The sequence below is a fragment of the Nicotiana tabacum genome, chromosome 7 (genome assembly GCF_000715075.1).
Source record: "Nicotiana tabacum cultivar K326 chromosome 7, ASM71507v2, whole genome shotgun sequence".
NCBI lineage: Eukaryota > Viridiplantae > Streptophyta > Magnoliopsida > Solanales > Solanaceae > Nicotiana > Nicotiana tabacum.
This window is the reverse complement of record NC_134086.1, coordinates 117028130-117100218: the sequence shown is the minus strand read 5'-3', so window position 1 is coordinate 117100218 and position 72089 is coordinate 117028130. Positions and strand designations below refer to the sequence as shown.

General features: G+C 38.1%; 2 protein-coding genes across 3 annotated transcripts; both read right to left on the bottom strand.

Moving 5' to 3' along the window:
* Nucleotides 1-14311: 14311 nt before the first annotated feature.
* Nucleotides 14312-29366, bottom strand: LOC107790477 (shaggy-related protein kinase kappa). Its single transcript, XM_075217532.1, has 13 exons — nucleotides 29015-29366; nucleotides 27740-27982; nucleotides 26777-26869; nucleotides 26641-26700; nucleotides 26280-26552; nucleotides 23741-23815; nucleotides 22876-22932; nucleotides 22645-22785; nucleotides 22504-22554; nucleotides 21369-21464; nucleotides 16220-16303; nucleotides 16028-16130; nucleotides 14312-14741 (listed from the first exon to the last, which is right to left on the bottom strand). The coding sequence occupies exons 2-13, from the start codon at nucleotides 27884-27886 to the stop codon at nucleotides 14653-14655; spliced, it is 1269 nt and encodes a 422-aa protein (XP_075073633.1). The 5' UTR covers nucleotides 27887-27982; nucleotides 29015-29366; the 3' UTR covers nucleotides 14312-14652.
* Nucleotides 29367-35197: 5831 nt separating this feature from the next.
* LOC107804283 (regulator of nonsense transcripts UPF3) lies at nucleotides 35198-49679 on the bottom strand. Of its 2 annotated transcripts, none has more exons than XM_016628147.2 (13): nucleotides 49234-49679; nucleotides 44215-44321; nucleotides 43866-43961; nucleotides 43681-43779; nucleotides 43459-43538; nucleotides 42151-42264; nucleotides 41619-41763; nucleotides 38976-39043; nucleotides 37640-38081; nucleotides 37259-37357; nucleotides 37029-37126; nucleotides 36870-36923; nucleotides 35198-35846 (listed from the first exon to the last, which is right to left on the bottom strand). In XM_016628147.2, exons 1-12 carry the CDS (start codon nucleotides 49371-49373, stop codon nucleotides 36885-36887), a joined length of 1527 nt encoding a protein of 508 aa, XP_016483633.1. In that variant the 5' UTR covers nucleotides 49374-49679; the 3' UTR covers nucleotides 35198-35846; nucleotides 36870-36884. The 2 variants fall into 2 exon arrangements, with proteins under 2 accessions (XP_016483633.1, XP_016483632.1); XM_016628146.2 differs by having other exon boundaries at nucleotides 44215-44348; nucleotides 49234-49623.
* Nucleotides 49680-72089: the final 22410 nt, after the last annotated feature.

Below are 72089 nucleotides of genomic sequence, written 5' to 3'. Positions count from 1 at the left end.
CGGCTATCTTTGCACAAACGGCATCACCAGACTTAATTATGATAAAAATTTTAAAATTTTGCCATTTTTGGCTATTTTTCAAAAGAGGAAGTTGGACCCGATTAGGGCTGCCTGCGTATCTCACATCCGGTGAGAATCAAACCAGTGTAGTTCGGCAAATTAAACAAAATATTTTAAAACACGACTCTTTTTTTATTTAATTTTAAGCATTTCAAGCAAAATAAATGAATAAAATAAAATTAAAAAAAAACTACTTTTAAAAACAACATACTTTCGCTTCCGTTGGCAAATAAACTATTTTGAAACAAAAATCAAGACTCCTTTTCTTTTCCCATAACAGAACAAACTATTTTTTTATTTTCCATTTTTGCAGACCAGACAAACTAAAAATGATAGACTTTTTTTTTTTGAATAAAACAACTATTTTAAAAATAAAATATTTTTCTCAAAATTTCGGCAGAGTTTCGACAGTATTTGGGTATTGGTTTTTTCCAAAACAATCAATTAACTCTTCAACTGCTATTTTTCTCTTTTTCTCTTTTTTTTTTTGTTTAAATTTCTAACATTCCCGAGATTCAGAAGCCGGTCAACATGCAAGCCCGAGCAAATAAATGCACAGAAAACAAATAGGAAGCATGAGGATGATCTTTTCATTTCAGGTTGCTAGCCTTAGACGGACCCAACCCCTGTGTTGAGTCCCTTAAGTCAACATGCACATGATGCAGATAAGCATTCCTACTAGGGATCTGACATGAAGTTGAGTTATTCTAGGTTCAAAACCTGGGTGTTTGTTCTAGACCTGGCTTACCCGAGCGGACAGCTCGAGCCGAGGGGGAGGCAGTAATCCGGGAATACAGAAGCTTCGCCGGCTTTGCAACTTATCCAAACCTCGTTCTAAATGACACTATACAGAAAAGAAGTCGTACAAAGTACACCCTTCTTCATGATTCTGAAGACTCAGAGAGGAGATGGGTTTCAGCACAGTTTATATACAGTTCACATAATATCAAAGCGGTAAAAGACAATCAATTAGCACATTAGGCACATATCATGTAACAAAATCAAACAAAGCCAAATACAACAATTATTCCAAGCTCGAATTCTAAACCCTGAACAAAACGTTCTGGGTTCAATTACTTCCCCAGCAGAGTCGCCAGAGCAGTCACACCTCCTCTTTTCGCCCGTGCCACCCGCAAAGGGGCGCGGAAGGGAGTTTTTCCAATTAATGGACAATCGAAACGGGATTTATTTATTTATTTATTTCAGAGTCGCCACTTGGGAGATTTATGGTGTCCCAAGTCACCGGTTGAATCCCGAATTGAGGAAAAGAATGACTCTGTTCAACAATCTGCGCACCAGAAATCCGGATAAGGAATTCTATTAACCCGGGAGAAGGTGTTAGGCATTCCCGAGTTCCGTGGTTCTAGCACGGTCGCTCAACTATCATATTCGGCTTGATTATGTGATTTTGTACAATTATGAACCTATGTGTAAATTTTAGCTGTTTACTGCTTTTGTTATGATTTATTCAAAGAATTGCAACGTCGTGAGAATGCATCTCGAATTGCGCCACATAAATGTACCCACAATTTTTGCTACATTCCAACTTCGTTGAGATTTGGATTTAGGTCACATAAATGTGCACCCGAGTGTAGGAAAATAACATTATTGAATACGCGCCTAAAGACTAGCGTATCATTTATTTTGGGTAGGGCCGTGAAATTTTGCTAAACGGTTCATCCTGAAGTCTAAGTAATTTTAAAAAAAATATTTATTGAGGGCCCCGCAATTTTGTATTTTTATTCGGCGAGGCTCATCTTATTCTTATTATTAAAAGGGTAATCCTAAAAGTGACTAAGGTTTTCTATTAAATTTGTCTCTAAACATGAAAGAAGACAAAGTCCTAATTAGTTTACATGCTTGAAAAGTCCGGGCCTTTTAATAATTTTTGCATATTTGATTAGTTCTGAAATGTCGTTACAGAGTAAAACGTACAGGAATCCTGGCATGTTTCAAGCCACAAGAAATTGTTAACCCACCAACTCACGACTGCCTATCCTTACTCGTTACTTTAACTAACAACCTTAGACTTACAATCATGCTTCTTTTTCCTTAACATGTTGCAGTACCTTTTTTAAGTAACAATTGATGGCAAAATTAATGCTAAGATCTAGTTGACCAAGAACTCACACAATCATGCTATAATCTAAGATTAGTTAACAATCTACTAGCTATTTCAGGGATCCAACCACAAGTGCTGCTTTACAAATTATCGGAAGCTATATCCAATATCCATTACGTGGTCAAGTTATGATTGAATTAGAGCTAAACTACGTTATTCGAACAACTCAATTTAACGCATAGCAGTTTTCTGCAACCCATTACAAACAACTAGAATGATGAAACTATATTTTTTATAGATTACAGATTCAGTAATGCTTTAAAGAACTAAATAAAACAGTAACAACAAGCTTCAAACAAACAGATTGCTTTTCTGGTTTTCATTTCAACTTCAACTTTTCACATGAACTCATGCTTCACATTTCAGCCTACAACAGCCATGATAAAGTCGTGTACCTGGTAGAAGAACAAAAATATAGTAGAAGAGGAGTCAGCAGTAGTAGTAGTAGCACAGCAGCAAATTCAACAACACAACAACACCCAAGGAAACCAATAATAATAACCAGTAGGAGACAGCAAGAAGGACCCAGTGACAGATTCTTAAAACCAAACAGAAACCCATGAGTAACCCAATGGAACAATGCTTAACCAATAGAAAACTAGGGACTAACAAGTTGAAATCCAACAGTACCAACAGAACACAGACAGGTGCAAGAAACAATAATTTCTGATTTTTTTGTTAAACACTCAAAGGCAAAGACAAGCTGAAGTTCTTTGATGTAAAACTTAGCCTATATGAGGATCAACCAGCCTTAACACTCTTGTTTTTTTTTCTCTTTCAGGATCAGAAAAATCAGCCTAGTTTTTTGCTTTTCCCTCTGAAAATCTCAGTACCCCCCCACCCTTTTCTAAATGAGCCTCTTTATAGACAAAAATAGGCAAGCACCAGGCTACCTTGATACCTTAACTCTGCCCATACCCCTTAAACATGCTAAAACTAATCAGAAAATGCCCATGATATTCCTGACAGCTCCCATACCGCATGATTTTCTCCTTTTTTAATCAAAGTTATGGGTATTTTAACTTATCTTAATCAAACTCCCCATGCCATTAAATCTTGTTCCCCACTATTCTTAAACAATGTATCAGTTTAAAGGTATTTTAATACCCTATTGACAGCCCACTAATACTATACATTTGTCAGACTTTGACACCCCAAATTAACCCTGAATCCACTGATTATTACTGTATTACCCTAAGTTTTAGAAGTTTGAAGTTTAAACCTATAAAAGTTCAAACTCAACAACTGACCAAAACTGATTTCTAACTATCTCCTAATTGCTCATTTACGGCTATAAACCAACATCCTAATACCAACTCACACGGATTCAATGCAGGAAACTAGACCAAATCAACAAGAGGGGCATCAATCAGAGGGACTGAGTTGATAACGCAAGCAGAAATGAGGATCAATCACATGTTCAAACAATTAGCAGGCTGGTTCTTAATCACAACACTAGAACAGAGAAACATGGTAGGAACCCTACTGAAAAATGGAACATGCTTTCTAGCATCCAAGCATGAAAAATCAATCGACGACACTTACGCAATCAACTATACTAGCTATAACATATAACAATTAATCGATAAACAAATAAGACTAAACATGCCACCAAATAATTTCAGCGGCTTTGCACAAAATAGGGAACCTACATGAATTAACCACTCGACGATATTAATCAAATCGAATACGTATCTTACCACACGTATTTAATAATGGTCAGAAGAAGAGTCAACCAAATAAAAGGTCTTATGAAGACGAAGAGAATTGAAAGAAAAATAACAGAAAAATCAACAAATTAACTAGACATGCTAACAAACACAAATAGAATTCAAACAAGAACAGAAGGGAAAGAGAAACTTATCTTGGAAGCTCAAAAACAAAACGACCCCGGCTTGAACCAGACTCGATCATTTGAGGTCGAACGGACTTTAATCGAAGTGTTCTCAACTGAGAACACCTCGATTAAGGTCTATTAGACCCCAATCCTTTGTTGATTTGGACAGACCCCCAACTTTTGGATTTCTAGGGTTCACACGGGTGTTTTTGGGATTCGAGGGTTTCCGGTTAGATTCGAACCCAACCTTCGTTGGTTTAGGCCTAAGGGGGTCAGAGGAGTGTTAGGTATCAATTTGGGATGGTTTGGCGTGGGTTGAGTCTTGGATCGAATCTTCAAATGAAGATTCGAGAATCTAGGGGTTGATTCGAGCCACACGGTTTGTGGATTTGGATTCAGGGTGGCTAGATGGTCCTAGGGTGTTAATTTGGCAGTCACCGACATCGTTGCCGCCGGGTTTCGAGCTCAGGGGTTCAATGGCGGCGGCTAGGGTTTGCTGGTTAGGCTCGTCTCTGAGAGAGACGATGATGAAAAGGGGGGTTGGTTCGGGGGGGGGGGGGTGGGTGGGCAGAGATTTGGGAATATATACCACGAAGGGCATTGAATCCCGACCGTTAGATCAATCAAGATCAATGGACAGGATTAAGGGAGTTAACCAATACAGCGTCGTCTGGTTTAATTAGGGGGTCGGTTCGAACCGGGTAATGGGTCGGATTTGGGAAAGTCCATGGGATCGTTAGATTAGATTGGATGGACGACTCAGATCAAATGCCCTATGCGGTGTCGTTTGGGGGCCATCTCTGAAAGACCTGGTTTGGACTGGGTCAATGTAACTGGTTTGGGCCTGAATTTTTGGTTTCACCTGGCCCAATCCGAGTTTCCTTGATACTTCACCCATTTTCCTTCTTTCTTTAATTACCAAAATTAAACAAAAATCCTAAATAAATTGTAAAATCAAAAATAAAATTACACACGTATTATTTAACACCTATAATAATTAACACACAAATTAAACATTAAATAAAATCACACAATGATAAGAAACACACATGCATATTTTGTTTTTTGATTTTCTTTTAACCAAATTATGGTTAATTAATTCCTAAACGTACCATTAATTCCTAAATGCATGCAACATGTATTTTTTGTATTTTTAACTATAGCAAGGTGAGCATTTACGGATAGAACAATTATCAAAATATCACGTAAATTCTCAAAATTGTACCCGAAGGTAACTTGTTTTATTTTTTCGATTTCTTTTGGAGTAGTTTCCGTGAAGCAAAAATCACGTACTCACACATAGCATGTTGTACAACACTGTATAAGATCATCACAAAGGTCCTCACAACAAGACTAAAACCAGTCATTGGAGGTCTAATTGGGAGATCACAGTCAGCATTTATAGAAGGTAGAAGTATTACAGACAATATTTTGTTCACACATGAATTGTTCAAAGGATATAATAGAAAGGGTATCTCCCCAAGATGTGTTCTTAAAGTGGATTTGAGGAAAGCTTACGACACAATTGAATGGTATTTTTTAGAAAGATTGCTTACTGACATGGGGTTTCCTTACAAATTCACAAGATGGGTAATTGAATGCATTTCATCAGTTACATATTCTCTAAACATAAATGGTGGACTCACAACACCTTTCAAAGGCAAGGGGCATAAGGCAAGGAGACCCAATGTCTCCCTATCTCTTTGTCCTAGCCATGGAGTATTTGCAAAGGGAGTTCATGCAATTGACAAAGATGAAAGACTTCAAATTCCATCCTAGGTGCAAGAAATTGGGAATGGTACATGTCTGTTTTGCGGATGACTTGCTAATGTTTTGCAAGGCTGATATACAATCTGTCAGGCTATTAAAACAGGCTTTTCATAAATTCTCTATGGTATCAGGTCTTCAAGCAAATGCTAACAAGAGTTTTGTCTATATAGCTGGAGTTTCAAATTGGAAAAAGAGGAAATTTTACAAGAGTTGGGGTTCCCTGAAGGCAGCCTACCTTTCAAGTACCTTGGGGTACCATTGGATTCCAAAAAGTTATCCATTGCTCAGTGCTAGCCACTAGTAGAGAAGGTAACTCAGAAGATAAATTGCTGGACATCGAGATTATTATCATATGCAGGGCGACTTCAATTGATAAGATCAGTTTTATTTGGTGTGCAATCGTATTGGACACAAATATTTTTATTACCAAAGAAAGTGATGAAGATGATTGAGGCAATCTGCAGATCATTTTTGTGGACTGGTTCAGCTACTGTGTCAAGGAGAGCTTTGATTTCTTGGGAAACAATATGTTTGCCACAGAGTGCAGGGGGGCTTAATGTAATGAACATGCTATACTGGAATAAAGCTGCTATTGCAAAGCATCTATGGGCAGTGGCAAAGAAGAAGGATAGTTTATGGATAAAATGGATGCATATTTACTACATAAAGAACTATACGATTGAAGATATGCCTATACCTAGGAATGTAGCCTGGGTAGTTAGGAAAATTTTTGAGGCAAGAAGGATGATAAATGAGCTTCAAGGAATTCAAGGGGATTTGGAAAGCATATTGCACCAGCTACAGAGGGCTGAATTGTTCAACATTAAAAAATTGTACATGCTTCAATTCCCTTAACATCAAAAGGTCCAGTAGAAGAGCATTATCTTGCAGCCACACAGGCATCCAAGATTCAAATTTATACTGTGGCTTGCATTACATAATAGATTGGCAACAGTGGAGAGGCTACTGAAGTTTGGTATACAAACTACACAGCAGTGTATTTTTTGCGAGCAAGTTGTTGAGACTTTTGACCATTTTTTCTTTGAATACTCGTTGACAAAGGAACTATGGTTGAGGCTGCTAAGATGGTTGGGATATGATAGACCTATTTGTGACTGGTAGAGTGAAGTCGAATGGGTAAGCAAGAATGCTAAAAGGAGAAATGGACAATGTGCAATAGTTACCTGTGTATTTGGCATGCTGGTGAATGCTATATGGAGAGAAAGAAATAAGCTGAGATTCCAAAGAGGTAAACTGATAATCAACAACATCTGCAAAGAAATAGCTATCCACATACACCTGAAGGGGGTCTCAATACAAAACTGGAAAGAAGCTCTGCAGAAGATAAACTGTTACCCTTAGTATGCTAGAGGCTTTTACTGGTTTCTTGTGTAATAGCATTAGAGTACTGGATTGTCATGTATAGTCCTAGCTTAAGAAGGAACCTCAGACTAGAGTTTATAACAAAGGATGAGTAGATGGTCAGCATCTACTGAATGTAATGTATATTCTTTTGATGGAATGAAATAGAAAAGTTGTTTATCAAAAAAAGAATATTTTATACGTAAATATTACTACAACATTTAGATATAATGTGTTCAAACAATTAAGAAAATATTTTTCTATGATTAATATTTGAATTGAGTTTAGTTAGTTTGAGTTTGAAAGCATACCATAATTTTTTAAAAATATGGTCCAATTAAGAAAATAGAATGATAAACGCGAAGCTCATGGCATGCGAATGCGAAGGGCAATTTTTCCCAGTTATTTTAAAACCCCAAAACATAACCATTACGGGATTTTCACAAAACTTCACAAACTCCTTCTTCTCCAAAGTTCTAGGGCGACTTTTGAAGCATCTTTTCACCATAAACTCTTGAGTTAGTAATCTTTAACTTATTTCCTTCCATTTTTCATCAACATCTATTGAATTTCTAGGCCTAAAACATGTAACTAAGGGTAGAAATTAGGGAATTGGGTAGAGTTAGGGCTTTTTGATTTTTCTTGATTTAGACCTCGTTTTGGGGTCGAATTTGAAAACAAATTATATATTCGGGCTCGTGGGTGAATGAGTGATTTGATTTTGGTCCGAACCTCGTGTTTTGACTAAGCGGGCCCGGGGTCCATTTTTGGGATTTTGGGAAGAATGCTTGGAAAGCTATAATTAGGCATTGAGTTCGCATTGTTTAGCATTTATTGATGTATTGAAGTCATTATTGTATAGATACAATCGATTTGGAGCTAAATTCGAGAGGAAAAGCGGTAATTGAGGATTGATTTGGCCGTGGAAGTTTGAGGTAAGTGTTTGGTCTAACCTTAGCTTGAGGGATTAGGAGTTGAGTCTTATTTGCTACGTGCTAATTGTCGAGTACGACGTATAGGCATGGTGACGAGTATCTATACGTTGGTGTCTAGCATGTCTGTGAGTCTTTATATTGCGGATATTCTGATTTTTGTTGTATCTTTCATGCCTTAATGATGATTTCTATATGTTGTAAAAAGCATGTGAAAGAAATTGTGATCTTTGAACTTCGAGGAGCATTGGCTCGAGTTATAATACGAATTGTGAAAGTATATGAGATAATTGAACCCTTTAAAGCATTGACTCAAGTGGTAAAGTGAGTTATAAATTAAGAAGAGAAAGAAAGAGAAAAAGTTATTGAATTGTTCCTTTGTCGGGATGTTTGTCGCTTTGTTGATTATCTCTCTTGCTGGAATTTATCTGTTTAATTGTATTCCCTTGCCGGAATTTCTATCATTATTTGTCTACTCCCTTGCCCCTTTGTTTATGATTGTTGTTTGGGTGAGGAAGAGCGTTAAAGCACGAAGGGTAATGTCGTGCATTGTTTGCTGTTGTGAGGAAAGAGTGTAAAGCACGAAGGGTGATGTCGTGCTGTACGATGTACCATTCCGTACCAATTATCATTGACTATATGGTGAAGAAAGAGAGTAAAAGCACGAAGGGTGATGCCGCACATTGTTTGCTATTGTGAGGAAAGAGTGTAAAGCACGAAGGGTGATGTCGTGCACATTGTTATTATATGATTGATTTGGTGAGGACGAGAGTAAAAGTACGAAGAGTGATGCCGTGCAAATTATTGATTTCCGATTCTTGATGATATTCTAGTTATGTTGTTACTTTCCTTACTTGATGCTTTCTATTCGGACCCCACAGTATGTTTCCCCTTCCCACATTTACTGGTTCTTTCTGTATTTTTCCTTTCCACTGTATATAAATAAATTGCATAGGTTTATTTGGGAGTCTGGTCCTAGCCTCGTCATTACTTCGCTGAGGTAGGCTAGACACTTACCAGCACATGGGGTCGGTTGTGCTGATACTACACTCTGTGCTCTTTTGCACAGATCCAGGTATTGGACAACAACAGTAGCGCGGGAGCCAGCCTTCAACACCGAGACACCGAGGTAGCCTTGCAGGAGTCCGCAGGCCCAGCGTCTCCTCTATCTTATATTTCATTTTGTTATCTCATGTATTCGAGACAAACAATGTTATATTTCTTTCAAGCGGTTGTATTTAGTACTCTTAGTAGTTCGTGAGTGATGTGACACCATTTCTTGGGTAGAGGCATATGTTGACTTTCGCATTATTGTTTAGCTTATTTAATTTAGGTCTTCCGCTTATTTATTTAATTCCGTTGTTTTCATGCTATCACTGATAATTATTAAAAGAAGTAATTTGTTAATGAAAAAGGTAGTTAAGGGTTGGCTTGCCTAGCTCTCATTAGTAGGCGCCATCACGACTCCCGAGGGTGGAAAAATCCGGGTCGTGACAAAAAGCCACATAAAACGTAATGAGACTATATATTAGATTAAAAAATAGCAAAAATATGTTAAATTATTATAAATTTACTATTAGAAATGAAAAGAAAAGACTATTTGAATTTGCGATTCGAAAATTCTTAAAACTATAATGTGAATGCTCAAATTATGGATAATACCACGAAATTAAAGTCTTATTTATGAAAAATAAAATAATAATAATAATAATAAATAAATAAAAAATTTACATTACAAAATAAATTTCTAATATAGGGAATTTTACAATTAGGTAATTTCTAATATATCTTAACACTAAAAAAGAAAGAAAATTTATGTAAAGAAATAAAATGACAATGAAAATATTACTACAACATTTAGGTATAATATGTTCAAACAATTAAGAAAATATTTTTCTATGATTAATATCTGAATCGAGTGCAGTTAGTTTGAGTTTGAATGCATAGCATAATTTTTTGAAAATGTGGCCCAATTTAGAAAATAAAATGATACGAATTATATAAATTTGAGATGAGATTTTTTTGTTTTTTTGAAAATATTACGTAAAGAACTAAAATGACAGTAAATTATTACAATGTTTAGAAATAATGTGTTCAGGAAATTAAGAATTTTTTTTCTATGATTAAATAAAATTTTAAAAATACAAAATAAATTTCTAATATTGGTAATCTTACTAATGAATATTAAAAATTAAATTGTATCTTATAGCTAAAAAATATAATTTAACTGCATCTAATACAAAATTAATTATAAGAGAACTCAATACATTTGGAACATGATAATCAAATAACTTATGTATTAATATTTTAGACTAATTAAACGTTACAATTTAAAACAAAATATGACATTATTTTGGTTCTAGCTAAAACATTAATATAAAACTAATTAACATTTATAGCAGGGCAGAGAATGTATATAAGAAAAAATAGCGGTAGTGTGAGGATACTTATACTTTAAATTAATTTAAAAATAGATAAAATAAAATAATTAAATTATATTTAAAAATATTACTAATAAATTTAAATGATTAAAATATTATGAATAAGAGGATAAAAGCATAAAAATATACCAACTTTCAAGAATAAAATATTTATTTTTATTAAATACTATTAAAAGGATAATAGCAAGACACTAATTTAATTATAAGCTAATACAAAATTATATGATAATATAATAATATTAAATATTGAATAATACAATAACTATAAGAAAAGAACCCCAAAAAAAAGAATTTACGTAAAAATAGTGTGATGAATAAAACATATTTGACTTCAGATAAAAATAAAGAGATAGTAAAAATTTTGTTAAAATAATATGATCTAATGAACAAGACAGATCACAATATGACATGTTTAGTATTCTTTAATATCGACAGTGGAACGAAATGCAAGTACTAAAATCAAGGGATTAGGTTGCTATAAATATATATTAAAAAGATTGATTGTCTACTAAGAGATTTGAACAATAATTTTATATCCTGCCTCATAATTAAATTCTCATGTTATATAATGATTATCTGAGAGGTTTATATTTTTAAGGTTATTTGTACATGATTCAAACAACTTACATCGCAATTTGAAATGATTTGTTCGCGCGGATATTAATACTAGTATGTAGTTTAAACATAAGTTAAAGTTGGTCCTCTCCAACCAATGATTTTTTTTCCAGCAAACCAATGAATAATCTTGTGGGGTTTTCCTTTTTATTTTTGTCTTGACTAGAATTTTTCTAATTTTACGTGTCATGTTTATTTTGACCACGTAACAGAGGAAAGGTCTTGTCATAAGACAAGCTCAATTAAAAACTTTCATTCCTAAATTTGCTATCTCAAACTAAATTGATAAGAAAATAGTAATTGATTGTAAAATATTTAATGAACTTGAAGATTCTCCTAGCAATTTAAGTTTTATTCATCTATAACATCAAATTATCGAAGCACTAATGAAAGGACATTTTACAATTGCATGTCAAGTTCAATAAATATAATTTTAGAAAATCTGAATAGATTGTATTATAATATTATCATTAATTTTGTATGTCAAGTATATCTTACTAATTAATCTTTGAAAAAAGAAGACAAACAAATAACTTCAGTAATTGAAGGCAAAGACTGAGGTCCCACTAACGCATTATGTAGGAAAAGATCTATTTCTTCATTAAGCTAACTTAATCGGATCAATATTCATCATTTTCAAAAAAAAAAATATTATAATTATTAAATAACTCTAATATTTTTTAATGGAGTAATATTTATGTAATTTTTATAGTTGTGTATTCAATGTATGTACAACCAACAACATATTTGTTTTGTTGATTGACGTATTATACACCTAAAACTAGTTCTTATAACAACAATAAGATCATATCCTATATAATCTCACGTAATGGAATCCGCAGAGATCATGCTCCAAATTCTTCTTTTCCCCCAAAAAATCTTGCTTTCCAGCATAACCTTGCTTCCTCTCATTAATTGCATGAAAAATGAAAATCCTTCGAATTTATAAGACAACTAGTTTTTGTATACGTATATTGTACGTGTATCCCACATTAGTAAATACAAACAATATAAATTAGAAGATTAGTACCAAAAAACAAAGGAAATCAAATCTTCATAAAAGAATATTAAACATCAAAATGTGATATCCACATATATTAAGGACAAAAACAACACAAACTATTTACAACTCTTGCTAGGTAACTTAGAGGGATAAATTCAAATTTCATATAATTCTATACTCTATTGGAAATGGGTTATAGCGATTTGTCTTAGTTTAAAAATAAAACGATTGATCTCAAATAAAAGTCAATAGAGAAAAATGATAGAAATAAACATAGTGCTTGGGAAAATAACAACTTGAACATCGGATAAGAAAAAGAAATATGCGTCAGCGTCAACCTAAAATGCAATTAACAAACAAAAATGCTAGCTACTGAATAAATGTTTTCCCATCCCATGATATTTATATTTTGGAATTTCATATAATTATTTTCCACACAAGCAATGATGACATGAACATACCTGTAGTTTGTGAGCAATTCAGTCTTAACAATCAATATTTTACAATAACTATAAAGGCTAGTTGTTTGTAAATGTTAGCTATGATAAACATACCAAGACCAAATATTGCGTCTAGTCCAAGATCATCATCGGAAAGAGTGGATATTCATGATATAACTATAATTGCAAGCATCTCAATATTTCACCTAATTAAACATTCAGAGAAAATTTGAAATACTAAAAATAGAGCAAAAGAAGTACAACAAACCCATAAATAATACAGACGATTGAAGACTCCATTTCATGTTTTGGGTTTCAGATACATTAAAAACACAATGTATCTCATATAGAATGTTATCGATCGTCCAATTTTCCGCTTTTGTTATTTGATCTTTGTTCCTTGCTCTTACATACAAATTGGTTCCTACTTGCAAATTTTGAAGTACTGTGGATAATAACTTCACGTGGGAATTTGATGGGTTATGGAAACTAATAAAGAAAATTAAAGAGGAAGAAGAGTTGGAGGCTAATTAAGAGGTAGTTTTAAAGAAGTAACTATTGATATATTAGACAACGGAAAGAAGAAAAAAAATGACTATTGAGTTCTTCATAATATTGCATATATAATAATAAATTAAATTAATAAATAAATCATTAAGTAGAGGGTAATTCAGTCATTCATCTTTTGAAGGATATTTTAGTAAAATAACTTAACCTATAAGTCGTCACACTTATAATATAGTATGTGTATATATATATATGATTCATGTCTACAGAGATTGGTCAATCAAAAGTTTTGGACTTCAGCAGGACAACTACATAAACTCTTTCAAATGAAAGACTGGCAGTGTTTAGTAAATAACTTAGCGGTAAGGTATAACTCACATGAAGTCATGACTTCTTAGATCACAAACTAATTTTTAACATATTCTCTCATCATATGAATGTGATTTGCAAGTCAATAAAATGTGATATTTTATAAACCCTTGTCTAAACACCAACTTTGGCATCCAGGGAACGTCTGTTCTTAGCCATATATTTATCTGTAACTTTGATCATGGCCAGAATCACGAGGTTGCTCAATTCAATATGTCCATTGCATGTTGAACGTCTTCTTGCTTGCTTCTAGAGAAACCCGTCCAGGCAAAATGAAGTTATGGGGCAACTCGCTAGTTCACACCTCGGGACTGCCAAAAATTTAGTTTCTACAACTACCATATCCTATCCAGGCCATATGAGTGTAGCAAGGGGTGAGAAGAAACCACAACGTACATAAGAAATTGACAATGCCAAGAGTACTACTTTTCAACTCAGAGCAACAGTGTACATACATTGCAAATAGTATAAGATCTTTGAAACACATTGCTCTTTGGCCATATGAGAACAACTTTTGCAATATCAGCAGCAGTCTATTCTAGATACGATTATCCAAGAAACACTAATCCAATTTTCTGAAAACAGCTCTTCTAGAACCCAGATAAATGACAAGTGAATATGTGATGCTACGCGTTTCATTTAATAACTCCGGCAAGGAAACGCTGAAAAAACATACTTACAGAGAAAGCTTACCAACATCCTGTGCTTGCACCAAAACGCATTGGTATACCATGGCTAAGTGATAAATTGAGATAGGAGCATGTATAATTGGCCATGGTTAGGTAACAAAAGCGTACAGAAAACAAATGGCACACACTCATTGGCTTGGTGTAAACATCGGGCTAAACAAGTATTTCGTCTTAACTAGTATTATTACCCATCAAGCAAAATGGCGCTAAAACAAAAGACTCTATAGTTATATAAAAATCCTCAGCTTTTCGACATCCAAACCTAAACCTCAAAGTGTTTCCTTACATATACAAAATCTGATTTGACATATATGCACACTACCTGTAACAGTTATTGGGAACGGATACAAAATGCTCTCTCACAAACGTATAATTGCAAGCTAATAGCTATGTGAACTTGATCTGAAACAACATTTAGCAGGCAGTAATGGATGTTGTGCAACCACTACTTTTACCACATTTTACAGATGCCAACTAAATGGGGACAGTGGCAAAACAAGAATCACTAGGATCGTAAAGCCATGAATAAATTCTGTCTTCGAGCATGTTCTGGAATGAGACGCTGGAGAGTTTCAGGAGGAATTCCAGTGAGCTCTGCAAAAGAGCATGTCAACAGCAAAAGAGATTGAGAAAAATTCAGGGTTGAGAAATTGAATATTTATACACGAGCAAAATGTTGCCAAAAGATACTGAGAAAAGTGGAGAATGCTGAATGCTATATCGCTTAATCACTAGTAGAAAATAAAGAAATATAACCATGTACACTTGCTGAGTTGAAAAAAACCAGCCAGACTCCCATTTTCACCCGTTTCTTCACACTTTTTCAATAAAACTCTAATTGCACAATCAATTTTCATAAACAAGTTCATGGAATCGGCGCTTTGAGAAAAACTTCATGAAGTAGTAGCTGGTAATTAGCAATATCTCCCTGATCAGATTACTAAGATATGACACCTTCAGTGATCAGGTGTAAACAAACATCAGACGGATGTGCCTACAAATAATGTATTATTGGAGTATTACATCAATGAACAGAAAACATGCTCGAAGCTATGTTGCATAGACACTGACTTATTACATGATCCGGCAAAAAATTAAAATACAACAGTTAGGACTAGCTACCAGTGATAGAAGTTAGCTATTTTTTTTTTTTTTGGGTAGGACAATTGGACATGTGTGGTACTAGTTTCTTAGCAATGTTAACCACATTCCTTAAAGTGTAGGTGCAACATAACTAGGCAAAGTGATCACAGGATCAACCTACAACAACGACCCAGTAGAATCCCACCAGTGGGGTCGGGGGAGGGTAGAGTGTACGAGACCTTACCCCTACCCCGGAGAGGGTAGAGAGGCTGTTTCCGGGACCCAGGATCAACCTACATGGTGACTAATTAGAGCAAAAACAGTCGGATCCATGCTGGAGCAGAAAGAGCTAAGCCAACCAGAATAAATCTGCCCATGTCGTATTGAAGTTGTGGGTAGACTTCTCAAAGAAAAGGAAAAAAAAACCTCCTCAAAAAAAGTTGTGGTTAACACCTCCATAAATTAGAGAACATTATCATGAATTCATGATCAATCAACTACACCGCAATAAAAATTAGTTAAAGTCAGTTATATGAACACACTCTAACAATTCCGCTCTATTCAGGTCAAGACAAGCAAAAGCTTCGGTCACTAAAGTCCTAAATGAACTAGTCACTAAAGGTAGCCCCTTTCTCTCATCTTTTTCTTTCCCACATGTAGTTGCAGTTGGAATCAGGATTATTTAGTCCCAGAGCCTAATTCTTAAAATCAGGTGCATCTATTCTAATAAATTGGTCACATAATACACTTACAATGTGGCAAAATAGCTGTTTTTTGGGTGTACAACTGTACATTACCTTGCGGCTTGAAATTGAGAAGTGGTGGAAGAGGGCGACCATTAGGAAGACGGGTATTAGGATCCCTCAACTCATCAAAGAATGGATGAATACAAGCCTCCAACTGCATGACCAAAGCACAAATCAATAGGCTACTACATCCAAACCTCAACATAATAAGATTGAATAAATTCAGACAGAAAGTAGACTTACAGCAGTGCATCTCAAATAGGGTGAATACTGGAAAAACCGACACAACAGGTCAACTGCTTCTGGAGGCAATCGCTTCTGAAAAACCTGCAAGATGCATTGTGAGGTAAGTTAGACTTGCATAGAGGAAATATTTTATCAGAGAGAAAGTGGCGACTGAGAATATGAACTCCCTGTATATGATGGAAAACAATCAGGAAAAAGTAGCACAATTCATCCAAATATATGGAATAAAAGACAATATATAAGGATGTTTCCATGGGTTAAATGGAAAGATAATATAGTCCAGATCTCACTGGACTAACTGATAGCATAAGTTTTGACACATGGGAAGAATGTTCATGCCCTTCATGGTATTTGACAGACTATGATTTTCAAGTATCATATTTGGGAGGAGAACCCAAGTACCACCATCATCTAAGATATTCTGGATCCAAGCGCCACATGTTTCCTATCTTTTGCCAACAGGTTCTACTTTTTAACACAGACTGCTCTTATTCTTAGTTCCTGTTTACCAGTGTCCCATCTTTCCACACCATAGAAGGGTGCCAGTAAAATAGTTTCCCACCGTTCCTATATGTTTCTCCAAAGCAGCAATTCGCCACTTGCTTTCAGAAATTCTTTAATGCCTTTTACTATCGTAACCAGGAAGAAGGTTTGGGGCTTGGGAGTTTTTTTTTTTTTTGGGGGGGGGGGGGGTTGTAACGACCGACTGGTTGTTTTGAGCAATTGTGTCCGGTTCGGCAGTTTGAGGTCACGAGCAGCTTCATATTATGTGCATCGACTTGCGTGCATGGTTAGATTCTGTTTCCGGATGAATCGGAGTCGAATTGGAAGAAGGAATCTAATTTTGGAAGCTTAAGCGATGAGAGTTTGACCGGAATTTGACTTTTGAGTAAACGGCTCCGGAATGAGTTTTGGATGATGTCAGTAGCTTCGTATGGTGATTTTGGACTTAGGCGTGTGTTCGGATTTGGATTTGGAGGCCCGTAGGGTAATTTGACGCATTTCGGCAAAAGTTGGAAAAGTTAAAGTTTGGAAAATGGACAGGTTTGACCCATAGTTGACTTTTATGTTATCGGGGACGGAATGCGATTCCAAAAGCTGGAACAACTTTGTTATGTCATTTGGGACTTGCCTGCAAAATTTGGTGTCGTTTGGAGTAGATTTGACATGATTCGCTTGGTTGCAATTCTAGAAGTTCTTGAAGTTCATAGTGATTTTCATGCGTTTTGGCATCCGATTCGTGGTTCTAGAGGTTATTTTGGTGTTCCGATCGTGCAAGCGAGTTTTTGTTATGTATTCAGACTTGTGTGGGTGTTTGGTTTAGAGCCCCGAGGGCTCAGCTGAGTTTCAAAAGCGTTTCGGAGTGTTTGGTAGAAATTTTTGAGTTGCTGCTGTCTGATCTCGCATTTGCGAAATGGCTGGGACAGGCATACTTCGCATTTGCGAAGCCAGTCTCGCAAATGCGAGAAATGAACTGGGCAGGGAAGGTTCGCAATTGCGAAGTTCTGGGCCGCTTTTGCGAAGGCCCTTCGCATTTGCGAAGATTTTCATCGCAATTGCGATGGTGACAGGGTAAATTCAGGCTTCGCATTTGCGAAGATTTATTCGCTTTTGCGAGTTCGCATTTGCGAACCCAGTGTCGCAAATGCGACATCTGCAGCCTGCTAAAAACTGGGTATTCCAAGTTTTTGCTCATTTTTCATATTCTTTGAACCCTAACTCCGAGAGTGGGCGATTTTGAGAGAAGATTTTCATACCAAATCATTGGATAAGTGTCTCTAATCAATTTCCAATTATATTTTGTGATTATATCTTAGATTTAACATCAAATTCATGAGAATCTAAAGGAAAATTTGGGAAAAATTGTGAAATCTTTCAAAAATGTAAAATGATGATTTGAGGGACCAAATGGTGTCGGAATTAGATAATTTTCATATGGGTGAACTCGTATCGGAATGGGTATTCAGTTTTTGTAAATTTTGTCGGGTTCCGAGGTGCGGGTTCGGAGAGTTGACTTTTGTTGACTTTTTGCAAATTGTGTAAGAATCATAGTTTTGTTAATTGAAATTGTTTTCTCTTGCATTGTTTGATGTATTCAAGTCGTTTTTTGGCTAGATTGAGCTGAGCGTTGATGAGTTGTAAAGGAAAAGCTAAATTGAGTATTGAATTGGCCGGATTGAGGTAAGTATCTTGCCTAACCTTGTGGGGGGGACTTCCCCTTAGGATTTGAGTTTTCTATGCTACTTGTAGTCCGTGCACGCGAGGTGACGAGTGTGTGCTCGAACTTATTTGTGGGAAATTTGCCTTTAGGGTTCTTAGGTCCTTATGTTCAGTAAGAAGTTTTCCGATATGATTGGGTTTCCTAATTGATTGTTTTACCTCTATATGCTCCATACGATGTTATTAGCTTTCCTCTAACTCTTACTTGTTACTTGGCCCTTATTTGCCTTAATTGAAGTGATTGTTCTCTCTATTGTTTTGTTATCTCTTAATTGTGAATTCCTTTATGACCCCGTGCATATATGTTATGTGTCCAAATTGTTGTGGTTGTCGGTGTAGTTATCACGTGCTTATTATGTCTTGTTGTTTTGTTAAGGTTATTGTGCTTCTTGGTTTTTCCATAATTCTCTCGTTGTCGTGTACTCATACTCTTGGTGGTAGAAATCCCTGTGATTAGGTTGTTAAATTGTTGTTGTTGTTGATTTTAAACTATGTTGGGTTGTTGATATGATGAGGAGGAATAAGGGAGAATTGATGTTGTCTGGTGGGATCGGGTTGCACGTCGTAACAAGGAGTAATAAGGGTGGACAGATGGGATCGGGTTGCACGCCGCAACAGGAGGAATAAGGGTGATATATATATTGAGGAGTAATAAGGGTGGACTGGTGGGATCGGGTTGCACGCCACAACAAGGAGTAATAAGGGAGAATGATCATTTTGTTACTGATATGGTGATATATATGCTATTTACTCTTATTGTAATTGTAAAGGAGGAATAAGGGAGGATTGGTGGGATCGGGTTGCACACCGTAACAAATATATATACTATTTACTTTTATTGTAATTGTTACGGAGGAATAAGGGAGGATTGGTGGGATCGGGATGCACGCTGCATCAATATATATATGCTTATGTATTCCTCTTTGACTATACGAGTTATCCGGTGGTTTTACATTTCATTTAGGATTTGGTTATAGTTGAATACTGAGAGGACCCTAGTTCATTTATTTAAGACTTGACAATTTGTATTTCGGGTTTCACTGAGTTGCGAGGATCGGATTATTGGCATTGAGTTGTTGACTTGCCATTGTTCCTTGAATTCATTACCAGAAACTATTACTCTGGTAAATTAATTTTTCAAAGTAAATTTACTACGTTGAATCATTTCCTCCTATCTGTTAAGTTATTAGTAATATCGTAATTTTAAAATAAAGGAACTAGTATTACGCTGCTATATATGACTTTTAAATTTGAACTCGCCGTGTATATATACACCTTTCAATAATTCAAATTCCTATAAATGTTATGTTCTATTTCAATTAGTTTCTCAATTAAATTTTCTTAACCCGATGATATTGAATGTTACTTAAAAAGGAATTTCTACTAAGTTTTAATTTATCAAATCCTATATTAAAGGTAACAATTCATTCGATGTTGTATTTTATTTGAAAAGGGGTATTTTCTTTATTCAAATAATTTCTAAAAATAACTTCATCCTTTCTTGCTAATTTCCTAATTGGTCTAGAAGTTGTACTCTACTTTATATTATATAAATGAGACTCCTTGAACATCTTAATTGCATTGGTTATGGACCTGACGTACTAAGTAGCATGAGGATGACGCTGTGCAAAGTGAGCTAGAAATGTGTGGGCACAAGGTGCCGTGTGTGCTGAAGGTTTTGGAAATTGAGGTTACGATACGAGACATTGAGTTTTGAGATAGTTGGAATTGTGCATCAGAAATGATATGATTGATTGAGTTAACATCGCCTTCCTTATTTGAGTACATTTTTACTTGTCTGTGTCCCAGCTATGTTGGTGTTAATCTACTTGGTTATCTTTCGTTTTCATCCGTGTTTCCCTTTATTGTCTCTACTGTTTGTAGTTTGATTTCTCCCTGCTGTTGATATTACTTTGTTATCTTTATCTTGGTATTTTATTGTCATATCCTGTTCAATTCATTTGACCAGTAGGTGTCTTGACTGTTCTTCGCCACTACCCCACCGAGGTTAGTCTTGATACTTACTGGGCACCGCCATGGTGTGCTCATACTATACTTCTGTATATTTTTTTGTACAGATCCAGGTATTTAATCGATAGTAGCTGTGTGGATCGTCGCGGTGGAGACTTAAGGCAAACTTGTTGCTGCGTTTGCAGACTTCAGAGTCACCTTCACTTACTCCCATTTGATCCTTTGTTTGTGGAACAGTGACGTAATTATTTTGTATAACTACTCTTAGAAAGGCTTATGACTTGTACCACCAGTTTTGAGAATTATAATTGTTTAGAGATTATCTAATTTGAAGTTAGTAACTATCAATGTTATTTCTGTTAAAGCTAGGCTTACCTAGTTTAGAGATTAGGTGCCATCACGACTCCTTCGGAGGGATTTTGGGTCGTGACCATCCCCATATTTCCTTGCGGTCTAATTAAGGGAAGAATCGTGTAAAGGAATCAGTAAATATACAAGCAATAAAATGAGGCAAATACAACCAAAAGGAAGATCAAGTTATCAGATTTAGGCATGGCTTTCACCGATACTTTTTTTTATCCATAACTGGCCCTTCTTCTTGGCTTAAGTATATTATCCACCTTTGGACTTTAATCTTGTTAAGCAGAAATAAGCAACTTCCAAAACTCTCCTTGACCAACTTTACTTGATTAACAAAAGTATTTTTAATGCCATCCATCATTACTGATATCAGAAAAAAATGAATTAAATCAAGCAGCCCATGGTACTGGTTACGTATATCTGACTTTCAGTAGAAGGAAGGAAAAAGATAAAAGCAATAATCACTGCTCATTTTCCCATCAAAAAGTAAAAGTGATGAAATGACCATGAGCACATAAGTGTGCACCAGTGAGCACCAATATTCAAGTGTTTAGAGTTTGAATTTCAGCTTTACTTTAAGGTTTATGCAGCATACCTTGTGCCATGGGTGTGGCTTTATTTGTGGAAATTTAAACTCGGTGTAGTTAGGATTCATGCATTTTATCTCCTCTCTAGTAGGTGTCCCCAAAACCTGCATAGAATTCGAAGTAGAAAAAAAATAATTATGAAGGCATGGTCCACAGCAAACACAAACACTTCTACAGCACTTAATATATGATTAAACCCTGCCTGCATAAGTAGGCCGCAAATAACAATCCATCTTTTCCCATCAACATGTGCAGCTACATTATAAACAAAAGCACTCACAAAAGTAGTCTCTTAGGGTTATATACAAAGAGGAATCAACCCCCCTCCGTCCACTCTCTTCCAGGGGAAACAGAAAGCAGCACTTTAACATGCATGACAGCACCACAGACATGAATTAATGTGTTCATCAACAAAAACCCTAAAACTAGCTAGGCATTTCAAAAGTTAAAAAATGGATGAGTGACACTTCATAGACTCAAGGAAAGATATCAGTATAGAACAAAATAGAATAAAAGATATTCCCTCCGGTCCACAATAAGTGACCATTTGAACTTTTTTATTTTGGTCCAAAATAAATCCATTTACATAATCAAGAAAGAATTAATTTTATTTTTCAAAAATTTGGCCTTATTTACATATTCCAATGTGTCAATGTAACAATTAATTAAGGTTAATTTAGTGAATACATCTTTTTTTCTCTACGAGTTCGTATTTCCTTAATGGGTGTGCCAAAGGTAAAATGGTCACTCATTGCGGATGGGAGGGAGTATCTAATATAGAACAAAAGCAAATGAGTGCAAGTTGCACAAACTTCAACACATGCAGAGTACGAGATCTTTGCTTCTTCTTATCTATTGCCCGTTGAACTAAGAAAACTGGGATATTTTCCGTATACACGTTAGGTACCAATATCACATATGCATTATAAATCTATGATCATACTGTACAGAAATTGTCGAACTCTTAAGCGATAACGTATTAACATGCTCTCTTATTAACAGAGGGAAAAAAGGTCCAACTTAATTGTAATGGAAAAGAAAACAGCCAGTATCTTTGGAGAAGATACTTAATTGTAATGGAAAAGAAAACAGCCAGTATCTTTGGAGAAGATAGTATCAAGAATAAAAAAGTCTAAAATCCACCTTTATAATCTCTACTAATTGGTCAACCCCACTCTCTCCGGGAAACAATGGCTGTCCACCAAAAGGATTTGTTAGAAGTATTAGAACAAATAATACAACATTTGACCAAGAATAGCACAAAAAATTAAGACAGGGATATACCTGTCCAAGAAGTAACTCAGCCATTACACAACCTGTAGACCAAATATCAATAGCTGTTGTGTATTCGGTGGCACCAAATATGAGTTCAGGGGCACGATAATATCTCGAACAGATATATGACACATTGGGTTCACCTTTCACCTAACAAGTGGTCCAAGAATTAAGTCAGAAAACTGGAGCAAGTGCAACATGACCCTTAAATTCAAAGTGGTCTTTGCGGAGAGAAATTACCAAAACTTTTGCACTTCCAAAATCACAAAGCTTCAGCTGATGCGTGTGTGGATTTACCTAAGTATTAAACAGTATTTCAGCTTAGTAAGATAAAAATATCATGAAGATAATCAGAAGACACCAGCAATGGCAGTAACATAATACTATCCAATATTAAGCTTGAAATCATCTAGTATTTTACCATAAGATTAAGCTATTGCATCTCTGTCTAACAGGTACAAATGTATATCCTCTTAGAGAGATCAACTTAAAAGGATTTGCATTCTTGATCTGCTGGATACTAAGTTACTTGGTTACTCTATAGGGTGATCACTGGCTTGTCTAATAAAACAAATTTAAGTTAATAAACCTCTTCAATGCCCTTTACCACTTCACTCATAATGGTCTTAGAATTTTCCCAAAACTGGAGTATTTTACCAGGCATCTACACACATCATAAGACTGAAAATATACAATCGCAATCATTTATGCGAAATGCTAGGGCGTTCCTCTATTCAATCCTTTTCCTCTTCCTTGTTGCAATACAGTTTTAATTTTAGTAAGGCTTTCTATGAGTTAAAGTATGGAATTTTGTTCGCTCAGTTTAACCAAATGATATTCAAATATACAATACAGAATCATATCAAATTCTATTCTGTAAACAAAAAAGTACAGTGATCCAACTAGATTATTAACTTACAAAATCAATCGTGCACATAACACATTGCAGCTAATCATACTCATTCAAGAAAACAAATAAACACCTATTATCCAGTCAAGATTATGGGGGCCTTTGATCCAGAATGAGGCCCAGAACAAGAAAAAATAAAAAGTAACAGATGTACTTAGAAACGCAGAAATCCACTATCATAAAGAAACATCTCACCAGTAAATTTTGAGGCTTGATATCACGGTGACAGATGCCAATACAGTTATGAATATAAGCCAGCGCCCTGCATATCTGAATCAAACAAAGGAAAAAGGTATATAAAGTGAGACATTAAATGGAATGAAATCAATAACTAGTCCAGCATTAAATGCTTAAATTTTCTGCAAGTAGTTAGATGGTAAATTTTCAAATAAAAAATGCAAAATATTTTAAGGCCCTTCTCTTGGTTTCAAGAATGCATATGCTTCATCTATGAAAACTAGCAAAGCAAGGTAGACAATCAAAAGGACAGAAGGAAAGCAATAGTCTAATGTCAACCAGTGGGCCATGGAGCTTGAAATGTTGCCTTATTTTCAAAAAGTCCAGTATACCTATGAATCTAATGGCCTTTTGGTCCACGTTACAGGTAACCATAGGCACAAATAATAACTCATACTCATATGAGTCAAGATGGCTATAAAACAACAAGCAGGCAAAAACACTACAAGTTCTCTACTCTATCTATAACAGGTTCTCTAATTTCTGTCAAGATCTTAACCATCTTTGTTTTTACTGTTTTTTGTTTGTTTTACTTTCTTTCTTTACTTTTTTTTTGGGGGTGGGGGGGTGGGGGGGTGGGGGTTCAACTAAGATAAAAGCAGAATAATTTCCTCTTTTCCAAACAGATGTACATCTTCAAATGTTGCTTATAACCAATTGACTGGTGAAAAAAATGTGTCGCACATCATGCAGAACACTTAGAGTAACTTGATAAACCGTCACAAGAGGGAGAGGAAAGGTCTAAAAATCCAAAGAGATAAATCACGCATTCATGATTCACACCAAATGTATAAACTAGCACACAACTTAAGTATTTTGCACCATGTGACATTTCAATGGCGGATCCCCCACCATGTATCTCCACCCACCCACCCACCCAAAATATACAACAACAACAACAACACAGTGAAATCCCACTAATGGGGTCTGGGGAGGGTAGTGTATACGCAGACCTTACCCCTACCCCGAAGGGGTAGAGAGGCTGTTTCCGAAAGACCCTCGGCTCAATAGTACGGAAGGACAAAAGCAGAGAATATTAGTATCGCCACAGAAATAATACGAAAAGAAAAAAAAATGAACATGAAATCTAGAAGAAAGCTGCAAAAAAAAAAGCGATAGCTATTAAATACGTCATGCACTGAAATAGTAAGACACAACAATGTCACTAGCTATCTTAGGTAAAAACCCTACCAGACTAGTCTCGCAAAGGTATAAGTAAGGCAAGACTCAACTACCTCCTAGCCTACAACCTTAATACTCGACCTCCACAACTTCCTATCAAGTGTCATGTCCTCGGAAATTTGAAGCCTTGTCATATCATGTCTGATCACCTCTCCACAATACTTCTTAGGCCGCCCTCTACCTCTTCTCGTCCCCTCCACTTCTAGCCGCTCGCACCTCCTTACCGGAGCATCTGGACTTTTCCTCTGAACATGCCCGAACCATCTGAGTCTCGCTTCCCGCATCTTGTCCTCAATGGGAATCACTTGCACCTTCTCCCGAATATCATCATTCCTAATCTTATCCATCCTAGTGTGCCCGCACATCCACCTCAGCATCCTCATTTCTGCTAATCTCATTTTCTGGGTATGTGAGTTGTTAACAGGCCAACACTCAGCCCCATGCATCATTGCCGGTCTAACCACCGCTTTATAGAACTTACCTTTGAGAATCGGTGACACTATCTTGTCACACAAGACTCCAGATGCTAACCTCCACTTCATCCATCCTACCCCAATATGATGTGTGACATCCTCGTCTATCTCCCCTCCCCCTAGATAATCGACCCAAGGTACTTGAAGCTTCCTCTATTTGGGATGATCTGTGATTCAACCCTCACATCCATGCCCACTTCCCCCGGCTCAGCGCTGAACTTACACTTCAAGTATTCCGTCTTTGTCCTGCTCAGCTTGAAACCCTTAGACTCAAGAGCTTGTCTCCAAACCTCTAGCCTCTCATTAAGACCGACTCGCGACTCATCAATCAGAACTATGTCATCGGCGAATAGCATGCATCATGACACCTCCCCTTGAATATGGTGCGTTAATGTGTCCATCACCAAGGCGAATAAGAACGGACTGAGTGCAGAACCTTGGTGTAACCCCATTACAATCGGAAAATGTTCAGAATCTCCTCCTACTGTCCTAACCCGAGTCTTAGCCCCATCATACATGTCCTTGATCGCCGTAATGTACGGTACCGACACACCTTTTGCCTCCAAGCATCTCCAGAGAACTTCTCTAGGAACCTTGTCATATGCTTTCTCCAGGTCAATAAACACCATGAGAAATACAATAACCAAAGAAGACTGAGCAGTCAGCAGGTGCTAGATAGTAAAGAAAGGCAATTAAACTCAAAACTAGCCAAAGTAATATAGGCAAGTAGCACCAGCCAATAACCATAATGAGAGCACCAACTATCGTTCACACACACAAAGGTTACATAATCAAGTAAATGTCTAACTATGAGTTTACATCCAGCGACAAGTACGACATGCCTGATAGGTATAGAGTTTGACGTATATCAATGGCATCTTCTGATTCATTCTGTTGTATTGTCTTGCAATACGATTGACAGATTCTGGAACAAATTCAAGGACAAGGTTGAGGTACACTTCTTCCTTGTCTGTTGTTGAGAAGAAAGAGTGTTTCAGAGCAACAATATTAGGATGATCCAACATTTGCATAATCTGCAATTCTCTGTTCTTGTATCGCTTATCTTGAAGAACCTTCTTAATTGCCACAATCTCTCCAGTCTCTCTGCATTTTGCCTATGATAATAGCAAACTTATATCAGAATAGCATAGAACATAAAGAAAAAACAGAAGTAGATAACCCAGAAATTATAGCACTGCTTACTTGAAAAACCACACCAAAAGAACCTGTTCCAACCACGTGTTCTGCTATGTAACTGACATTCTGTGAACCCCAATAAAAACAGTCATTTTTCATCCCAACCACATGATAAGTAATACTTCACATAACTAATTAGAACCTGCTTGGGTTGACCATTTCGACCACCAATACTGGTTCTAATAACATGCCCTGTTTCTGCACCCACACCATCAATTATATCTGGTTCGCTGTCCTGCATGATTATTACAAAATGATAGGAAGAATGATGTCCGCCAGATAAATGATCACTGAAGTTGTAATGCTCTAAAGCTGAGTGTAAGTAGTATCCTTGAGAGACACAAAATCAATTTATATCTATAGTAGGCCATTATAAGCACACTTCCTTGTTAATCAAACAATGAAAAGGAAGGAAGTCTCAGACAGGCAGCAGAAAAGAGAGAAAGTGCAGCTTGGGGGAACAGGAGAGAGACGGTAGAGGAACCCAGGATTGTTAGAGAAGATTAAGTTATAGAGTAATTCATACAGTGATGACGGTACCGTAGGAATATTGACTTCAGCCCTTAATATTATAATTACATTTTTTATTTTATAATTATCATGGAAAAATTAAAATCTAAGCATGTTTCTTGGGGCATTTAACCAAAAAAAAACCTGTAATATGTATTTTTGATAGGTCCATACTCCATCCGGTGGGAGACAACTGAATTACAAGGATATTTCAACATTAAAATCAAATTTTAAACTTTAAAATGACTTTGTCATCAAGTTCATATGAATATATACAATATAGAGGCTAATATGAACTGATTTAACTAGGCATTTCATATCCTGACTATCCAAAGTGGTACACAAAATATTTAAGCCTATGAATTTGAAGTCCATAGGACCAAATGCCTCCATCTTAAGGCCCTAACATGAATACTAAAGCAGTAGTAATGTCAGGCTGACTATTCCTGAGAAAAACAAAAACCAGAAAACTCCAGTAAAAGCATGGTCTATTCAACTTAACAGAGAACCTAGTTAGCGCTCTGACTAAGACCACTAGTGGTAGAATCAACTATGGAACATTAACTAATTGGTGCAGTCAAATTTAGAAGCTCACCCTGTCATCATCATGGTCCACCCTGTCTCTCAACCTCATCTCAAGCATCTCTCTTCCCAGCCAGTCAACTGAACTAGATGAACTCTTGAATCCATTAGCACTTCTAGAACTGCCTGCTCCTCCATGGCCAAGGCCAGTGGATGCCATAAATGAACCTTGTGGGAATCACTGACACTAATCTCTGCTTCTCTCTGCATAACTCTTTCTGGTGCAGCCCTCCATCCCATATGTGTTCCTGTCTACCTAGTTCGACGACAAGGTCGTTAACTCAATATTGTTGAAGAGAAACTTTAACTAAAAGTAAGCAAAATGAAGCTAGTCGGTATGAGCTAAACAAAAGCGCGACAAATAGGAAGTGAATCACAGCAAGGCATAAAAATACCGATTCATTGGCATTTACCAAGTTGAGGAGACTAGGTAAAAGGATAACATCCAAACCATGCCAATAAGTAGCACACGTATTCTTCGCATTTATTCCGGTTAAGGGAGGGGCAGGGGTTTCCGGAAGGAATCATCGGTCATGGTGCAGTGGTGCTTAATGAAAGAGTCAAGGAAATTACCCACATTATGTTAGAAATATAGAGTGCTTATGGTTCCAATGGCTGTATGCCAGGTTTTATGAGTTCCAACGTTAAGAAACATGATAGTTAAGCAAAGATTCAACATTCAAGAGCTTAATACCTACGAGAAGGGAAAAACACAGTACACATAGTCCTGATAAATGACAAATTTCTATTTTCTGTGGAACCATATATCCATCAATCACCACGCCTCAATTCCATACTAACTGGTGTTGGATATATGAATCCTCTTATTATTTGTTCCGCTTTATTCAAGTATTCATAGAACTCATAAAATCAACAGATATACTTTGTCAAAAGTAAAATAAACAGATCCATATCCAACACAACAGAAATAAAAACTCATAGCTTTAGCTTCATCTACCTCACATCATACTATGAAAATAGTCCTTTTACTAGATGAAATGACAATAAAGACAGTATTAGCAGAAGTCAGCCCAATTGCCCAAATATGTTAGCAAAAATAGAGCTCTCCCACAGATTGGTAGTATTACAGTCCTAAAACTAAATCTACTCCTTCATACACGCACAGGATGATAAAAGGTGAAATTACACAAGAATTACTACGCATACTACAAACAAAGAAAAATTAAAAATAATGCATTTGAACCACAAATCATCGTCCGAGCAGTTACCACACGATCGTCTAAAACGAAACAAGCTCATAATGTAAATTGCAAAACTAGGGACTGACCTCGATGAATCCGAAGCAGTATTCAAGCATTTCTTCTACAACGTTTCCACCTTTTCAATCAATATACCACCACAAAATGCATATTATAATTGTAGAAATTGAAAGGAAAAGGCCAATTGAAGACACAGATCAGACGCAGCCGAATTATATTTTTATATATTTCTAAAAAAGGGAGTATTTTGTTCTGGTTTCTTTCTCAAATGCGAGAAGCGTGCTCTGGTATAGAGAGAGAGAGAAAGATGAGCCTTTCAATACTGTTAGAGAGTGACAGTCTTCTCTGACAAAGTGAATGACTCTTTTCTTCAAAACCATATCTCTGGTAGGAAATTTATTATGCTGCTTCCACTCCCATAAATGGGTGTTGCAATCATCCAATCATATTATTTCTCTTTTTCAACCTGTTTAATTAATGTTAAATCCTACTTTGGGTACACATTATGCTTAAGGGGTGGGATAATATTGGATGTATTGTTGTTGTTGTTGTTGTTGTTTAATTAATGTTATACTATTTATTTATGATTTTTTTAGGAGGAAGGAAAAAGGACAATTTGAATCAAATCACACATATTATGTGAAAAACTCATATATCAATATATTAACTTTTCTTTTAATAATTACATTACATTGGAGTTAATATGTGTCAAAACTACAATTATTGTTCTTAATCCTTTTCTTAATTTTCTCTAACTTATACAAATTTTATAATTTTTATTTTTACTATCGAATTTAAATAGTTTCGGACACGGGCTATAAGTAAAAAAATCCTACATAGATATTAATAAATGTTAATAGAAGCAAACCAAGGAACACCAAACAATGACGTAATTCCAAAGACGAGATCCAAGTTTTCAAAATATATATAATAAAAAAAAATTAAAAAAAGAGCTTTGACAATTTGAAAAAAAAAATTCCATATGTACAATATACCCTTTTTATTATGTTATGAAATCTGATTCACATTGAAGGAAAAATACAATGATAGTTAAATTCTCGACATAATTTTCAGTCGTTAAAACAAGTTCCTTTTTTTCCATTTAATGTTATCAAAATTTCGCCCTCTTTTGGAGCTACATAAAATATAAAGAACGAGTATCAATTTTTTTAAAATTATGGGAGAAAATAAACCTTTAGAAGTCAATTTTATGTTTTTTCAAGTAAAAAGATTATTGTTGTTATTATTCACTTATAAACAAGCTAGTCGTTGTATTGATTAAACTGTAAAAGTATTTGTATGCTTAACATAAAAAAAATTATAAAATTGCACTTATGAATGAAATTTTCATCAAATGCAATATAGCATAAGAACATTTTTTTTTTTGAGCATAACATTAATTCATAGTCTTTATACTAAACTGGAATTCACTGATATCACTAACTTAAATTCTTGAATTTATCTCTAACTTCATTTTGAATATGAAAATTTATGGGTAAATAGTATTTCCAATTTACAGCTTGTCTGGATGATTCTTATGTAACGATGAAAAGTGTCACTTTATGTAACAATCGATTTGGTGTGGTCGCGTCGTTATCTTATTTTTTTCTCTCATCTTGCTTTTCTATATTATTAAATAATTCTATTTTATTCCTTATCAAACCTTTTCATATAATAATTATACTTTCTACCTCACTTTTCCATTATAATATTGTAAGTTCATTCTATATGGTTGGTCTATAACATCATAAACGACGGCAAACAATATAATGTATCCAAATATTGTAAATATCAAACGATATAGTACAATATAATAGAATACAATAAGATTCGGCAAAGTTGAAAGCATCAATTTGGTGGGGTGCAAACTCTGTAAATAAGAAGCAAATAGATAAGCCTATGAACTGCATGTCGAAGCGCTGGGCTAGAATTCTTGGCCCATAATACTGATGTAGCCATTTTTATTCTTCCTGGGTCACCAAATGCTGTTCATTATTTAAACCAAGACACGTCACGTGACCCCACCCTTTAAGAATTGGATTAGGACATTACATCTCACGTGCTAAGTACACGTGTCATCATTTGATTATTTTGGTCCAAGGTTCGAGGGACCACGGTTTACATTTTCAACAAGCTAAGTGCTAAGCCTGGCTAAGAACAGTCTTTCAAAGAATAGTGATTAAGGGATCGTTTCGTTCGAATACGATTTATATCGGTATGAGTTATGCCAGTACAAGTTATACTGAAATAAGTTATGCTGGAATTGTTGTTTATTCATTATTTGGTATGTTGTATTAAGAATGACAATTGCATAATTTCTAAGCAGAAAATATAAGTTATATCGGTGCTAATTACCCCACCTTCTATTTTATAAGGTATAAGTTATTCCGGTGTTAAAAGTAACACCGGGATAACTTATACCTGGTTTGCTAACCAAACAGAGTATTAAGATGGTATTAAATTTTTATATCATTCTTATATCTTCTTGTACCTCATACCAAACAACCCCAAGGGTGTCAAATAGACAGGTCGGGTCGGGTATAACGAATTATAGTAATAGACGAATCAGAATTCAAACTGACTAAAATTCGTTTGAGGCAAAATGGGTTGAACTAGGAGCTGTAGCCCAAAGTGTGATGTATTAATAATGTATCGTTATGATTCAACAATTTCTTTTAGTTAATTATAGAAAATAATGGAAATCGATAAGGCAAAAAGTAAAAGAGGATATTTCAGTGTTTTCACAAATTAAAGGAACAAAAGTTCCATTTATAAGTTAAAAACATAACAGCTAATTTGACAGTTATGAAGTAACAACAACCAAAATAAAAAATATTTTTATGATCAACAATTCATATTAGAAAAATTGACGACTTTTGTCTTTCCAGACTATGATTTAGAGAGGAAAAGAAAACATGGACCGGACCATCCCACGTTGTTGACTTTTATGTCACTTTTTAATTTCTTTTTGAGACGAAGTCCTCCGTCCAAACTTTATCCTTTTATATTTTCCAATTAAAGCTGCCCCTACACCAATCAACCTACATAATAAATAGCACACTAATAAGTTTACTTCTCGAGGTTAAATTGTCGAACACTTATTATCCGAACATTTTATTAGAAAGAAAGTGAGAAAAAATGATATAAAGAAGGCACGAGTTTGACAATTTTATAGTTGAGTGGTTAGTCCAATCGAGTCAATTTTCTTTCTTTTCAAGATCATGTAAAACAGTTTCTTTCTCTCTTTTTGTGAGTAAATAACTACTTTTTATGGTTGTCTAAAATTTGAAACCATCTCATTTGATTTGTAATATCTTCATTGATGTGTTTTAGTTTTTCAAAAAAGTTATTTCTTCCTGTCCACAATAAGCGATCAATTTGCCTTGAACACACCCATTAAGCAAATACTAAATTCTAGACAAAAATAGTTAGTGTGACTAAACTATCATTAATTAAATACTGAAGCAACGATTTAATGTGAGGAGTAACTTTTTAGGGATACGTACGTAAGCGTAATTTTGGAAAAATAACTTGAATTTTTTCTTGATTATATAAATAGATATTTATTTTGAACCAATAACAAGACAAATTAGTTACTTATTTTGGACCGGAAGGAGTACTTTTCTTTCTTTTCTACTCTTTAGATCATATAATTGGAGTAATACTTTTGACTGTTTAAAGGGCACAAAAATAGTTCATTTCTCTCCTTGTATGAGTAAATAACAACTCTTTGTATGGTTGTCTTGGTGTGTTTCCTTTTATGTGCATCATTTTACTCAAAAAAGAAAAATAAAATAAAGTAATAACACTAGTAATGTAAAAGGTGTAGGTAACCTTTATGAAACTTTTATTTAACAAAGTTGTAATGGGATGCTTTATGAGAGGGAAAGGAAATTAAAATGATAAGCAACTATAACTTAGACTGGTCCCTCTAATGAAAGTCCTATGAGGGGATGGTAACATGTCACTTGACCTACACCTATTCTCATTTGTAGGATGTAAAAATTAGGTAGATAATGCTAGTGAAGTTCTTCTTTCTTTCTTTAGACAACATTAATTAGTCCGACTAATTCAGATTTGCGTTAGGTAGACCAACTAAGAAGGTAAAGTACCCCTCTCGTATAATAAGGATTTCGACTTGAACGCTCGAGTTCTACTAAGGAAATAAAGTGGTCCTTATAAGAAGGTTCTGACTCTCAGGGCTTGAACGTGAAACTTCTTGTTAAAGGTGGAGTGTAGGGGTGGAAAACGAGCGGGTTATATCGGATATGAGTGGTCGAAAATGGGTAATGTAAAAACGGATAAATTATCTGAACCCACCCATATTTAATACGGATTAAAAACGGGTTAACCGACGGGTAATATGATCACTTTTGAGAAAATTTATTGTCTCTCAAACTTAAGGAGCCACCAATTTGAGGCTTTACAAATGTAAAAGTTAAACGGACCCATTAGTTATCTGTTGGTTATCCATTTTGTAAGTGGATAATGTAATTTGTATTCATATTTGACCCGTTTTTAAATAGTTTATTATCTAATCCATTTTTATTAATATGAGTGGATAACTGTTTTCTTTTTAATCATTTTGCCAGCTCTAAGTGGATCGTAACAATCATGCCATTGCATCTAGTGATAGTATGAAAGTTTTCATATCACAAGAAAGAATCCCAAATTATATGCATTATGATTTATGTGAGAGAAAAGTAATGGCCCTAGGCATGCGGCCAAGCAACAAGCTTTTCAACAATCATCAAAAGCAAAGAAAAAAGTGATGTTAAAAGCATACCAAATCTTGTGGTCCTAGAGGGTGACTTCTGAATCCACAATTATCAGATTGAATCCCCCATCAATTTTCTTCTTCCTATTCTGTGCGCACAACAAAACATACCAATAAATAAATAAACTACTTTCTCGGTCCCAAATAGTTGAAGTATGACTACATGAATTATTTCTATCTAGTTCACGGAACTCAGTATGGTTAGACTACTTTTGCGCCAACTATGATGAAATTCAAAACCGCACAGCAACAAGCTTCATTATTTAGAATGTGTAAAAAGCCATGTATATCTGTTAATGGTCAATGCCTCAATGGTATGAAATGATTGAACTTGACCAAATACATAAACATGCACTTAAACTTGGCTTCAGCTAGCAAGTAAACACTCTAACTTTGGGAATGCACATACATATAGACTTCAACTTGTATAGAGTTGAGCTCGTAAACACACGCATCCTACAGGTCTAATATGTGAGTTACACACGCTCCAACGTGGATTAGCGACACAATCAGAGGTTTTCAACTATTTTACACGTAGAATTGAGACAAGATACATGCTGAAGAACACATTCATATTCATTTGTATGCAAATGATACAAATCTGAAATCCTGGGATGCGAGACAAATTGGACTAGTTAAAATATTCTGCTCACGTTAAGACGTTACTGTACATAGCGGGACTTTGCTTCAGTTATAATCTTCATAGTCACATCCTATTATATTGTGTAACGATGACTGATACAACTGCCACTGCTATACCAATATACAGTATCTAAAGAAAACTTGATACATATAATAATTCTTTTATCAATAATAGTTCTTGAGTAAAACGACAAAAAATATTGGTAATCGTATATTTTCTTAAAATGAGTTTAACTAGAAACGACAAAAATGAAGATAATAATTTAGATAGCTAAAAATAAGGTTATTGCATCGCATTGCTGTGAATTAACAATGGATCATTGAATCAGGAAAAATCTGACTAGACCTTGAAGCTTCGACTCAACAACTTATCATTGGAGCAAGGGACACTTGAACCTTCACGTATTGTTCCGCACTTCCATCTAAAAAATTGCGTCACTGTCTTTAGCAGCTTACATATTTATTTTATTTTTAAATACATCCGTTGATATATTATGACAACCATTGACATTTTATTTAATGTATCCAAACACGAGAAAGCCACTCACGTTGCCGTAAGAATCCATTTTCTCCCTGAATCTCGGCAGAGGATTATGGGTGTCTCTTGTCAGGAAAGAAAGTTACATCTGCAACCGTACAATAAAAAAAAGCAGCCCAATGCACTAAGATCTCGCTATATGCGGGATCCGGGGAAGAGCCGGACCACAAGGGTCTATTGTACGCAGCCGTATCCTGCATTTTTGCAAGAGATTCGCATGACAACAACTTTACCAGTTACGCCAAGGCTCCCCTTGGTACAATATAATTGCTAAATATAAAAATTGCACTATAGTTTATAGGAACATCACTTTTTTTCATTTCGGCAAAACATCCCTTAGACTAGCAACCCCTTCCATACACAAAAACAAGTGACTACGAATCTACCTCTTCAACCTTTGCCATTACGGCCATGCTTAGACAACTTTAACAAGCTTCAACGACGATTGCAGCAACCCCAAGCTGCTTCTTTGACAATCTCCAATCAGTCAAGCCTAGAACTAATATGGGGCTATGAACATATGTATGTGATTATGGGCGCACTTCCACACAACACCATGTTTGTATTTACAGTTCAACATAGGAAACCTTCCATCTATAGAATTATATTATTTGATAATCAGCCGAATCAATCACAGGAACAAGGATACCCACATCACCGATGAAGAGACTAAATATGCACCAGCTGAAAATTGTGGTGTATATATCACTGATACGACTTTCTTTCCCCTTGCCATATTCCAGTCATCTTCAATTCAGTCAGATCAAAGACTAGTTTAGCAGTATATACCAGTTTCTAAACCACCTTGGAGAGTCAACAATTTCATTAAGGCCTTCAAATCCTTATCTTTGCTCCAGGAACCTTGCTCAGACGTGATGTGTCTAGTAAAGAGAGCTCCAGCCACTAGCCATGAATACCTGATATGGCAAAACCAGGCTTTTTGCTGCAGAAAAAACCAGATAAACTGAAGGCTCAACCTTTGAATCAATAATGGTAGATTGGACTCACCCAAAAGAAATACACCATGTGTTTACCACCTTAGCACTTTTAGGCATAACCAAACTAATAGCATGTTTGGCCAAGCGGGAGAAATCAGCTTATTTTGAGAAGTGCTTTTGAAAAAAGTACTTTTGGAGAGAATCAGTTTGTGTTTGGCTAATCAGTCTGAAAAGCACTTTTGAGAAATAATTTGTGTTTGGCCAAGCTTTTTAGAAAGTGCTTTTAAGTGTCAAATTACGAATAAGGACATGAATAGATTTACTTAATAATTAATATTATACGTAAATAAATAATATCAAAATTTTGTTATTACATGCAATAATTAAAAAAATTCATTTTATTTAAGTAAAATATGAAAATAAAATTAAAAAGTACTTAATTCTTTTAATATAAGTTAAATATATTAAAATTCCTTCAACAAATATAAAAGCATGCACCCCTAAAGACACTATATATTAGAAAGTTTCCTAAAAATAAGAAGAAATATTTATAAATTAATATCCTAAGTATTAGGTTTAATGGTTATTTTGGTATATACTATATTTTGTTAAGGGTATTTTAGGTAAGAAGAAAAATCAAAACTGCTTCTGCTTCTGCTTTTGGAAAGAAGCTACTTTTTTTACTTTTTTCTGCTTCTCTGAAACTGCTTCTGCTTCTTCCCAAAGGCACTTTTTTCCCAAATAAGAATGGTAGATTGCACTCACCAAAAAGAAATACGCCATGCGTTTACCACCTACGCACTTTTAGACATAACCAAACTAAGTTGACAATAAAGTATATCTCGTGCCACTTGTACATTTAAATGAATGAGTGCTGTGGCAATTGTAGTGCTTCGATGCCATTCATTTATTCATCTATTAAGCATTTCTTTTGGATAGGTATTTTCATCTATCAAGCCTTTTGTCCAATACCACTAAAATGAAAAGAACTTGGACAACAGAAATGAACAGCCAACTTTGAAGCTCACCATTAATGACAAAACTTAAGTACCAGAACTTGACTTTTGGACCCACACTTGTTTCTGCATGAACATCATATAGTCCATGTGAGCAAATCAGTAAAAACACACAGTGAAAACACATCCGCCTACACTAAAATATGAAACATTGTAATAAACAAAGCACACCTCATGGGTACCATAGTTAGAAGGACCTCCCCTTCTCAAGGGTTTTCCTTCCCCTACTGAAATGCCATCATCCCTCATACCACGACGTTTATAAGTACCTAGATACATCATAAAATATTAAACGTAATCAAACATGTCCCCGTGATGAAAAGAGGGAAGAAAATATTGAGCACAATACTTCACGTGTAGCAAAGTATCAAAAAGTTTCATGACCCATAAACAAAACTAACCATTGTCAAAAGAAGAATGAGAATTACGCCCGCTTCCCATGGGTCTGAACTCCCCACCACGAACATTTGGCAGATCATTTTTGGTTTCACCCTGAGTTCCTAAAGAAGAAGAAAAAAATTAGAAGGATTTTCCCCCCCAAAAAAGGGGAAGATTTCAGGGAAAAGAAAACCGAGTAAACCCTAATCCTTAACAAACATTAAAACATGTAAATTAAAATAAAGAGATGTAAGAAAATGATGAATATACTCTCTTTCTTTAAAAGAAATGAGAGACAAAAAAACAAAAGGCAGAATAGTCTTCTGTCAACCAAAATAATTAGAAAATCTAGCATCTGGCAAAAGGTCAAGAACACCAAACATGAGTGACACTAGTGAACAGACCTTCAAGAGAATCCAGCACTTCAGAAGATTGAGAGGTAGATGAAGACATGGATTCATCACTAGCATGCAACCTATCAGAACGACGAAGAGGAGTCCAAACACCACGATCAGGCCTATCCCTAATCCTAGAGCGTCTTTCCTGCTTTTCAGTGTGGACAACACGCAAATCAGTTCCAACAACCTTATCCTCATTAACTCCGTTAATTTCTTTCTGAAACAACTGCACGCTTGGTGGCCTAGGAGGCTTTTTGTCCTTATCCTGGCTGTGCTGTTCTTGTTGGGATGCAGAAAGAGCCTGATTTTGATGAGCATCCTCGAGAAGAATACTTCTAATGATCTTTCCACTTGCCTCACGGCGCTGGTTCTGTTGCGGAGCAGATGATGTTATTGTATTCTTGACAATAGGTGCCGCATTGCCCTGAATCACTGAACCACTAGAAACCTATGAAGGAAAGAAAAGACTAATAAGTTCGAAGTTGCAGAAAATCTAAACTGAAATTAATTTCCCAGGAGACATTTCTCGGGATGAACCAAATCGTTCTTATTGATATACATAAGTTGGTTTTATACATTACATATCAATTAAAACAAGTCAACTATCTAAACAACAAGGGATTTCCTCCTCATCAGAGAAACAAATGAAATTAACAGAACTTTTGACCTTTAGCAGTGATCACTCAATAGTACAACAACATACCCAGTGTAATCCCGCATGGTGGGGTTTGGGTAACCACTCAATAGTAATAATATTAGCACAAAGTTTCAAGACATAAACTTTTTTTTTTTTTGGGGGGGGGGGACTAAGTATTAAGAGGAAGGAACTATCTTCATGGGATTCCGTTCACATCTGGAACGTCAAACTACTTCAAGGCCACCTTTTCTTTGTCAAGGTGAGCCAGATCGCTTTGCCACGTGCATTACAGCATTAAGTTCTTACAATTTTGTCGAACAGATCAGTGTTTTTTAATTACAAATGAAAGCCTTACTTTGCTTAGAAGTAAATAACATTGCAGATTAGATCACCTCGAAAGGTTTGATGGACCAATCCATATGCACAGAAGCATTTCCACCGATTCTGTGAACATATCGGTCAGGAAGTTTGGGGGTAAAGAATATGAGGGATGATCGCCTAGTTGACTAAAAGAGATTAGCAAAAGTTATCTTAAAAATAAACATGCTCTAACACCTAGACGTCTCTCACTTCCAGAGCTTATGAAAGGAAATGGAGTTCCCCCAACCTAAGGCACAGTGGAGCTAATTTCATTTTCAGTGTGCAACCCCCACCCCCATCCCCACCCCCAACTAAAGTAAAACATAGAGCTAAAGTAAAACTTACATTAGGAATTTCTTTTTCCTTTCCCTTCAAGAGCAGGATTTTCTTCTTCCCAGCATCAGCAGCTCCACCTGGAACAAATTCAGAAGACCTTAAACATTGATGAATAAGTAATGAATGTCAAGAATGGGAAGAGAAAGGAGATCAACAATCCAAATTTTTTAACCCTTACTAAGCAGAGCACCATAAAAAGACCATGTTTTATGCTCCATGATTCAGTTCAATCAAAAGATACAAGTCCTCAGCTAGATAGACAATCTTCAGAGACAGACTGATTGCAATATCATAGATAAAAATGGCATAAGAGGCATAGAGAGGATTCGAGGACAAGATATCACTCAGACCCCCACAGAATTGAAAAATCATGCGTAATAACTTGGTAATTCAATTTAACCAAAAGCTAGTCATCCCTTAGACAATTTTCAGAGCATAGATGCTGATTGATTAATATCATAATTTTTTTTTATACGATATGATTAATATCATAAATTTTAAAAATGTTAAAGACCGTTATCGTTCATAAGTTTAATAAGATTAAAGAATATATCATAAACAAGAAAACCAATCCTTATGAGGGAGGAACGTTTCATGTTTCAAGTTACCGTTTGACACAACTAAACAGCTTGAAGGGAATAGTCTCTCATTCCTAGTATCTTTTTGGTGCACCCATGAAGTTCCAGTTTGTATAAAAGATCAGGTATTGTTTGTAGGGAATCATTTTTGTATACTGCTTGTATTCATGAGATTACTCCATATTAATGGAAGTATTTACCTTATCAAAAAAAAAAAAAAAAGTAATCAGCTTTTTTTTAAAAGCTACAACAACAATATACCCAGGTGGGGTCTGGGGAGAGTAGTGTGTATGCAGACCTTACCCCTACCTTTTTTATTTTAAAAGCTAAAAAATAAAAAAATAAAAATAAAAGTAAGCAGCTTGAAGGTCTAGATTAAGAACCCATGCCCCCTTACTAAGCCAAAAGGCATCTAGATATCTCCTCTGCTTTGGCTATGCGTTGAAGCTCTGCTCTCAGGTTCACCATTTGACTGGCCTCGGTAAGCTCAGTTGCCGTCCTTCTGTGGCTTGTTCTAGTATCATGAGCTCGTCCAAAGCCCCGAACTTTCTAGTCTCCACCCTTCCAAACTCCTCCTTGTTCCAAGTGGTGATATCCTTTTTAAGGCTTTTCAGCTTTTGCATAAGGATAAAATCTGAACTACCAGTGAATGTGTAACTGTGCCAGTGTTATCAAAGGCGAAAAGCGCAAAAAGCTCTAAGGTCCGTTGAGCTTTAAGTGCAAAGCGCAAATAAAGTGTGGGCTTTAATAAAAAAAGGCGCAACTGGAGAAAAAGTAAAAATATGTATATGTAGTCCAAAACTAATAATTATAAGCATGAATAACAAATATATGGACAAAGAAATTAAAAAAAAAAATACGATAAAGTGAAATATCAATTGTTTAATGTCGTCTTTTCATAATTCCACTCATCGACAAGGAATAGTATACCTTAGAGCCTTGATGCGATACTAAAGCGCCCATAAAGCGAGGCGAAGCGCTCAACATCTTTTGAGCCTCGCTTCAGGGCTTAAGCGCGCTTTAAGCGCGCCTTTGACAACACAGAACTGTGCCACCAGGTCTTTAGTTTGTCTAGGAAATCCATCCAACTGTAACCACATACTCTCAAACTTGAAGTAGGAAGGAATTGCATCCCAAACCCCACATTCCAATAGGATTGGCCTATGATTGGAGATCACCTTTGGCATTGAAATATGCGTCACAGCTCTGAAAGTTTCCTTCCATTCTTGTGAGATGAGGAACCTTTCAAGCCTTGATGCCTGCAAGCTGTTTTCACCTCTCAACCAAGTGTATTGTACCCCTTGGAGGGGAAGATCAATGACATCTAGGTCCTGGATGATGTCTGAGAATGTCTTCATTGCCTTTGATCTTCTGTTGCCATTGAACCTTCCACTCTCAAATCTGCAAACATTGAAATCACCTCCCAAAACCCATTGACCTTCCCACAATCCCCTTACTCCTACAATTTCACTCCAGATCAATCCCCTTAGCCAACGAGATGTTCAAAAGATACACTTATAACCAAGTAAAGGTGTCTATCTGGTCATTAGCGTTGTTAAAATGTCTATCTGATCGTTGTGGACAACTTAAAGGGGCTATTTATGTATTTCGCCATAGTGAAATAACATTATGCAGGTGTTATCTTGTGAAAGGAGACCACAAGTTTAGAGCTTTTGTCTTTTTTGATGTAATGTTATTATCCATTATACAGATGATAAGATGATTTTGTTAGTTTCCTGCTTAAGGTGACTAAGATTTTGCTGTACCATTGTATACACCCAGCGCTCTCATGCTGCAGTGGTACGTAAAATATATCTTTATTTGTCAGAAAATTCCAAAACCACGTCAATTTGTGCTTATGATAGTTCCTTGCTTCTAAAAATAGCATGTATAAAAGGGCAGATACCAATGCCTCATTGGAGAGGCCGGCTCCAAAATCGAAGCCTGGTCACCTGTAGAAATGCAGAGTGCTCTCATTGCTCCAAGGGCCACTTTCATGTGGTGGTAATGGAGAAAGCAAGCACGGCAAACATGTGATTACAACTAACAACTAAAGTGTAAGCATACTGCATACCAGTTTCCTCTTCAACTGCATCAGCCCCAGATCCAGGAGCAGAGGTACCAGACTTCTCAGCCTGCTGCTGACCATCACGATTTGGAACTAAAACATGTCTTTTGTCTTTGCCACTCCCAGCCTTAGAACTATCTCGAAGAACATACTGTATGATCAAACAGTTCCATAAGTGATGGAAGATAAAGCATCACAAACCACATATCCATCAAAAGAAATATCCTCCAAAGCAGAAGCTACTTGTCCACATCATATTTGAAAATATAAAAACAAACATGCATGCACAAACTTTATTACCGCGAACAAGAGCTCGATAAGAAAAATATCCTCAATCAATTATTAGAGAACAGGAAATCAACAGCAAAAAACTGAAGCAGAAGTAAAAGCAGGTACATCAATATTTTCACAAGCACATAGATCACAGATGTTGCAAACTGAGAGAAGATCAAATGCAGAGCTATTTGCATGAAATAGATAGATCTAATACCAAGAGTACCAATTGCCAAGAAGTTGGATTGGAAGACGACACCCTTACCATGGTTGTAGAAACCCTTCTCTTTTCAGAGCCTTGTTTAAATGCACTTGAGCTAGGACTTCCTGAGGATGTGCCGTCCACTCTTCTGGTCGGTCTCCCATTAGATAGAGATTTCTGTCAAAGACCAAGGATTAAAAGTTAGTACGGATCTTTAAACTTGGGAGGAAGATGCACCAAATCATGAGCGGTACCATCATCATTTTTATTAAACGGAATTGAGTGTGTACACCCGTGAGAAGTGTAGACAATGTAATAAATGGTTAATGGAAAAGCTCATTGTCAACAGATTCAGCCTGCTCGCAGAAATCCTGGAGCTGTTTACCATTAATGGTCCAAAGAAATTAATCGAGGCCACTTAGGTCACAAATTTTCTGTATTTAGTCCAGTTACGCGTCATATTTTTGTCCCTAAATCACTCATATAACACTTTAACGCATATCTAGGAAGCATATATAATAAACTCTTCAATATTGGCCTTTTGATCTGCTTAGATCTATAAATGTCTATATGAAGTACAAAATGGAAGACTGACCCAGCAACTTCAGAAGAAAAGGACCTAACCTTCAAATAACTATTTGATGCATATCAAGGGTCCCAGAAGATATTTTCCCCACTACAGTAATTTGCTCATCATTTTACCATCCTTTCACATTATTTATGCTCAAAACTTATGCTGCTAGTGACCCCTTTTCTTTTCTTTTTTTAATTTATTAATGAGCTAAAAAATGGATTCACAGGCAGTATATGTTTTTAGACTGAATTAAAACCACTGTGATGGTGTGAACAGATGGTAAATTGCTTCTGACACGAACATAGCGTCGATTTACATGAATATACTGATCCTAGCTAAGAAATTGAGAGGAGATCATATATAAGGGTGACATTCATGCGTGTCTCCAAGAAAGTAATCAGCCTCCGACAGCATAGGATATTAAATTGCAAGCTTCTTAGATTGTCTTGGAGCACTGACCATGATTGAAGCCAAAATATCGAATGAAATAGAAGGTTGACATTACAATAATTCATTGCAGAATGATGAAATGTATTTTCTGCTCTTCAGACGAAAAACAGAAGTACTTTAATGCCACACAAGACCCATTTATTTTCCCTAACCTCTTTCTCTCTAAGGGAAGGGGGGAAAGCATTCGTGTACCAAATAACCACAGTGCCAGAAGACTCCCCAAGGCAGGCTCAGGGGAAGGTGAATGTACCAAGAGAGGGGGAGAGAGAAAGAGACCGCGAAATACTTCTCTATTTGGAAGAATGAAAATCTAACAGGTTAAAATTTAATAACAGGAGAACTCCTACCCGAGCTCCACTCTTGGCAGCTCTTTTCTGACGTATGTAGTCCATCAAAGGAGTAACTATAGGAGCATTCTTTGCAGAACCTAAAAACCAACGCAAAAGTGAAACTTAATTTCAGTGCACTCCACCACCATAGTTTGCTCTCCACAATCTCTCATTTTATAGATTAAATATCAGTTTGATGCGGGAGGAAAGCATCAACATTCTGGAAATAGTCTAACTAACCAGCTCGTTCAGCTTCCTTTCTTTCCAATTGTATTTCTGCACTCGGAAGATTCTCAATAGGCTTTGCAATAAATTCAAGGAACTCCAGATATTCAGGATCTACAAGTGCATCAATAAACTTAACTGTGACTGCAGACTAGATGGAGATAGCTAGGTCAGATGTAATCTGCACATTAATTTAGTACCTTTCAAGATGGTTCCTTCGCGGCCATCCTTCTTGGACCAGCGTTTTGGAGCACGCTGTGAAGGAGCATACTCAACAATAGTTTTGAACTGAGTGCCTAGAATAGACACACATGAAAGCAAGAAACAAATTGGCTAATAAAAGACCAAATAATTCTAGACAGAGAACTATCAGGAACTAGATAACACAAGGGATCAACATTTTCTTTACATAGTTACAGTTAACAGGACCAAAAAACTTTAATCTGTCGCGAATGTTGAAATGAATTTCAAACAATTTTAAATATCATCTGGAAGGAGGAATACCCAATTAAGCCCAACTAAGCTCTTGTAACTGTTCTTGAGCTTTACCTTTCTCATTTACAAAAACGTGTCCATCAAAGAACTCGGCAAACTCGATAACATCTTCTGGCCTCTTAAAGTCAACATAGGCTCTTGAATAAGTTTGATGCTTCTGGCTGCAGGAGAAAATTTGAGGTGAAGGCCTGAAGGGATTCAAGGGAACTATAAGAGACACTGACATTGAGGGAAAAAGGAGTGCACTTTCGCAATCTAAAGCATACCAAGTTAATATTGTGTACATAACATGCTGGCACAATTATCTGCTCTTAATTGCGACAGAGCTGATAATCCTACTCCAACAGTGTAAATAAATAAATAAATGGACATAAAGATATAAAAAACGAAATCCATCTAGAACATTGATCCAACTGAAAGACAAACCACGAAAAGCATCCATATAACAATATATGTAACTATGTACGTAAGTTATACACTGAAATACAAGTCCGACACTAGCTAACCTGTCAAAGGAAAATGACAGAATTTATTCAAACCATTACTATTGATCTATAAAAGGATAATCTTGAAAAATTACAGGAATGTATATAATCCACACATTGACTAGATGTAAATATGATAAATTCTTTCGTAACAAGTGCTTCTCAGATGTCTTGTGTGCATCTATAATGGCTTATGATAGAGAAGCTATGAGGAATTTACCCATCCAAAACATGTTTAAACACTCAATACAGGGTGATCTTCGAGACTCACTACTTATTGGGGGGGGGGGAGATGGTATCCAAGACTCATTAATCCGTTGTCAATAGCCTTGTAATAGACTAAATAAAATGTCCTCTGGGACAAACTTTACCATGTTAAGAACTTAAATAGTCCACAGCAGAGGATATTTTTTTTGATGAGGTAAATTGTATTAATCAAAAGGGAGAGAGCTCCCGTATACAGGAAGTATACCAAAGAGTAGAGAATTTACATGATTCTCTACAAAGGACGCTCAATCTTCTATACAAGTAGAGGCTATATGAGTGCACCAAAAAGCAATCAAAGATAAAAAGACTATTCTTAAGATGTGAAAAAGGAGACCCAATCCCCTCAAAAGCTCTCCTATTTCTCTCCCCCAAACTATCCACATGAGAGCTAACGGGGCGAACTTCCACGCCTTTTACTTTCTTCTTCTACGGAAACCGGCTCAGCTATATAACATTTCCTTTACAGTGCTTGGCATCACCCATTAAGCACCAAAAAGATTCAGGATTGCCCTCCACAAAGCCGAGGACACAGGACAATGCAACAAAAGATGATCAACTTCTTCCCCTGAGCTTTTACACATGTAGCACCAACAAACAAGTGTAATTCCTCTCTTTCGCAGATTTTCAGCAGTCAAAATCACTCCCCACGCCGCTAGCTATGCAAAAAAGCACACCTTCGTGGGCGCCTTAGGAATCCAGATCGAGGAGTATGGAAATGTGGCCTCCTCTCTCACCAACATACTCTGGTAAAAGGACTTTACGATAAACAAACCACCGCCACGCAAACCCCATCTCTAAGAATCACAAGATGGCTGGGGCCTGTCTTGCCCATATAGCAGTGTCAACAAATCTTGGAGCTCCGCAATCTCCCAATCTTGCATGTTCCTTCTAAATGAGAGGTCCCATACTACCCCCCCCCCCCCGGTCATGTTCCTTACAAATTTGTTGGACCATCAATTCCTTCTGGTTTGAAACTCTGAAGACGTGGGGAAGGAGACCCTCAGAATATCCTCTCCACACCACATATGATTTCAAAAGCTGATTCTCCTTCTATCTCCCACCCTGTAAGAGATGTTGTCACCGAAGGCTTCCCAATTCTTCATGATGCTCCTCCACATGCCACACCCGAAAGGTGTTGTGATTGCCTTGGTCCTCCAACCCCCTCCCATGGAATCGTACTTTTCTACTATGACCTCCCTCCAAAGAGCATGCTCTTTTACCCTGAATCTCCACAGCCACTTCCCCAACAAAGCTCTGTTGAGTACCCTAAGATCTTTTACTCCAAGTCCACCCCACTTCTTTGGGGAAGTAACTGTGTGCCAATTCACCAGATGAAACTATCTAGCCCCATCCGCCGTATCCCAAAGAAAATTTCTTTGAAGCCGCTCCAGTTTTTCTGTGATGCTCACGGGAGCTTGCAACAAGGACAAGTAATAGGTGGGCATACTCGATAAAGTACTTTTAATAAGCACTTCCGTACCACCTTTTGACAAGTACCATTTAAGCCAGCCTGCTAATCTTTTTTCAACCCTTTCGATCACTGGATTCCAAACCGTAGTATCCTTATGCGAAGCACCCAATGGGAGACCCAGGTAAGTAGTGGGGAGGGAGACCACCTTACATCTGAGAACATAAGACAGAGCATCAACGTTAGCAACCTCACCCACCGGAAAAATCTCACACTTGCCAAGGTTGATTTTGAGTCTTGATACTATCTGAAACCACTGCAAGACCTGCTTCAGGTAGGTCAACTGATCCATATCGGCATCATAGAAAACCAGGGTGTCATCCGCAAAGAGCAAATGAGAGATTCTTCGGGCACTGAGCACCCCGATCGGAGCTAAGAATCCTCTCAAGAAGCCACCGCCCGCTGCACAATCCATCATTTTACTCAGAGCATCCATCACTAGAATGAATAGCATGGGGAATAGGGGGTCACCTTGCCTGAGGCCCCTGGAGCTGTCAAAGAAACCACACGGGCTACCATATTCTCTATCCTGAGGAAATGCAGAACTTGATCCATCCCCTCCATCTTGCCCCAAACCCCATCCGCATCATAATGAAATCCAGGAACTCCCAATTGACATGATCGAAAGCCTTCTCAAGGTCCAACTTGCATAGTAACCCGGGTTCTCTATTTTTCCTTCTAGAGTATACAAGTTCATTTGCCACCAAAGCAGTATCCAGGATTTGCCTACCTTTCACAAATGCATTCTGGGAGGACGAAACAGACACGTCAAGAACCTTCTTGAGTCTGTTGGAAAGCACTTTAGAAATAATTTAAATGCCCCCCACGAGACTAATGGGCTTGTAGTCTCTGATACAAGATGCACCATCTTTCTTAGGTACAATAGTAATAAAAGAAGCATTGATACTTCTCTCAAAAACACCATTCACATGGAAGTATTCAATGGCTTCCATCAACTCCCCTTGATGGTGTCCCAACAGAGCTCGAAAAAGGCCAAGGAGAAACTATCGGGCTCGGGGGCCTTATCACCAGCACAACTCGACACAGCCTCGTGCACCTCCTCCTCCTCGAAAGCCCTTTCTAGCCACTCACTGTCTCCCTCCCCTATGTGGTTGAACTCTATTCTCCCCAAAGTCGGCCTCCAACTAACTTCCTCTTTGTATAAGTCTCATAAAACCCTACTATCGCCTCTTTTACCTCCTCCTCTCCCTCAATCCTCACCCCATCCACAACTAAGGACTCTATGGAATATACATCTGCGCATCCACTTATATTAACCAAAGGCAGTTGACCCTTTAGCACAAGTAGCTATTTAATCGGTTATCAAAAAACAAGTGGCTATATAATCAAGTTCAGCATTCTCTTCCGAACAGCACCTCGTCAGTTTTTATTTGTAAGTCAAGGCAATAAAGGTGATCACCCTTTTCTGATAAAACATTCAACCCCCTCTTTCAGACAAATTTGAAAAAAGGCATACCATTCAGAAGAAAGTGAGAGAGTAAGGACAAAATCACAAATTTAAAACTCCTTCTTACAGATGCACATTATCTTTGAAACAGCACCACACTAGAAAGTATTTCTGACTAAAGTCTAACAAGTTAAGGCAGTAAAGATGATCACCAAATTCCGCAAGACATATACTGCAAAACCATTTAACTACCTATAAATTCAAAAAAAAGATATACTATACAACAACAAAAATTCCAACTAACAACGGCTACAATAAATGAGAGAGCAAAGACAAAACCATAAATTTCAGTTAGTTTTCTTGATAAGGATCTGATGAATTAATTGCCAGAAAACCTGGATCTCCACGTATCCTAAGAAAACAAAATAAGGAAAGAACAGACTGGATAAACGATAATGCTTTAAATCAGATTCAGCGTTGATGCTGAAAATCCCTCTCATAGAGGTAGCAATCTAGTTCACGAATTTCTTCAAAATGCAGCATACCGTCATTATTTTTAACGAAAAATTATATACAAGTCAAGGCAATAAAGGCTACCACCTTATCCGGATAAACTATTGTAGTCGCTCATACTAAATTCGCAAAAAAATGCTACCAACCAAAAGAGATCACCAAATAAAAAGGAACATTAAAGAAGGGAGAGCAAGGACAAAATTATAGGTACAGATAAATCAACTGCTAGAAGCCCCTGGTCCCTATCAAAAGAGAACAAGCTACGAAAGAACGAAGCAGACAAACTACACCGACAACGATCTCATTTGCAACCGTGCTCTTTTCATGCAAGTAAAGGAGAAGATATTTACTGCGCTAGTTATGCTTTTGTTCTTATCTTTATGGGGTATTCATCTTCCCAAACACGCCCACCTTTTAACAGAATATATCATACTAGTGTGACCATTCCCCAAAAAGTTTCTGCCAAAACCTCATCTGTCTCACACATACACACAGGACAGCGACCCAAAATAAAAAACAAATAACCAATCAATCAGTGACACCGCTGATCCCCTATCCTAAACGAACACTAAGGACAGAGAGGAATTATAAATGATTTTAAGGATAAAAACTTATCTTTATCTTTTCTTAAAATATGCTTACATAACATGAATTATTGGTGTACAGAAACTTTTGCACATTGGCGCCTCCTTGATGCTGTATTTTAGTCAATAATATCCAATTTTATGTATCCCAAAAAACTTAATGAACAATCATAAGTACACAGAACCCAATCGAACTATCAAAATTCTAAGTGAACAATACTTACTTCAAAATCTCAATCCTAATCAATCACAATACTATGCATATGTAAATGGATGGAGTATAACTACTAAAGCCAGGAAACATACTTAAAATCTAATGTTTTAACTACAAAAACTCGAAACCCTAACCTGGACTTGCCAGGACGAAAAGAGAACCAGTTATAGCGACCAGTGAATCGGGAAACAACTTGCTCAACAAGCATAGACTGAGAAATTGTAGGCGGCAAGTGCCGCAGCACTACTTTTGTTCGATCTAACGGTCCTTTCATGCGAATAACACTTTTTTCCTTTGATCTTTCCGTAGAAACTTTACACCAAATTTACCGGAAAAATATATCAGAAATCACATCTTCCCTTACAGCTTCAACAACATCGATCGACGAAATTTTCGTGCCCTAGTTTTCCAATTCCGTGATGAATGTCCATGCATGAGAAAACTAGAAAGAGAAAGTCTAATGTTGGAGGAATTTAGAGAGAAAAAAAAGAAACGAGAGGAGAGAATGATGTTAACAGAGTGACGAAAGAGGATTCCGGGAAGGAGTCACTGTATTTATATAGTATACTTTTACCGAGATACGAATACTCGATGTCAAAAAGGCCTTTTTTCTTCAAACTCTTTTTCGGCTCTTCTAAGAGATTTTTTTTTAAAAGATAGAAATAACTTTTACATTTTTTAAAACTATATATGTTTGCTGTTTTAAACAAAAAAAAAAAAGTTTGAAGATATAGAGAATCGAGTATAAAGAGGTTTTTAATTACGAAGAAAGATTCACTAGAGAGTATTGAGAATGATACAAGGTGTGGACGTGCCATAATAAAAGTAAATATCTCAAAACTACAAAGTGCAATTTAAGTTTGTATTAGAGAAACATACAAATTTATGAAAAGCAACGAAATTATGATGCATTGCAACTATAAATAAAGTAGCATGAGCATCATGGTATTGGGCAAATATGATAACAACTTACTCAAACCACCTAAACAAAGAGGATGAGGAAATAGACCGACAAATTAGAGATACTTTGGTGGAAATAATTACAATGAAAATAATCAACAAAAGGATTCAAAATCAAATCTATGTCAAATATGTGGCAGAAATAACCATACAACACTTTCTTGTTTATACAAGTGGGACTAATCTTATCAGGCAGAACAAGAAGTACTAAAAGCATTAGCTGTTATGTCATTCAATGATCAAACTGATCATAATCTCTATATGGACTCGGGCACTACTAATCATATGGTACAAATAACAGGTATTCTCACAAATCTATCTATTTTTCAAGGATGTGATTCTGTACGGTAGGAAATGGAGAAAAACTACCCATCACACATGCAGGAGATAAGCATATTGGTAAAAATCTACACCTAAAGGAAGTCTTTGTTGTGCCTAATCTCAAGAAGAATCTCATTTCTGTTAGCAAGTTAGTAGAAGACAATCCATGTTCTTTGAAATTTACTGACAAAGGTTTTATTGTTAAGAACTTGAGTACGAGGATCACTTTAGCAAAAGAAAATAAAAGGCCGATTTGTACACTTTGGAAGGGAACTTACATGAAGCATTAACAACTGCAAATGAAGGAAAGAATTAGACACATTGTGGCATCAACAATTGGGACACCCAAATTCAAGAATACTTAAATTTTTGGATAAAAATAAATTGATTGATGTTAGAAGTTGGAATAAAAACATCTCAGTTTGTATTAGTTGCCAAATGAAAAAGAGTTGTAAGTTACCTTTTCAAGTGTCAAATAAAAGAGAAGTTGAACCATTCGAAAAAATTCACAGTGATTTATGGGGTCCTGCCCCCGTATCCTCCTCTCAAGGTATTAAGTACTATGTCATTTTTGTTGATGATTGCACGAGATTTACTTGGTTATATCCTTTAAAGAAGAAACCAGACTTCTTGCCTATTTTTATAACCTTTCACAAGTTGGTGGAAAATCAATTCTCAAAGAAACTTAAAGTGTTTTAATGTGATGGTGGAGGAGAATTTAATTGCATGGAGTTCGTAAATTACTTAGCTCAGAACGGGATTAGGAGACAAATTTCTTGTCCTCATACACCTGAGCAAAACGGAGTAGCAGAAAGAAAACACAGACAATGTTGAAACATGTCTTACTTTACTTTTTAATGTTAATGTACCAATGTTTCTTTGGTTGAACCTTTTATGTCTGTTGTATTTCTCATCAACAAAATGCCTAGTCCAACTCTGGGTATGAACTCTCCGTTTACTAAATTATATGGACAAGAACCCGATTACAATACTATGAAAGTTTTTGGATGTCGTTGTTTTCCTTATTTTAAAGGACAAATAAAAATTAATTTCAACCAAAAATATTTTCTGTAACGACCCGGTCGGTCGTTTTGAGAATTAACACCTCGATCCCCTATTAATTATTTTCCCCGTATTTATTTCTGCTATTGTGATTTGCCGGGAAGATTTATTTTGAGTTTCAGATTGTTTTGGGATATTTAGTCCCTAAATGAGAGCTTAAGCTTTAGAATTTGGACCGTAGTCGGAGCAGTATGAAGACGGCTTTGAAATGGAATTCTGTCGATTCTGTTAGCTTCGTTCCGTGATTTCGGGCTTAGGGGCGTGTTTGGATTGTGTTTTGGAGGTCCGTAGCTTATTTATGCTTGAAATGTTGAAAGTTGAATTTTTGAAGTTCCCGGATCGATAGTGAGATTTTGATATATAGGGACAGAATCTATTTCAAAAGTTGCAATAGTTCCGTAATATTGAATGTGACTTGTGTGCAAAATTTGGGGTCAATCGGACATGGTTTGGTTGGTTTCGGCATCGATTGTAGAATTTTGAAATCTTAAGTTCATTAAGTTTGGATTGGAGAGTGATTCGTGATTTTTGCATTGTTTGAGGTGATTTGAAGGCTCGACTAAGTTTGTATGGTGTTTTAGGATTGGTTAGTAAGTTTGGTTGAGGTCCTGGAGGCCTCGGGTGTGTTTCGAATGCTCAACGAGTTATTTTTGGACTTAGAGAAGTGGCAGATTTTTCTGGTGTTTGTTGCAAAGAAATCCTTCTTCGCATTCGTGAGAGGGTTCTTGCGTTAGCAAAGAGCATCTAGGAGAGGTAGCTGAGTTGTGCTTCGCGTTCGCGATGATGCTCCTGCGTTCGCGAAGGTGTAGACCCTTTAGCCTACGTGTTCACGACAAGGTCCTCGCTTTCGCGAAGGGTCTGCCAGTGCAAGCTACACATTCGCGAGTGGGTCATTCCGTTCGTGAAAGAGGAAATTCGGCCAGTGGAATTTTGTGCATCGCATTCGCGATGGTGGTCTCACGTTCGCGAAGAAGAACGCACCTGGGTAAAATTTAAATTCCAAAATCGAAGGTTTGAGTTCATAACTCAAAAAATTGGATTGAGAGCTCGGAAGGAGGCGAAATTTGGAGAGATTTTCAGAGGAAGTTTGTGGGTAATGATTCCTAACACATTTTTTTTATTATAACCAATTAATCTAAATATGAATTCATCATCTAATTTCAGATTTGGGGTGAAAATTAGGGAAAAGTTGAGCAAAGTTCTTAGCCCTAATTTTGGGATTTTGATCAAGATTTTGGAATCGGATTTGAGCGAAATTGGTATGGTTAGACTCATGAGTGAATAAATATTCATAATTTGTGACTTTTACCCAATTTCGAGACGTAGACCTGGGGAGGATTTTTGGGCGTTCTTGTATTTTCTTGCCTTAGCTTTGATTTCTTTAGCTAAATTAGTTGTTTGTAGTTTTATTTACGTTATGATATTGATTTGATTAGATTTGGGCCACTCGAAGTTGGATACTCGTGGCAAGAGCATGATTTCGGATTGATTTTGAGCTGGTTCGAGGTAAGTGGCTTGCCTAACCTTGTGGGGGGGACTCCCCTTAGGATTTTGGTACTGTTGTTATATGAGTGTCGTGTACGTGAGGTGACGAGTGCATACATGTGCTAATTGTTGAAAAACATTGTTTTCATTAAGTAAATATATGTGTTTTCTTTTAATTGAGCAATACTTGTACTTGAAGTTTCCGGTTTAGCTTAGGAAAGCATGATTATATGACTTAACTATCGTATCTGCTTTAACTACTTACTTGGATTATGTGTAGCATGTTTAGAGTAGAAATTCCTGTTTATTCTCGAATATAACTGTAGAATTATTTCTTAAGACTGTTGTGTGTTTACTTTGGGACTACGGATCGGTATTCCGGGACACCCTCCTGCAATTTACAATTGGGACTACGGGACGATATCCCGGGAGATTCCCATGTATTGGATTTTACTTTGGGACTACGGATCGATATTCCAGGAGATTCCTCTTCATATTTATGATTTGGACTACGGGACGATATCCCGGGGGATCCTCTGCACATTTACGTTTGGGACTACGGGACGGTATCCTGGGAGATCCCCTGTTGCTATCTCTATGCTCTGATTTGTTTCTTCCTGTGACTTCCTTCTTTATCGATTGTTAGTATTTTAATTATACTATCACATTTTATACTGCTTTATCTTATACTATTATACCGTATATTTTATTTAATTTCAGTAGGGCCCTGACCTTCCTCGTCACTACCCGACCGAGGCTAGGCTTGGCACTTACTGGGTACCGCTGTAGTGTACTCATGCCCTTTCTTGCACATATTTTTTGTGTGCAGATCCAGGTTCTTCTACTCAGCCATACCACCAGTGAGGCCGGGCGATTTTCAAAGATTTCGAGGTATATCTGCCGCATCCACAGACCAAGAAGTCTCTCTCTATTCTCCCTTTTAGCTATAGACCTTTTGTAATTACTTTTATTTAGACTTCTGGAATTAGAACACTATGTATTTCCTCTAGTTTGTGATTCATGAGATTCTAGGTTTTGAGAGTGTTGTTATTGGTCGAGAGTATTATTATTGTATATGCCGAGCGGCATTTTAAACACTTTATTTATATTTACCTGTTGGATGGCTAGTTGTACTTTTAAATTCCTTTTTTCGCAAATTGTTAGGCTTATCTAGTCGTAGAGACTAGGTGTCGTCACGACAGTTCACAGAGGGAGAACTTGGGTCATGACAAGTTGGTATCATAACTCTAGGTTTATTGGAGTAATGAATCACAAGCCGGTTTATTAGAGTCTCGCGGATCGGTACGGAGATGTCTATACTTATTTTCGAGAGACTATGTAACTGTTAGGAAAAAATTCACTTCATTTGATTCCTTTCGTGCAAGATTATTGATTTCGAAATTCTAAACCTCTATCTTCTATTCTCTCACAGATTGTGAGGACACGTGCTGCCGGAGATGACCAGGCACCCGCGCCCCCTGCTAGAACCACTAGAGGTCGGGGCTGGGGTAGAGGCCGAGGATGCGCACGTGGTGCAGCCAAAGCACCAGCGCGAGCCGCCATAGAGGAGCTTGTCACAACCCTAAACCCAAACTCGGTCGTGATGACGCCTCTCGTGAAGACAAGGCCAGCCGACACTTCCTATTTCCCAAATTATTAACAATTAAGCATTTAAGAAACACTCGAAACATGATAAATAGTTCAAAGTATAAGACAATATCATAAATACGCGGAAGAACAACCCAACATAGCCCGATACCGGGGTGTCACTAGTCATGAGCATCTATAAAATCTACTACAAGTCTAAAGAGTCTACAAACTATTACAAATGTCTAATAAGAGATAGAAATGATAAAGAGGGAGAAACACGGGACTGTGGACGTCAAGCAGCTACCTCGTGGACTCCGATATCTGCCGGGAGCTCTCAACTCACACTAGCAGGATCCGCAACGCCTGAATCTGCACACAGGGTATATGGCATAAAGTGAGTACTCCAACTCAGTGAGTAACAAATGTAAATAAAGACTGAAAGCAAGAAATCACGTAAGGCCCAAAACATTCTATAATGAATCAGTAAAACCATTTAAAATCAGTAAATCAGTGAAAGATAGGTAAAATCCTTTAACTTATATGTAGTTTCATGAAAAGCCTTTTTCAATAATAAGTAGGTAATTGATAGTCAATTATGAAAAGTAAACACATAAAGGCTCGCCCCTCGGGCACAGTATCAACAAATCTGCACTTCGGGCAACATCTCAGAACAGTACCAGCCCCTCGGGCAATAACATAGAACAATACCAGTCCCTCGGGCTCAATCTCACATCACAATAGGTACCCGTGCTCACTGGGGTGTGCAGACTCCTGGAGGGGCCTCTTACAGCCCAAGAGCAATATCAAGCCACCTCGTGGCATACATATCTCAGGCGCTCGGCCTCATGATCAGTATCAAATGTTTCCTCACAACATAGGCCCTCGGCCTCACTCAGTCAAAAATCCTCGCAAGCCACTCGAGCAATAGTAAAACAGTGTTTCTCAACCCAAACATCATTTAAAATATCATTTAAGTATTAAAACTAAGTAAAAATGGTTGAGTACGAACATAGTGAAAAATAACATGACTGAGTTCAAGTATAAAGTCAAAACAGTGAGGAAATATTAATAAAAATCACCGAAGGGTTCAAATAGTTGGCACGAAGCCCAAATGCAAATAGTTTTCAGTCAAATACGCGGTAAAATCATCAATCGGGACGGACCAAGTTACAATCCCCAATAGTGTACAACCCCACACTCGTCAAGCGTGTGCCTTACCTCAATATAGCACTACGATGTGCAATCCGGGATTTCATACCCTCAGAACATCATTTACATCATTACTCACCTCGAACCGGTCAAATTTCTAGCTCGCGATGCCTTTTCCCCTCGAATCGCCCTCCACTCGCATCGAATCTATCCGATATTAGAACGAGGATGTCAAAATATGCTAAGGGAACGAAGCCCAAGTGAAAACAATCAATAAATGACACAAATCCCGAAATTACCAAAACCCGACCCCCCGAGCCCACGTCTCGGAATTCAATAATTTTGCATCAATAGATTCCTTATCTCCCCACGAGTTCATACATATCAAAAGTTCTCAAATCTGACCCCAAATGGTCCTTCAAATCCTCAATTAAAGGTCTATATTTTCAAGCCCTAGTTCTTCAATTTTTGGCTTAATTTCCATGATTTTCTAGGTGGAATTCACATAATAATCGAGTCTTAAGTCCAAAAATCTTACCTCCTAGTGATTCCCCTTGAACACCTCTTCAATCTCCTTCAAAAAGCTCCAAAAACGACCAACTATGGAGGAAATAAATCCCCCATTCGCGGACAAGACGACCTTTTAAACTTCTGCCGAGGCCTAAAAATCCTTCTTCGTGAACGCGGTCAAAGCCTCGCGTTCGCGAAGCACAAAAATAACTTTGACCAAAATCCTCTTACGCAAACGCAACAAGACCCTCGCGAACGCGATGTTTTACCCAGACGAACCTTCGCGAACGCGTTCCATCCATCGCGAACGCGATGGGTTAATTCCACTAAAGCTCAGCCTCTCAATTCCTTCTATGCGAACGCGACTACACGCCCGCGAACGCGATGTACAATCTCGTAGCCCTTCGCGAACACATAACGTTCCTTGCGAATGCAAAGGCTAAATTTCCACCTCCCTCAGCAGACTCTTCGCGAACGCGAAGAGTAAATACCTGCAACTGTTGAACCTGCAATTTCTACAACTTTCTTAACTTCAAAATGATCCAGTTGACCACCCGAAACTCACCCGAGACCCCTGGGACCTCAACCAAATGCACCAACATAACCCAAAACCTTATTTAAACTTGTACCAACCTTCAAAATACCTCAAACAACATCAAATCAACCAAAACACATCGGATTCAAGCCTAAGTTTCCAAAATCCTCCAAATTCTGCTTTTGATCAAAAACCCAACCAAACCACGTCCGAATGACCTGAAATTTTGCGCACACAACCCAAATGACACAACGGAACTACTACAATTCTCGGAATTCCATTCCGACCCCTATATCAAAATCTCGTCTGTCAACCGGAAATCGCCAAAATCTCAACTTTGCCAATTCAAGCCTATATCAACTCCGAACCTTCAAAACTCATTCTGATCACACTCCTAAGTCCCAAATTACCTCCCGAAGATAACCGAACCACCGAAACTCACATCCGATCCCTTTAACACAAAAGTCAATATCTGATTGACTTTTCCAACTTAAACTTCCTTAAAAGAGACTAAGTGTCTCAAATCTTACCAAAATCATTCCGGATTCGATCCGACCAACCCGATACCATAAAACACGGATGAACAAAGCATAAAGAAGCAGAAATAGGGAAAATGGAGTGGTAACTCATGAGACGACTGGCCAGGCCGTCAGATCCTCCCTAACTTAAACAAACGTTCGTCCTCGAACGAGTCAAGAAACATACCTGAAGCCTCGAATAGGTGAGGATATCTGCTCCGCATCTCTCGTTCAATCTCCTAGGTAGCCTCCTCCACGGGCCGACCTCTCCACTGCACTTTCACTGAAGCTATATCCTTTGACCTCAACTTTCGAACCTGGCGACCCAAAATAGCTACTAGCTCCACATCATAAGTCAAATCATCATCCAACTGAACTGTGCTGAAATCCAGAACATAAGACGGATCCCCAATATACTTCCGGAGCATAGAAACATGAAATACCGGATGCACACTCGATAAGCTGGGTGGCAAAGCAAGCTCATACTTCATCTCCCCAATCCTCCGAAGTACCTCAAAAGGCCCAATGAACCGAGGACTCAATTTACCTTTCTTCCCAAACCTCATAACACCCTTCATGGGTGAAACCTTCAACAGAACCTTCTCGCCAACCATGTAAGACACATCCCGAACCTTCCTATCAGCATAGCTCTTTTGCCTTGACTGCGCTATACGAAGCCTCTCTTGAATCACCTTCACCTTCTGTAAGGCATCCTACACCAAGTCTGTTCCTAATAGCTTAGCCTCACCAGGCTCGAACCAACCAACTCAAGATCTACACCGCCTCCCATACAAAGCCTCATATGAAGCCATCTAAATACTTGACGGGTAGCTATTGTTATAGGCAAACTCTGCAAGCGGCAGAAACTGATCCCATGACCCTCCGAAATCAATGACACAAGCACGCAACATGTCCTCCAGTATCTGAATAGTGCGCTCGGACTGCCCGTCCGTCTAAGGGTGAAAAGTCGTGCTCAACTCAACCTGAGTACCCAACTCTCGTTGCACAGACCTCCAAAACTGCGATGTAAACTGAGTGCCCCTATCTAAAATGATGGAAACTGGGACACCATGCAACCGAACAATCTCCCGGATATAGATCTCTGCCAACCACTCTAAAGAATAAGTAGTACACACATGAATGAAGTGCGCGGACTTGGTCAGCCAATCCATAATCACCCAAATATCATCGAACTTCCTCAAAGTCCGTGGAAGTCCCACAACAAAGTCCATAGTGATCCTCTCCCATTTCCACTCGGGAATATCCATCTGCTGTAACAAGCCACCCGGTCTTTGATGCTCATATTTCACCTACTAACAATTGAGACACCGAGCTACAAATCCCACAATGTCTTTCTTCATTCTTCTCCATCAATCATGATGTCTCCTGATACATCTTCATGGCACCCGGATGAATAGAATACCGCGAGCTATGGGCCTCCTCCAGAATCAACTCCCGAAGCCCATCCACATTGGGCACACAAATCCAGCCCTGCATCCTTAACACCCGATCATCACCAATGGTCATATCTTTGGCATCATCATGCTGAACTATGTCCTTAAGGACAAGCAAATGCGGATCATCATACTGGTGCTCTCTGATGCGATCATATAAGAAAGGCCGAGAAACCACACAAGCCAATACCTGACTGGGCTCTGAAACATCTAATCTCGTGAACCGATTGGCCAAAGCCTAAACGTCAAGCGCAAGAGGTTTTTCCCCAACTGGGATATATGCCAAACTCCTTATACTCACCGCTTTTCGGCTCAAAGCATCGGCCACCACATTGACCTTTCCTGGATGGTACAATATAGTGATATCATAATCCTTAAGCAACTCCAACCACCTCCGCTGCCTCAAATTGAGATCCTTCTATTTGAACAAGTGCTGAAGGCTACGATGATCAGTAAACACCTCACAAGACACACCATACAAGAAATGCCTCCAAATTTTCAACGCGTGAACTATGACAACCAACTCCAAATCATGAATGGGTAGTTCTTTTTCATAGGGCTTCAACTGACGAGAAGCATAAACAATCACTCTACCTTCCTGCATCAATACACAACCAATGCCAACTCTCGAAGCATCATAATACACGATATATAAACCTGAATCTGATGGCAAAACTAACACTGGAGCTGTGGTCAAAGCTGTCTTGAGCTTCTGAAAGCTCTCCTCACACTCGTCCGACCATACAAATGAAGCACCCTTCTGAGTTAACTTGGTCAAGGGCGATGCAATAGATGAGAATCCCTGAACAAAACAGCGATAATAACCCACAAAACCAAGAAAACTACGAATCTCTGTGGCTGAGAATGGTCTGGGCCAACTCTAAATCGCCTCTATCTTCTTCGGATCAACCTGAATACCCTCGCTGGACATCATGTACCCCAAGAAAGCCACTAAACTAAGTTAAAACTCACACTTGGAGAATTTGCATAAAGCTTATCCTCTCTCAATCTCTGCAATACAACTCTCAAATGCTCTATGTGCTCCTTCTGACTATGCAAATATACCAGAATATCATCAGTAAATACTATGACGAACGAGTCAAGATAAGGCCGGAACACACTGTTCATCAAATGCATGAATGCTGCTAGGGCATTGGTTAGCCCAAAAAACATCACCAAGAACTCATAATGACCGTATCGGGTCCTGAAAGTTGTCTTAAGAATATTCGAGTCCCTGATCTTCAGCTGGTGATAACCTAAACGGAGATCAATCTTGGAGAACACTCTCGCTCCCTGAAGCTCATCGAATAAATCATCAATGTGAGGCAAAGGGTACTTGTTCTTAACTGTTACCTTGTTCAATTGCCTATAATCAATGCACATTCTCATAGTGCCATCCTTCTTCTTCACAAATAGAACCGGCGCACCCCAAGGTGACACACTAGGCCGAATGAACCCTTTATCAAGAAGTTCCTGAAGCTGCTCCTTTAATTCCTTCAACTCCGATGGTACCATACGATATGGCAGAATAGAAATGGGCTGAGTGTGCGACATAAGGTCAATACCAAAATCAATATCCCTGTCTGGTGGCATGCTCGGTAGGTCTGCAGGAAACACATCGGGAAAATCCCTCACAACTGGAACAGAATCAATACTGGGAGTCTCAGCACCGACATCCCTCACAAAGGCTAGATACGAAAGACAACCCTTCCCAACCATGCGCTGGGCTTTCAAGAATGAGATCACTCTACTGGGAACATAATCAGTCACACCTCGCCACTCAATCCGTGGCACACCCGGTATAGCCAATGTGACTATCTTAGCATGATAGTCCAGAATAGCACGATACGGAGATAGCCAATCCATGCCCAAAATGACATCGAAATCCACCATACACAATAATAAAAGATCCACACGGGTCTCTACACCCCCAATAGTCACCACACACGACTGGTACACACGGTCTACAACAACAGTATCGCCCACCGGGGTAGATACATGAACAGGTAAAGCAAGAAACTCATCGGGTGTACCCAAATAATGAGCAAAGTACAAGGACACATAAGAAAAGGTGGAACCGGGATCAAATAATACAGAGGCATCCCTGTGGCAGACTAAAACAATACCTGTAATAACAACGTCTGAAGCAATGGCATCGAGTCTACCTGGAAGTGCATAGAGACAGGCTTGACCGCCACCTGATCGACCTCCCCCTCGGGGGCGACCCCTAGCTGACTGACCTCCACCCCTAGCTGACTGGGCGGGTGGTGGTGAAGTAACTGGCGCTGAAGCCAATGACCGATTCACCCGCACGCCTCAAACTGGAACCAACATAGCATATAACCGTGCAATCGACTAATTAGTAGTAGACTCCCTCACATGGCTCGAAGCCATAGACCAAAACATACATAATAACTCATAACGCATATACTCTATTGATGTCATAATACCATAGTGAGATTAAACTCAATCCTTCATAAGCTTATGGAACACAGACCATCTGGTGCTTTATATCTTCTGCAAATCTCGCATTCACTCTCTTAGTAGTCAAGCCTACTCTCTTGAGCAACCCAAATTCAAATTGTAAAACATATATTTTCCCTGGTAACAGAGATCTTCCAATAAATGACAAAATGGATTACGCAAACTTCAGGACAATCCACAGGAGATAACCCCACCTGCTTTGCCTAAAACTAACATTTCTGTATACCTTCCACCGTCATAAACATTATGCAGTCACTTAAACTTCCTGAGTTTGAACTCAGACCGCAACATGAAATTTACTCTACTCCCAACTAGGAAACATGGAAAGATTCTTCACACACCCATAACTCGGGGCTATACCTCAAATCAAGATGGAAATTGAACACCTATTAGTCCTCCTAACCTCCAGCAGACCATTCTCGTTGCTTCCAAATCACATGATTACATCTCGCAGTCACATCACACTCATCACGTAACTATCCAGTCATTAGCTCTCTTAATAGGGACACAACAAAACATATAGATCCAGAAACACGCGCTCACGAAATCAACAGCTCAGTGCTCAAGCCATAGGCAAAAAAATCCGACCTCGAGTCCTCCAGACTACCCCAACATCAATGCACAAAGATCACATCTTGCCCCTCAATCAGGGAATCACAAGCCATCGATGCACATTGGATACTGAGCGCTCATGCGCGCATACGAATGCGTGGAAGGAATTCAAAGAGTTACTTTTCAAGCTGAGTCAAGGACGCATGATAAGAATTCAAGAATATAAAGTTTTTCCTAAAGGTTCTGTAGCCTTTCGAGGATAAATACAGACGTCTCCATATTGATCCGCGAGACTCTACTAAACCTGCTCATGACTCGTGAGACTTATGTAACCTAGGCTATGATACCAACTTGTCACGACCCTAAACCCGGACCCCATCGTGATGGCGCCTCTCGTGAAGATAAGGCCAGCCGACACTTCCAATTTCCCAAATTAGTAACAATTAAGCATTTAAGAAACAATCGAAACATGATAAATAGTTCAAAGTAGCAGATAATATCATAAATACGCGGAAGAACAATCCAACATAGCCCAATACCGGGGTGTCACTAGTCATGAGCATCTATAAAACCTACTACAAGTATAAAGAGTCTACAAATTATTACAAATGTCTAATAAGAGATAGAAATGATAAAGAGGGAGAAACACGGGACTACGGACGTCAAGCAGCTACCTCGTGGACTCCAATATCTGCTGGAGCTCTTAACTCGCACTGGCAGGATACGCAATGCCTGAATCTGCACACAGGGTGCAGGGAGTAAAGTGAGTACTCCAACTCAGTGAGTAACAAATATAAATAAAGACTGAAAGCAAGAAATCACGTAAGGCACAAAGCATTCTATAATGAAGCGGTAAAACCATTTAAAATCAATAAATCAGTGAAAGATAGGTAAAATCCTTTAAACTAATATGTAGTTTCATGAAAAGTCTTTTTCAATAATTAAGCAGGTAATTGACAGTCAATTATGAAAAGTAAACACATAAAGGCTCGCTACTCAGGCACAATATCAACAAATCTGCCCCTCGGGCAATATCTCAAAATAGTACCAGCCCCTCGAGTTATAACATAGAATAATATTAGCCCCTCGAGCTCAATCTCACATCACAATGAGTACCCGCGCTCACTGGGGGACTACAGACTCCTGGAGGGGCCCTTACGGCCCAAGCGCAATATCAAGCCACCTCGTGGCATCATTACTAGGCCCTCGGCCTCATATCAATCAAGTCACCTCGTGGCGTACATATCTCAGGCCCTCATCCTCATAATCGGTATCAAATGTTTCCTTACAACATAGGCCCTCGACCTCACTCAGTCAAAAATCCTCGCAAGCCACTCGGGCAATAGTAAAACAGTGTTTCTCAGCCCAAACATTATTTAAAAATATCATTTAAGTATTAAAACTGAGTAAAAATGGCTGAGTACGACCACATTTGAAAATAACATGACTGAGTTCAAGTATAAAGTCAAAATAGTGAGGAAATATCAATAAAAATTCCCGAAGGGTTCAAATAGTTGGTACAAAGCCCAAATATAGCATTCAACCCAAATAATGATGATACCAAAAAGTTTTCAGTCAAATACGTGGTAAAATCATCAATAACGATGAACCAAGTCACAATCCCCAATAGTGCACGACCCCACACTCGTCATCAAGCGTGTGCCTCACCTTAATATTGCACTACGATGTGCAATCCGAGATTTCAAACCCTCATAACATCATTTACAATTATTACTCACTTCGAACCGGTCAAATCTCTAGCTCGCAACGCTTTTGCCCCTCGAATTGGCCTCCACTCACGTCGAATCTATCCAAAATCAGAACGAGGACATCAAAATATGCTAAGGCAACGAAGCCCAAGTGAAAACAACCAATAAATGGCACAAATCCCGAAATTACCAAAACCCGACCCCCTAATCCCACATCTCGAAATTCTATAATTTTTGCATCAATAGATTCCTTATCTCCCCACGAGTTCATATATATCAAAAGTTCTCAAATCCGACCCCAAATGGTCCTTCAAATCCTCAATTAAAGGTCTAAATTTCCAAGCCCTAGTTCTTCAATTTTTAGCTTAATTTTCATGATTTTCTAGGTGGAATTCACATAATAATCGAGTCTTAATTCCAAGAATCTTACCTTTCAGTGATTCCCCTTGAATCCCTCTTCAATCCCCTTAAAAAAACTCTAAAATGACCAACTATGGAGGAAATAAACACCCCATTTGCGGACAAGACGACCTTTTAAACTTCTGTCGAGGCCTAAAAATCATTCTTCGCGAACGCGGTCAAAGCCTCGCGTTCGCGAAGCACAAAAATAACTTTGACCAAAATCCTCTTACGCGAACGCAACAAGACCCTCGCGAACGTGATGCTTTACCCAGACGAACCTTCGCGAACGCGTTCCATCCATCGTGAACGCGATGGGTTAATTCCACTGAAGCTCAACCTCTCAATTCCTTCTATGCGAACGCGACTACACACCCGCGAACGCGATGCACAGTCTTGTAGCCCTTTGCGAACACGTAACCTGCCTTGCGAACGTGAAGAATAAATTTCCACCTCCCTCAGCTGACTCTTCGCGAACGCGATGGTCCACTCGCGAACACGAAGAATAAATACCTGCAACTGCTGAACCTGCAATTTCTGCAACTTTCTTAACTTCAAAATGATCCGGTTGACACCCGATACTCACCCGAGGCCTCCAGGACCTCAACCAAAGGCACCAACATAACGCAAAACCTTATTCAAACTTGTACCAAACTTCAAAACACCTCAAACAACATCAAATCAACCAAAACACATCGGATTCAAGCCTAAGTTTCCAAAATCCTCTGAATTCTACTTTTGATCAAAAACCCAACCAAACCACGTCTGAATGACCTGAAGTTTTGTGCACACATCCCAAATGATACAAAGAAACTATTTCAACTCTCAAAATTCCATTCCAATCCCTATATCAAAATCTCGCCTATCAACCGGAAATTGCCAAAATCTCAACTTCGCCAATTCAAGCCTAAATCAACCCCGAACCTCCAAAACTCATTCCGATCATACTCCCAAGTCCCAAATCACCTCCCGAAGATAACCGAACCATCGGAACTCACATCCGATCCCTTTAACACAAAATCAACATCCGATTGACTTTTCCCACTTAAACTTCTTTAAAAGAGACTAAATGTCTCAAATCTTACCAAAATCATTCCGGATTTGATCCAACCATCCCGATACTAGAAAACATGGATGAACAAAGCATAAAGAAACAGAAATGGAGAAAATGGAGCGGTAACTTATCAGACGTCTGGCCGGGTCATCACAGAGCCACTAGCAGCTCCAGCCGGAGCCTAGAGACCTGTTATGCCTACTGCTACTACTACTCTAGCTCTTCAGGAGACCCTTGTACAGTTCGTGAGCATGTACACCACTCTAGCTCAGGCAGGATTGACTCCCCTTGCTGCAGCCACATCCCAGGCCAGGGGAGGAGCACAAACTCTCGTCGCCCTTACCCCAGAGCAGCGGGTCCAAGTTGATCAAATCCTAGAGGTTATATCGGTACCGCATGTAGCCCAAGTTCAGCTCGAGGATAGGGCAACAGCTTCAAAGGATGAGTAGCGGAGGGTTGAAAGGTTCAAGAAGTACAAGCCTCCTATATTCAGTGGTCTAGCATCAGATGATGCTCTAGGATTTCTGGAGGAGTGCTACAGTATCCTTCGCACTATGGGTATATCAGGATCGAGTGGGGTTTCTTTCACTGCCTTCTAGCTTCGAGGAGCAGCCTATCAGTGGTGGCATACTTTTGAGTCGGACAGTCTGACTGAGGTAGCTTCCTTTACTTGGACCTAGTTTTCAGATATGTTCTTGAGGGAGTTTGCTCCTCATAGCCTCAGGGATGCATGGTGTGTAGAGTTTAAGCATTTGCGCCAGGGTACTATGACTTATTTGGAGTATGCTGCCCGTTTCACCGACTTGGCAAGACATGCACCGGCCTTAGTTTCTACAGTTCGTGAGAGAATTTATCGGTTTATTGAGGGACTCATTCCTAGCATCAGGTCTAGCATGGCCTAGGAGTTGGAGATGGATGTTACTTATTAGCCGGTGGTGAGCATTGCTATGAGAGTAGACGACATGCTTGCTCGGGATAGAGAGAAGAGAGAGGCCAAGTGGTCTCGAGAGTCGGGCCATTATTCGGATGCCCGTGCTCCAGCTGTAGTTCATCATGGTAGGGGTTATATGAGTCACCCCATTCATTCAGCTATTTCCAGCAGCCAATGGTATTCCAGCTCCTCCTAGACCTCATGAGCCTTACTATGCACCTCCAGTATCTAGTGCACCTCCTGTACGGGATGCTTTCAATGGTTAGTCTAGCAGACTTGGCCCAAGCCAGTCACAACCGCCACGCCCTCCCAAAGCTTGTTTTGAGTGTGGCGACACTTGCCATATGGTGAGGGATTGCCCTAGACTTAGGATGGGTGCACCTCTACAGTTTTCTCAACCACATCGTGCTCCACCAGGTCCTCAGGTTATGATTACAGCACCAGCTGCCACCCCACCCGCTTAGCCAGCCTGAGGTGGAGGTCGGGGGTGGTAGAGATCATCCTAGAGAGGGAGGCCAAGCCAGATACTATGCCCTTCCTGCTCGTACTAAGGTTGTCGCCTCTGATTCTATCATCACAGGTATTGTCCTGATTTGTCATAGAGATGCATCAGTTTTATTCGATCCAGGCCCCACTTATTCTTATGTGTCCTCTTATTTTGCCCCGTATTTAGGTGTATTTCGGGATTCTTTGAGTTCCCCTATTTATGTTTCTACTCTTGTGGGAGATTCTCTTGTTGTGGACCATATTTATCTATCGTGTTTGATTATTCTTAGTGGTTTTGAGACCAGAGCCAATTTATTATTGCTCAATATGGTAGATTTTTTATGTTATCTTGGGCATAGACTGGTTGTCACCCCATTATGCTATTCTTGATTCTCACACCAAAACCGTGACGCTGGGTGAGTGGTGATTTTACCACTCAATCTAGTCTCTTTTCCTTAGCTTTTATGTCCTTTAACTATAATATGAGGTCATTTATGATGTGTATTGTTAGATTTTTAGGAAAATGATACTAGGAAGTGATTTGATTTCAATTGGAGTGGAATTGAGCAAAAAGGGTGGAACATGCAAAAACTCCCCAGTGATTCCGCATCTGCGGAAGGATGGTCGCAGAAGCGACCCCACTTCTGTGAGAAAATGACCGCTTCTGCGGAAATGGCTGAGCATGCAAGAAACCGCATCTGTGGTTATAATGTCGCTTTTATGGTGGCGCATCTGTGCCTTTTGCACCGCATCTGCGATTACAGAGTTGCACAAGGCCCCCGCATCTGCGAGTGGATTTCCGCTTCTGCGGTAGCGCATCTGTGCTTTTGGGTCCGCATCTGCGGTACCAAGCATATATTTATACGTCTCTTCTACAATAAGGAATTCACATCTGCGTGAATTGTTCCGCAGATGCGGTGGACAGGTATCAGATCTGGGCAGATTAGTCAATTCACATTTTCTCAACCCCAAACCATTTTTATACTCGTCCAAGCAGATATCTTAAGGATCTTTGGCATATTTTCAGTTCTTAGGGCTTGAGAGAACAAGGTTGGAAGCTAGGGCTTTGCACACATACTTTGGTTTTGAAAATTTGATGCTTGTGGCTAAGATTTTCTTACCCATTTATGTTGCTTTCTTCATTTCCTTGCTTTGTATTGTATATCTAAGTGTGTAGTATTTTATCTAACACTTGAATCTTGTTTATGGAAATATTTTTATTTAAAGTGTGGATTAAATATCTTGTTGTGCTTATGTATTGAAGGAACACTAGTATGAGTAGTGAACCGGGTAATCTAATGTTTTAGGTGAAACCGTTGTGGATGAACTTGTTGTTATATTAATATAGTTTTGAGTTGGTTGTTAATCCCTATTTGTTTAACTACGTTTTGATTTTGGTTAGTTGAAAGGATCCTCAATTAGTCGTGCCTATTTATTATGTATCTGCTTGAGAGAGAGTGCATATTTAGGTAATTGTTTGAACAACATCACTCCCAGAGTATAGGCGAGATTCATAACCGAGGGTTTAGAGGTTGGAGTAGAGATAACGATACCTCGGGTGCGATCTAAGTGAACTGTAATGCGAATCTAGCTAGCTTAGCTTGAGAGAATGCATCTAGTAAATTATCATAATTACTTGAGAGAGAGTTATGATAGCTGGAGAGTTCATGATCGATAGAGACAACTAAATCATAGCTATAAGAAACATACGACTAAGGAAATCAACAACGGGGGATTAATTAGCATAAACTAGCTCATATTTGTAAAGTCATGAAATACATTGGATTCGTTACTCGAGTGTAATCCCGATGCAACCATAGTTGTAGCCATTGATCATTTTAATTGCTTTCTAGGTTAGTTTATATTTCCACATTTAGATATAAATATTGTCCAAACCATATTCTAAGCATTTGGCATTGCGCGATAAGTGATAATTTTCTTACATTCCTAATAGCCTACATATTGTTCTCTGTGGGATTCGACCCCGACTCATAGTTGGGTAAATTATATTGCATGCGACCATGACCATTTACTTTTTAGTAGTGGATTTGGACGACATCAATTTTGGCGCCGTTGCCGGGGAACAATTTGGCGTAATTTAGGTTGTTTGAGAAGTAAGCGCAAGTGCTTGAGTCCAAACTTGTAAATATTTGTGTAATTATTTTTTTACCTTGGTCAATTTTTATTGTTTATTTTCTTAGTTTTGAAAAATGGCATCATATAATGAAAATTGGTCGGATGGTAGTTGTTCATACTTTGATGACCCTTGTCCTTATTGTGGAGGACCACACTCATGGCAAAATTGTTTAAATTCTCCCGGGGGTGGATTGTGCGCACAATCTCAAACCCATGAGTGGAGTATTTGTGATAAGTGTGATTTTCAAAATGGTCATTGGGATGATTGTGCTTATTTGTCTTTCCCTTCCCCAAGCCCCAGCTATGATGATTCTACTTTTTGTGATGAAAATTATAGGGCTATGGAAGTAGAAGAAGTTGAGCATGGCCGAAATAGAGAGTTCAAGCTTATGTTAGAATGCCTACTTGAAGGAGAAAACAAAGAACAAAGTGTCTTGGAGGAGCTTTTGGAGAATAGTCTCTAAAATGACTTGGCACTTGAAAGGTTGAATGTGCAAATGGAGGAAATGCTTGAAGCTTTAGAGGTCCAAAAATCCTCGGAAGTTAATGATAGCCAAGAATTTTCCGTAGATGTGGAAGCCGGAAATCCTCCCTTGGCACTTGAACAAAACCAAGAAGAACTCGCAATTGCTCAAAATGAGAAGATGATGCTCATGTTGGAGACCATTCTTGAAAATAAGGAGAAGCAAAACTTTGCACTCGAGGACTGAAAACAAGGTTTGGCTCACAATGATGAACATATCTGCACTTTGGAGGATCAAATGCAAATATTGGTTGAGGCTCACTATGCCCACCAACTTGAGAGTGTGGAAGGAAGCCAAGAAAATTCAATTCCGAGGAAGAAAGTGAGCTTTACTTTGAGGATACAAGAATTGAACATCCGCTAACCGACCCCATGAGTGTTAATAATGCCAAGAAAAATATGAAATTAGAGTCAGCCGGTGTAAATGAAAATGTGGTTGAAATTGACTCTAATCCGGGGAAAAAAGAGGTTGTCAAAATCTGAGGAAAATTGCAAAGTGATGGTTTGAAGTCACATTCCAAGTATTTTTCAACATTGGAATTGTGTGGTGATATGGAATTTGAACTACACGGGTCAATGAGGGATTGCGAGGAGGAAAGGCAACAATCATACATTTTACAGTTTGAGGAAGCAAGAAAGCAAAATGACATGCCTCACATGAGAGCCAAGAAGTGCAAAATGAAGAACTTAAGGATTGGCTTGATCATCGACTTACCACCCCCCATCACTCATGGTCACAAGCTTGATTCCAAGCTAGGTGCCCAGTTCATATCATCCAAGTGGCGAGAAAAGTGGTAACGTTGTTTGCGTCGTGCCACGACGCTAAAATGCGGCATTTGGTGGGAGGCAATCCATCGTTTTCAAAATTTTTGGCCATTTTTAAAATCTTCCTTTTTAGAATAGCTTAGAATAATATTTGTAACTAATCTGCCAAGCTTTAGATTTTTTGGAGTTGATTTGAGCAGGTCGGAGTGGTCCGGAGGGCCAAAATCAGTAGTTGCAGAATCTGTGTATCAATCTTTTAGCGTTACCGTATCTGCGAATTTTTGACCGCAGATGCATTAACGCAGAAGCGATTTTACAATCGCAAAAGTGGCAATCCTCGCAGAAGCGGATATCTGGCCGCAGAAGCGGCGATGCAGATGCGGCAAAAGATCCGCAGATGCGAAAATCGAGCAGGTCTTAAAATTAGACAAACATTTTAGAAACCTCATTTGCCCAGGTAATGTTTTCCCCCAGCCCTAAGAAAAAAAAATCCCCCATCTCTAACATACTCCAAATCATCCATCACGTGTGAATTCTACTGCATTCGACTCAGGTAATTTCCTCTGAACCCTCATCTACTTCTCTTCTCTTTTCCTTCTTTTTCTTCTTCTTCTTCTTCATTGCCAACAACCCAAATTTGTTTTGCTTTATTTTATTTTGATGTGTTCATTTTTTTTTTCGATTTCACGTCTGTTAGTTTTAGGAAGTGAGGGATATTGGTTGAGAGATTCATGAGTGTGCTGCTATTGTTGAAACAAATGTGTGGGAAATCTGAGTACCCAATTTGTATAAAGAAGAGGTCATTTTTCAAGTGCTTGCAAGATGTTCGACAAATTGTTTAAAAGAAAATCTCTTGCTAAACACCGTAAAATCAGTCCCAATGGAACTATAGTCTCATGTACTGCAGTAATTTAGAAGTTTTAAGTATAAATTAGATGCAAAAATTGGGTTTGAGAACCAAAAATTGAAAAAAAAAATCTGGGCAGTTGAAGAACTTGATGAAATCTGCAGATGCGGTCAAAACTTTCACAGATGCAGTATCGCACATGCGAGGATTTTACCGTAGGTGCGATTTCAGGTAACTTGGGCAAAAAACCGCAGATGCGGTCAAATTGTCGCAGAAGCGGAACTGCTTCTGCGGTCTCTATTCCGCAGATGCGAAAACTGGGCAGAAATGCAAATTCCAGTGGCTTTGCAACAGTGCCTTCCCGGGCCCGTTCAACCTGATTTTTTGGCTTGATTGTAGTGTTTTGGATTGCTTAACATAGTTCTATTACCCGACTGACTTTGTTTTAATTTTATGTAGGTGCTTCGAGTTAAAATGGACCCAAACATGAGCGGACAACAACATGAAATTGAAGAAGAAGTTGAGGAACCATATGATGAATCACGCTTCATGTCAGCTGCATGTGAGCATCGATATTTGCACGACCTCATAAATAAAAGGATAGTGCTTGAAAAGGGAATCAATGAAGAAACATTGGCCGAGAAGCTCCCATATTTCCATGCCCGTCTCCATACATCTGGATGGTCGTACTTCATTCCCACTCCATGGAAAGCTAATGAGGAGTGGGTTCGTGAATTCTATGCCAACCTTAGGCGCACAGATTTTGCAAGCCCACAAATCGTCGTCAGAGGAAAATTGGTGAGGTTTGGGATGGAACAAATAAATGACACTCTTGGGATTCTCAACTATCCAATGGAGCCAGTGCAATAGAAAGATCATTGTGAAAATGGGGAATGGCTTGTCTCCAAACTCTACCCTCCTAGCGTGAGAGCCAAATGGGGTAACCAGAGAAAAAGGTTGAAATCAATTGACTTCACTGCTGAAGCAAAAATGTGGCTGTACATCATATGCAACCGGGTATCTCCTTGTGGGAATGTCTCAGATGTCTCATATACAAGGGCTTTGATTATTGCATGCCTCCTGGACGACATTCCTGTGAATATCGGTCACTACATCCTGCAGGAGATGAAGGGATATTTGCAAGACAAGGAAGCAGGGATGATGTTCCCTTCATTGATCACCCAGCTATGCATGAGAGCAGAGGTTGAGGTACGTAGCACCGATCGATGGCTACCAGTTGATAAACCTTTTCATCCACTGAGAGTGACAGGAGAGGGTAGTGCAGTCAAGAGCAAGAAAAGAAAGGTCACCACCAAGGCTGCTGGTTCAGAGTCATCTTCACAGGCAGCGCCTGAGGGACCATTCGGGGTGCTAAACTCCGAGCTTGCATCTATTCAGGAGTTAGTATCACAGCTTCCGAGTGGTCCTTCATCCTCCCAGCCTGGGCCTTCATACTTCTCCAGGGATGAAATGCAGAGTTACTTAGATGCGCAACATATTTAGAAAGATTCTCTTGAGAA

Excerpts from the sequence above, each read along its gene's own strand:
- LOC107804283 (XM_016628146.2), bottom strand. The coding sequence starts at position 49,373 with ATGAAAGGACCGTTAGATCGAACAAAAGTAGTGCTGCGGCACTTGCCG. Across the intron at positions 43,539-43,680 it reads AAAGGAAGCTGAACGAGCTG|GTTCTGCAAAGAATGCTCCT; the intron begins GTTAGTTAGACT and ends GTTGGTTTTTAG. Across the intron at positions 37,358-37,639 it reads AGTGCTGGATTCTCTTGAAG|GAACTCAGGGTGAAACCAAA; the intron begins GTCTGTTCACTA and ends CTTCTTCTTTAG.
- LOC107790477 (XM_075217532.1), bottom strand. The coding sequence starts at position 27,886 with ATGGCATCCACTGGCCTTGGCCATGGAGGAGCAGGCAGTTCTAGAAGT. Across the intron at positions 22,555-22,644 it reads CTGAGTTACTTCTTGGACAG|CCATTGTTTCCCGGAGAGAG; the intron begins GTATATCCCTGT and ends TTTGGTGGACAG. Across the intron at positions 16,304-21,368 it reads AGCCACACCCATGGCACAAG|GTTTTTCAGAAGCGATTGCC; the intron begins GTATGCTGCATA and ends TGCATCTTGCAG.